Source organism: Hippoglossus stenolepis, chromosome 9, assembly GCF_022539355.2.
Source record: "Hippoglossus stenolepis isolate QCI-W04-F060 chromosome 9, HSTE1.2, whole genome shotgun sequence".
In the NCBI taxonomy this organism is placed as follows: Eukaryota; Metazoa; Chordata; class Actinopteri; order Pleuronectiformes; family Pleuronectidae; genus Hippoglossus; species Hippoglossus stenolepis.
In genome coordinates this window covers 9,295,430-9,367,518 of record NC_061491.1, presented here as the reverse complement: position 1 = coordinate 9,367,518, position 72,089 = coordinate 9,295,430, and the positions used below count along the sequence as shown (strand labels likewise).

The 72,089-nt window shown below is 40.7% G+C and overlaps 1 protein-coding gene across 1 annotated transcript; it reads left to right on the top strand.

Annotated features, from left to right (window-relative positions):
* The first annotated feature begins 33,247 nt into the window (after positions 1-33,247).
* On the top strand, positions 33,248-70,706 carry LOC118115335 (multivesicular body subunit 12B). The gene is made up of 10 exons (XM_035166424.2): positions 33,248-33,332; positions 35,347-35,448; positions 41,577-41,672; positions 45,712-45,802; positions 46,837-46,966; positions 47,126-47,242; positions 53,390-53,448; positions 64,891-64,946; positions 65,946-66,005; positions 70,407-70,706. Exons 2-10 carry the CDS (start codon positions 35,356-35,358, stop codon positions 70,446-70,448), a joined length of 744 nt encoding a protein of 247 aa, XP_035022315.1. The 5' UTR covers positions 33,248-33,332; positions 35,347-35,355; the 3' UTR covers positions 70,449-70,706.
* The last annotated feature ends 1,383 nt before the right edge of the window (positions 70,707-72,089 follow it).

Below are 72,089 nucleotides of genomic sequence, written 5' to 3'. Positions count from 1 at the left end.
CAATAGATGAGCTGTACGGGTGCTCACAGCCCATGAATACAAAGTCGGACCTGCAGCCGGCGGAGTCGAGTGGACTGGAAATCCTTCAGTATTCACTGACCTCTTTGCTATTTCATCCTCTCCCAACTATTTTTCTAGTTTGGGGAAAACACTTTCTATCACTGTCAGGTTGGGCAAGGATAAAAACTCTCTACTAGCGGATTAGCTGTCTGCCCGCTCCCGCCGCTGTGCTGCAGCAATAAAACACAAGCTTACACAGATCTCGCACAGCTCTCTTACCTTTAGTTTGAAAGCCGAATTGGGAATTGGATTTATTTTGTTTCATAATTTCAGCAGACAATGACTCCCTCAGTGATGGAGTATCACATTGTGACCGAGCAGGTTACACAGGCACACAGGAGGATTTACAATGGTAGTTTAAACATTACTGGCCCAAAGTAGGCACTTTCTTTGTGAGGAGAAGCTTTAAAGACAGGAAACTTACAACCTTTCCTCCCCTTTTATTACGCACATTATCCGAGAATGAGCTCCCTCACCTTGTTTGTCTTGAAAAAAAAAAAAAGTTGTTGGGAAACGTGGAAATATGATCGCACACTCCCTGCAACATGACAGTGCAAAAAGATATGAAAGCGTTCAATCTATTTAATTAAGACAGCTTAGTAGTGGCACTGGGTTGCAGGGTGTTTAAGCTAATTACAGTATTAATTACAACATTAATTAAATGACATAATTGCCTTTCAAAACAATGACTCCTGTATCCCTGGTAAGGTAAAGGGTTAATTTACTGTGGAAGCAGGCATGCATTATTTACATGCTTGGATGAATAATACATTTAGGAAGTGGGCTTATAAATTTACTGGCACAAAGAAAAGAAAAGCTTAGTAGCAAAGCAAGGCTGATTTAAATATCTGTCTTAAATGAATATTTCTTTGAGTTACAGTGGCACCACAGAGGGGTAAATCTGTGTGGTTGGTATCTGTGGACACCCAGGGGAATAAACTTCACTGGGCAAAGAAATCCAACGTGTAATTTCATTATTCCCACCTCCTTATATACATTCAGTGTTGTATGATGAATATAGTCTGCAAATGTAATCTGAGATACAACTTTTGTGTTTAAAAAGTCAGTGTCCTGGTGAGGTTTCACCACATATATAGATATTCCGTAGAAAAAATAAATAAAAATACATTCGTATAGTCATTCTTATCATTGGTGTTTCATCAAGTTTTACATCTAGTGTATTTAAATATGTTTTTAAAACAGCAAAATATGTTTAAATGTGAGTTTATGTAAAAGGCAAGTGTCTGCTCTCCACAGACTGAAGAGGTAAACACACGCACAGAAAAAAATAAAAGAAATAGGAGTGAAAGGTAGAGCCGGGAAGGTACCACGCTGAGCCCAAAACACTTCCAATTTCCACGCAGACGTATGAAGGAAAAAAAATTACATCTCAGTCTGACGAGTGACTAATCAAGGCGAGCGAAATGGCGCCGCAATAAATTACCCCACTGTGAAATAAACCACACAAACAGACTGATGATAATAAATGTAAATTATTTCTGGGGAGAAATTTTCCTGGTACATGAGTAATATGAACCATCAGGAAGGAGTCTTCCTTAACATTAATTACAGAAAATGACAAGTGAGCTGACAAGTAGGAAGGCTCATTATCTGAAAACATATTCACAACTTCGCAATTTGCGCAAGATGGACTCCAGCTAAATTAATCTCCTTTCTTTGCATGAGCCCCTTCTAATTTTCATGTTATTAACAGGTTTGCAGTATCACTCAGTGCTTGTCACCCTAATCAGGTTTTTTCGGCGTGTTCGGGAAACCGTGGTGTCATTTGAAAAGGATCAGGCCTCATAATGTGCTCTCCATCACGCGTCTGAATCTACAAGGTTGCTTTTAATAAGGTTCCTTAATCATTTCTTCTTTTTCTGCTCAACTTTTGGCCTGGTTGGCGTCTATTATCACTCTTTTCATGGAGGGGTACCATTAAAAGAAGACCGAGCTTATCTATGAACAGGAAGCATGAAAGACGTATTCACTGGGTCGTTATGTGCCACAAATCTGTGATGGCCTCCCATAACCTGCATGTAAATATGATCACATATTGTTTAAATGTGAATAAGTCATACTAAGCTGAGAGGTTATTGTAGTAAATCCTCAGTGAGAATACAGTGGTTTGGGCTTTTAACTACAAAATGAACATTTGTGAACCATAAAATGTGTTTTAAAGACAACAAAATCAAACTTAAAAGAGCCCTGATGTGATTTAAGTTCATTTAAAAGCACATGGATAAAACTGTATGTCTGAAAATATAGTACTTTGGTATATGTGTGCTTGAGGAGCAAAAACAAAGCAAAGAAGCCACTCATACGATTTTACATTATATGTGTATTAATTAAAAGCTGCAAAAAATATATATATATTTTCAAAGAAACATTAAAAGCAAACTCCTGGAAATTATATTCATAAACTACCAATGTTATAGGAATTTTCATCTTGATATCTGATCTAAAATGAAATGTAATGCCGTTCCATGTGTATTAATGAAATGTTGTTAGTTACCGTATGTGCCAAGTTGCAAAATGTTGCTATTGAACATGTCTGCACAACATATTTCATTCATTTTTACAAACACAATATCAGCTTGCAGCAACTAAAGCACGATTTTATTCAATCATCCCAACACCTCTTTCCCTTCTCTATCCACCTCGTATCTCGCATATCAACATGCACGGTGCACCGGCAGCAACAACTGCAAGTAATGTTGTGAGTTTTGTCTGGTTTGAATGAATAAATCATAGCAAATATAAGATATCTGCATGTCCAAAATGTAATCTGGAAATTTGCTGTATTGCAAACCCAGTTTAATTCGCAGGTAGCCTCATGATAGCTGAAGCAGAAATGCAATATGTCATGCAAAATTAGTTCAGAGAGAATAAGTTTCAGGGGGAAGCAAAATGTTATGAGGGAGTCCATAATGGCAGAGGCAGCTTTATCTGTGCTGCTCTCTCACACACACTCTAATTACATTTCACAGATTGTACTACAATAGCTGCTGGTAACCTTTAGTGGATGGGCTTTTCAATAATGCAAAGTACACATTTTCATATCTATTTTTCCCACTGTGCATCCCATTTATTAATTTGCTGAACACAATAAAACAAAGACTCAATGTAATGTGCTCCTTTGCTCAAAAGGCACTGAACAAGATAAAAACACAAAGCCATCTCGCTGTAATGAAGAATGGGCTCGCATGCAAACCAGCGGCATAATATCTGACGTTTCCAATTTGAAAGGCCATTTGGTTAGTTACTACAAAATGAGCGCAACATTGTTTTGTTGCTCAAACTTCTTTTTTGTATTTATCTCCCTCGTACAAAATGATTCATATCCTTTGCCTCAATTTACTCTGTAAACCCCAAAACTACTGGAGATAATATTGGAGCATACATCATGTATAAATCAAAAAATAAATGCTGTGTGTTTGACTTACAGTACAGCCTTCTTGCTTCGCTGTTTGCTGACACATTCCTGCAGAGTACAGTGAGCAGACAGTGTTGTACAGAGGCAGCTGGACAGACTCTCGCATTAGAGATCAGAAGCAAGTTAAGGAGTTAACGATATCCACACGATGTCTGTTTTCCACTTTTGACTTTTGACATTTCAATGCACACTATACTATGTGCTGAATGGAGCTTTAATCGTGCAAACAAGTAAAAGCCTATTTAGATGTGAATAATACAAATGCTCAGGATGGACGTTACTACAATGTTGATGTCAGGGGGTCGGTTACATCAGATGAGTGGCTTAAGTCATTACTTAGTACTTTAGCCCTAAATATTCATCTGCATAGGTTTCAGTTTGTAGCCGCAACATGACAAAAACATAACAGCTAAAGTTTAACTGCACTGGTTGTTAATGAGGAACCATCAACAACTCAACAGACTGAGCTTTTACAATTGTAAATCATTAACAGGAACTATGCTGAAAAGATATATATAGTGTCTTAAGTATATCAGAGATTTTGCATCAGACAAATGTTGGAGCTTCAGACACTTGGCCACGTCCATCAGCAGCTCATTGATGTTTTAACGTGTTAATATAGCCTGCAGACGCACAAATATTGCACACAGTCGACATTCTGCCTCCAGCAGAGCTCTGCTTCCTGCTTGTTTTAAAGCTGAAACTGTATTTTTGTATTTATGCACAACTTGGCACAAGTCTTGCAAATACAGTGTTGAAACTGTGGAACAACATCGCTCATGTAACTGCTGTAAGAATCAGAAGAAATCATTTTCAAGAGATGCAGTCTGCAGGTATAATCGTGCATCGCTGTGTGCAGAACGACCAGATTGTGGCCCTTGGTGAAACAGTTTGCCTCATACCACAAATAACATGTTCATTTGATGCAAATCAACAGTGGCAGCTGCTACAAGGGATTTTTAATTGAATGATTATTGTATTAAATAGTTGCTTTTAATGGAGCGTGCACCTCTGCAATTATTTCCGCTTTAAGAACCTGGACCCTGGGCAGGTCTTTACAGCCACAGGCGTTTGGTTTGCTTCCAAATGAGTGGTCACTGTTTGGTGTGGAGTCAGCCACCGACACAAACGTATCAGACCTGACGAATAAGAACATTTATGTTAGGATGCGTGCATGTAGTAAACAACAATCTATTAAGAAAGTTATTGCATCAATGTTTGGCTGTGACTTGGGCCTGGCAGCAGCATTGAACAGATTAACAGCACAGACGGCCCTATCAAGTAACTACTAATAGAACAAATCTGTGTGAGTTCCTTAATCCTGTGATATTTTTCTCTGATAGGATCAATATTTACCAGGACGGCTCCCTTATCCACACAGTGTAATAAAATATTGAATGAATGAGAGAGGTGATAATGTTAGCCACAGTCTTTTTATAAAGCCAAGCACGATCTCAGATTATGGGATCATTTATGAAAGATTCTGATGTTGTCTGAGACGATATTTTCCCTGACATCAGTTAGATGAAACCCCCCCCCCGTGATCAAACATGAGGAGGAAAGCTTCTTACACGATTACACAGACACTTAAGGTAGCCTCCATAAAGGATTTCTCTCATTTGGATTACATACACTTTTGATTTAATGTATATCAGCACAGTTCTGAAAGTTAGTTTGTTAGAACTTACTTTGAAAACCATAACCAGACAAAGCTACAAACTGATATTATCTTCTATGACAATTGCGAGATGGTGTATTTTGTCAAGAGACTAGAAAAAAATGAGTCACACCTTATTAAATAGAAACTTCCCAGCACTCCCACTGCAGACAATAAGTTGGAAAGGACTGAAGGGAAAGATTTGTGTCCAGTTCTTGGCTTGGAAACATATTATCATAAGAACAATTTACTTCATATCAAATTGAGCTTGTACTTATTAGTGTGAAGTTAATTTACAGAAGTGTCACTGTGAACAATTCAGCTTAAAGACACAGTGAGGGGAGAATAACTTACTGTAGATTCTGCACCTGGATGGAAACACTTAATAAAAATAACGGCTTAGTGCTGCCACTCACCAAGTGCAGTGTAGTCAAATAGAGCAAGTGGGTTTAAAGAATAGTTTAAAAGAATATTTAGATCTTTTAATGAAACCTCAACTTGTAATTGTTACACTTTGGGATTCAAATGTTGTTTTTGTACGTTTTTCGATCGGTATAGCCAACATCAGCATTAACTGCTACTTACCAGAAGTTTTCAGTGATAATTTCAACCAGTTTTAAATGTGTTTTTTTACTTCTACCTCTCCAACTTTACTTCTCTTGAAGTTAGCATGCTAACCAGCTAACCCTGGCCTGTCCCGTCTTTGAATTAGACCAGAACATGTGCATCAAGTGGAGTGAAATAGATGAGATTCTCTGAAATAAGGGTGATGCCCTTTGAAGCTAAATGCATACGTTTATGGTTGCAAGCCATTAAACGGACACACTGATTAAATCTCCACTGTTTATCACACAAAGGCAAAAATAAATGACGCAGTTACTAATGATAAATAAGTTATAGCAGCAAAAACAAAGCTGGCATTCTTAGTAGTCTATTTCATAATAGTAAACACCATTAATCAACGTTAACAATATTAACATGTAAGAAGAAATAGCTTGTAAAGCGACCTGCTCATAGACAGTTAAGCCATAACATAATGTAAAAATGTAATCATGCAATAGGGAATAACCCATATTATACCTGTGGTGTGACATTTACTTCATACTATGAATGAGTGCAAACCTGCCATGAGACCATCATAGCCCTGCTGTGACTAGAGGTTATGGAAGAAGGACCTTAGTTTTCTGCTTTGTTCAACAATCAGCCTTTATTCTTTGGAAACGTGGGATCATGTCACCACAAAAGCCAGGGCTAGCCCTTGGAGGAAATTATGATATTGAGAAAGAGAGAAAAAGCCAGACTGCGGTTCAGTCTGAACATCCGTATTCACAGAAAAGCCTGATTCCATAATTCATGATAATAGTTGGATTTGCAGGAACACACAGAGAAATCCGTCTTAATATTTAAATCTGGTGGCCAAGTGGCCATGCGAGGTAGAGCAGCAGTTGGTGGAGCATGGGGCAGCATTAAGCTCAGACAATATTATTTCCTTCCTACACATCTTTGGGTCAGACAGGACCCATTTCTCATTTCACTGTCTTTGATTTAATAATGCACCCATACTCTGGAAAATGAGGAGCACGAGTGATCGCTTTCTTACTTTTCTCTGATGTTGGCTTGTCATGGCTCTCTCTCCTCTTTAACAGCACTACCCAAACTTAAGTCTACCTCTTCCCCCTCTACTCTAAAATCCATCACCACACATCTCTGTCAGCGCCAGAGAGACCCTGAGTCGGGTGCACTGAGTTGTCCATGCTCACCCAAGCACCAGTGGACCTCCGATGGGGAAATGCTCGGCTACAGAGAAACCTGCACGAAATTAAATTCTCCACTTGGCTGACTAGGGTGACTCGTCCTGGTCTGCCGGCCTGTTCCTTCATTATTCCTGGGCTGATAACTGACTGAACGGGATGTCTTGTCTGTTTAATGCCAGCTCAGCTGCTTCATGGGAGGAACGGGCTTGTCACTCTCCACTATAACACTCGGTATTACCATCTCCACTTCATTTATTTGGCTGCGATTTTGTACGCCCGTCAAGTCACCCGTCCCCCCAAAGACACATGCAATTCACCACTGCTCAACCTTCTGCATCTTTTAGGAAACTCTTCAAAATAACCTGTCTAAAATTTTCATTAAAATGTCATTTAGATGTCACACCGATGATTTAGATTGGAAACAATAAAGGTGACCCTAATTGTATCTTTCTCATAACTAGTTCTCTGTGGGTGGCACTGGGTTGGTTGGATTTCATTAATATGCCCCGTTTGTCTACAAAAACACAATATCTTCTAGCTCTGAGCAGAAAAAAAAACAAACAATGAAAAATACCCACTGACCACGGTGAATACACGAACAGAGGTTGTTGATGGAGCGCACAGTAAGCTTTGCTTCCCTGCATTTATGAGCATTGAGTTAAAGGTTTCTGCATGAGGGCACCGCATGATTGAACGTTGTGATATGGAAACACAGGCAGGCAGCCACTGTCAAAGACACGGCTCGCACTTGACCCCGCAAGCACTCAGCCCCTGGCCCCCACCCACTTTAGCAGCTCTAGGCTTTTTCTCCCCAGCTTGCTTTGTGGCATTTGCAGAATTAAAATGAATATGTCCTTTCCTAATGCACCGGTATGCAGTATACTAATCATAATTCATAGTCCTAATGCAGGCTTTTAAGTGCACATGGTGGTGTTGAGCCTTTGGTGCTCATAAAGGGGAATCAATGGCAAATGCGATTGTCCTATTGGCACACAGTCGCTCAACAAAGAGCATCAAAGATAATCGAAGGCTTGAGAGTGAATAGTAATAAGTGTTTGGGCCAAAAAAAAGAGAGAAGTCAGTATTTGGAAGTCATTAAACATCCAACGCCCACCCCTTCTGTGTAACCACAAAGCCAATAGCATTGTGGGACAAAATGCTTTCCAATGTGACAATTGATTGCTTTTTGAGGTAGTTGTTGGTTGATTTCATAATTGGTATAATTTTTCACAAGTACATGAGTGTCATGCCATGATGGGCTGTAGAATCTAGGTAATGCAGTGGCCCGTAGTTCAACCTTGGGATCAATAATGTATTAAAACCAAGAGCTTATTGAAATAATAGAAGGGTTTTCACCAGGGGAAGAAAGGCAGAGGAAGAAAAATGCACCAAAGAGAAGTGTTGGAGTCTCCGCCAGGCTTTCACTGTGAGGAGCATTGTTTTCATGCCAGCGCTTTTACTCCCAGAAATAAAAGCGCAGGGAAAGTCGCAGTGATGTGAAAACTCTGGACTCTGTGGTATTGACATACAGTTCAATGTGCGAGGAGCTTAAAGTAGCACTTGATAATTCAGTGTCCAAATGAACTGCGAAACCGAAGCTGTGAACACAAACTGTTCACTTGTTCTTATTTGGAAAGCAGTCAGCGTGTTGATGAAGTAAACAATCCCAGACCGCTTTACCTACACAAGTCATTATTTGCGGTGTCTGATCATCGTATAACATTTTGCAATCTGCGGTTCCCTGCTGCTATCGCCTCTTGTCGGATCTGCCTGTTTTGACAGTGTTTGAGAGAGGAACACTCTGTGAGGTGTCAGGTGAAGACTATATGTGACAGATTTGGAGGGGAAATCAAGAGAAGACAAACAGGCAGCTAAATGCCTGGGAAATGTCTCAGCGCTCAGACAGAAGGCGATAAGTGCTGTTGACGTGGACATGACAAGCTAGCAACAGTAAACCTCAGGACACGCAGTCCCACCGGAGGCCCGAGACTGGACACAATTGTTGATGACTGCTGAATGTGCTGAACAGCTCTTATGAAGAGAATTAACAAGAAGTGGGAAGCTGCCGCCGCCGCCGTTACCACCGCCGCCGTTACCGCACACACACGCACACACACTCGACTTCAACCACCTCTGCCTTTCTTCTGCAAGCTCTTTGATGTTTCCCTGTTTCTCTTCGACAGTCAGCTTTGGTTTTGATCAAGGCTTGATTTCTTGTGACATATCTGAATATCTGACACATATTATGAAAGCAATACAAGCCCTCACAGAGAGGCCAGGGTGCCTCTAAACTTTAACTGTTGCAGAGCGGCACGCAGAACAGGGCAATGACAGAAGTACATCATCCTTCCACACTGCTGAGGACCAAACAACTGTAAATCTGTTCGTAGGAAGTGACACAAGTGAAACAAATGTTAAAAGTTTCCTCATATTGGTGTTGATTTCTTTTGTGGTTACAGATGCACATTGTCATGAGGGTCTACGTTTATTATACTTTACTTCAATACCATCAGAAAACCTGTTTCATATTTATATTGAATTCTATTATTACTATCTTCTATTTACACTGAGCAGCACAATACAGAAACTGTATTATATCTGTATTATACAAGGTATTAAATATAACTTAAGTTTTTGTTAATGTAATATAAATATAAAGAAAATCTAGATACACAAAAAAACTACTTAAAAAGCATAGACTTCAATTATTAACATGCACATTTATTTAGTTTGTTCAAATTAAGATAAGATGCTATATAAACACAATTGTTAACTTTAATTTGATCAAACTAAAGTATTAAGCTTGTGATCATTTTACCATGTATTTCATGTACTTGCGCAATTTAGAAAATAAGTTCACTGAACCTAATATCAATGATAAAAATACAATACTGTAATATATGACTTTTTAATGGTGCCAATATACTGCAACACTCACCTTTTAAGTTAAATTAGCTTGTTAGAAAACAGTGGCTTCCAACAGTAACAGATGAACATTAGATTTTATCTGGAGTCATGTCTGTTTCCATAAACTACGAAAAGATTTGGCTCTAAAAAACCATTATGTTTATACCTACTAAATGTCTGTCTGCCCTTATATTCAAGCTTTTGCTATAGTGCTCTTGCTAAAATTATGATAATGGTAATAAAGAGCACTGAGAGTGAATCAAAACTGTGGTGTTGTTGGCAGTAAAACCAAAACACTGAGCTAAGAAAGAAGCTAAAATGCTCCTTGTGGCTGAAGGTTAATGACTTAATCAATACAAGCTAATTCTGTCACATACCCCTTGTGATCCATAGTTTATATAAAAACAGTTTAGAATCTAAAAGCCACTTCCACCGCTGCTTATTTCTGAGTTAGAGCCGTTACCACGTGGTACAACTGGGCCTTTTTTAAAGCATCCACTAACAGCATCCACCTCAGACTCTTCCTCCACACCCAAAGGTTTGACGCCTAAAAACAGTAGCAGTCCCTGGTTCGAGACGTCTGCACAGAATTGTTCTGTGAATCAAAATTGGGATAAAACATTTGAATTACAGAACCCAACTGTGACGTCTGCCCTCCTGGACTGCCGGATCATGAATATATATTGCATTATGAAGATGTGATGACATTTAGAGCAATCACATTTAACCCTCTCCTCTTGTGCCTCTGTTTTTACTCTTCCCCACTAATGCATTTTGCAGCAAGGGATGCATCTTAAAAGATTCAGGGTAAAATGTCAGCCAAAGCAGACACTGCTCTGGAGCCGGGGTCATTTCAGTCTGTCGAATTCTGGAGAGCTCACATGCACACACAAGGGGGCTCTATCCTTCACCACCACCACCGCTCCACCTCTGTTTCTTCTTTTCCTGTACTCCATTCTACCTCCTTCCTCACTAAATATTTCTGTTGGTTTACCCCCCCCCATCCCGTCCATGTGACTGCGCTGGAGGTAGCACCGACGCACTACCACGAGAGAGAGGCTTGACCAGTTGGGCGCTGTCTCCCACCTCATTACCAGATGCAAATGAAACGGGTACACATGTTTAATATTTAGTGGCAGCAGAAATGTCAGGCTGGCACAAGATGGAATTAAACAGCACTGTCAGCGCAAGTGAACTCAAGGCTTTCTCAGCTATTTCACTTCATATTGAGTTACTGTCACAATTTATTTCACAGCAGTGGGACGACTAGTGTGAAAATGTTCTGTGATGCCTTTAAGGATTGAAGGGGAATCAGGGAAGAAGTGTGAAGGGTATTGTTCTGATGAGGCTTTGTATTTATTTCTGAGCTCTGTGACAAAGCTTTATTGTTTTAACAAAGCTCTACTATTTATCAGGAATCTTTTTTTTCTTTCTTTTAGATGATCCTGACAGCACTCCTGTTTTATTGGATGGTGTAATGATTAAACACAAAAGTGAGAGCCAGCAAATGCACAATGTTGTTAAGGACAGTAATATTATGCATACATTGTGCTGCTGAGCCACAGACCTCCCAGGAGAAGGGTTTGGTTTAACTAATCCTGATGATCCATACCCATATCAAATGTGTCATCCTGGCAACACCAATAGGAAATGAAGGATTTAAAGGAATGTGGCTTTTCCCTCTGCCATCATGAAAGCAATATAGAGTAAAAGCTCAAAAAAATAATTATATATATATATATATATATATCATATGCTCCAAAACAGGGGAGCATATTGAGTATGCAAAAAGACGTCGGATTGGATTTTTCACTCTCGTCACCACTCTATGACACACATTATCAGACTCAGGGCTAAAGCAAGTTAATGTTCGTTCTAATCAGCGTGGCAGATAACAGCGGGACCCACAGGGACCTAATTAAAGATACTGTGAGAGGTTTATCTTTGCGGCACTGGCAAAAGTCCCCTCATCGGTTGGTCCTGGCGAGGGGGCAGGAAGTAAGTGTTCAGTTGTTATTTCATGTATAGAAGTGCAGTTTTTGGCACATGCCTTATTTTAACAGCAATTCTTCTAACGTCTCATTAAAAGGAGCTGATGAGAAGGTGAGGTGAGAGTGGTCAGATCAAAGTGAGAGGGGGAACAAAGTTGCATTTTTAACTCACTGAAAGCGTTATCAGATTATAATATATGAGTGAATGGAAATGAGAAAGTTTTTCTGTGGACAGGCAGTCAATGAACTCCCACTGCCTTCTATAAAAAAAGTAGAAGCGTTTCATTATTCCAAGGTGAGGGCTTTAAAACAGCATTTTAAATGTTACCCCGCTGTTCAAGATCATGAAAACCTTTAATTTCATGCAAATGAACAGCAAGGAGCATGGAGCTTAATGTAAATGCTCCTTTTGTACTGTTGTAGAAGTGAGCTGGAGAGAGAGGCCAAGAAGAAAATTCCCAAGGATTCTTTAATTGCTATCTGAAATTATGTAAATCCCTCTGCTAGGCTGAGTGCAATTATCCAGCGCCTCTCGCTGCCAGCTTTACTAATGTCTAACAAAATATCGGTGGCTGACATTTAGACGTGGTAATGCAAATGAGAATTAATTTTTCTTCCAAGACAAAGGGCAGTGGAAAGATCACACCATTTTATACAATAAGGGCTGAAAAAAGTGGGGTTTGCAAGATGACAAAAAATTGTTGATCAAGAAATGAGCGCAGCATTGAAGCCCATTTGATATCAGTGCAGCCTGGTACAGGATAAGATTATTTTCTCTATTCTGCACCATTAATCTGCTTCTATTGCCACAAAGAGGTGTGCTGCGAGCAGTAGACATTCATTTAGGGCTGGAATTAATTGCAGCGTGGTAATGATATGGGGAACCCTCCCCGCTCCCCATTGTTACAACACGCTCCTGCCATTGCCTTGATGTTGGACTGTTTGGGTCACATTTTTCCATTTATCTCCCCAGGTACAGAGATGGATGTAGGCCAGGCACTGCAGCCCGGTGAGACTCCCCCGTGTGCAGCTCGGAACACCTGTCCCCCGCTGTGCATCGGCACCCCCAATCTTTACCAGGCCAAGGAGGAGCACCATCATAACACTTTCCCCCAACCCCACCGTCTCACGGGACGCCCGAAGGAGCAAGAGGAGGGAGAAACCGAGAGACCGGTGTGTTCACCGGGAGATCTGACGGCCAAAACTGCATTTCTTACCCAGAAATCAAATTACAAGCTGCTGACATGCAGGAAAAAACTGGCTATTAATATTTGAATGTGGATACTATGTGCGAGACACCCCCAGCTGGGACCGTTCTCCGATGAAGGGAGGAAAAAGACTGTGATGCACCAACAAGTTGCCGTCCACCATGCTTCTCCCAATATGTCTTCATCTAACATGGCAAAAAATAAACTGACTAAGGATGCACACTTAGAATCAGCAGCCAGGTTAGATGATTTAAAAAAAAAAAAAAATGTAATCCATAATGTCATGCATAATGTTGTTGTCCTGTGAAAACCTCATATCTGTAATTTATAATTGTTCAGGAAAATCCAACTTGTAGTTTTCCACCATGTCTGGAAAAAAACTAAAACTCAACATATTGTCTAAAATCCATTGCACTGGCTGAGAGATTATTTGACACGAGCTCTTTAACCTATACTCAGTATGGGTGATAAAGCCCGTGTTAATACATACAGAAGCCCGTGCATCTGCTGTTCTGTTACAAGAAAACATGATTGACAAACAGTCATTTAACACATGACTTCCTGCTCTGAGGTGTTGTACTCGGCTGCATTTTATTGAGAGCAGTTTGTAATATTCTGTTATTCAACCATGTATGTTAATGGGAAGTACAAAAAAAAAAAAAGGAAATCCAGTACAGCACAGTACGCCATCTTAAATGAACATGTTAGTACACATTTCTGACACTGTCCCTGAATATTATAAAGGTATAGACTTTACAGTAAATTGACTTGTAGTGTATTGTACATGTGTGTACTCCCACTGAGTCTGTCTGGCATTGCATAATGTGTCAGTCCTTGACGTACAGTTATTTTGATTTTCTAAATTACTTTCAAATGGGCTGTTATCATCAGTCGGTTTCATACGGGGAACAAATCATCACAGGTCACAAGAAATAGGCTTTGAGAATTCAACACACAGGACCTTTATTTTGTTTCGGTGATGGCCTGTCCAATCGGGAGCTTTATCATGCATGCTAATGTTATCTCCAGGTTCTGCACCTACACTGCTAATGTGCCGCATTCTGTATAGGTGTTTACTATTGTATATAACCCCCACTGCACCTCTTCTCCTCATCTCCAGCTTTCTAACCTCCATCTTCCCTGCCCCTCCACCACCCGTACATCCATCAGAGCGCTGTCATGGAAGAGGGGCTTCGATGCTCCTTCCTGATGCGGCCATCAAGGCCCTCCATCTAACACAAGCCGACACATCATAATAACAGTAAGAGGCCTTTCCTGTCCAGTGTCATGCTTGGAGAGATTAGTTCCCCTCCACAAAACCCAGGTAATTTGCTTTTGCTGAAACACATTTGTAGAGCGTATTCTTTCAGGTTAACTAGTTCATGAGAGGAGAGGAGACACTTGCTGCACAGTGTTTGCTTCTTTCTGCCATTATTCCTCTCGGCTGTTTTTACGTTCAGACCAAACTCTGCATGTGTGTGTGTGTTGCCGAATGCATATATCTAGTCCTTGCAGTTAAAAATCGATCAGGCATGTCGACACTACTTTCATGGATATGGTGCTCACGTGCACCAGCGTACACAAAGCTGATCTTCTGCAACGGAGAGCAAAATTAAAATGAATAATAATTTAAACGTGTCGACTTGAAAACACATCAGAACGTTGCCCGGGATTTTCACAGACTTTGGCTTCAGGAATGCATGATATCTGTTTTACTTACACTAGTGTCCATGTTAAATCACACACAGTGGAGAAGATGACCACTGAGGGACAAGTCAGTAAAGCAGAGCGTTTTATAGCTGTCATTATTTCCTGCTGAATTATTGGGTGGGTGAGTTACAGATAGGTAAGGGTTTGAATATGTCACAGACATAATGGGACATTAATCCATCTGTGACCCAGGTGTAAAGACAGTCAAATGTCAATTTTGGTCGCGGCTTTTAAAGACATTTTATATATATAAAAAAAAAAGGAGACTAGATAGAAAGATAAAATGTCCAGAGTTAATTTCTGCAGGTCTAATGTCTATTTCATTCTTTATTAATCACAGAGGGTTGCTCTAAATCCCCTCTGTGTATGAATGGGCTGTGCTCTGTGTCTTCTCACATTTGCTGCATGATCATATTTCATAAACACTGCATTTGAATTTTTATGTACAGAGTATGCAATATTTATGAAAAACTGAATATGTAAATAGGTAACCTTTATTTATGAGTCCCTGCCAGACTCGTGCTCTTAAGTATTACTTTGGATGATAAGATGGATAGACAAACATGTTAGTTAGAGGGAACGCGTGGCTCTGGAATGATTGATAATTAACAGCTTAATCAGGTTGGAGGTCGTAATTTACCTTCTTTCGTGTGGCAGGATTTATTTTTTTCCAAGGCTGGAAAAAAAATGATCATATTCATAATTCTACACAATGACAAAAAACATTCAACCTTTAATCATTCCTCTGAAATAGAGACCAAAGGATGTGCTGTTATTCTGCTTGCTGGCTTCTATTAGGATGTATGGCACTGCCGGACATGAGCGGAGAATATCCGCAAATTTATTTGAATGAATCACCCAGGAAAGAGCCCAAAACTAGTCAAGTCGGTGTCTTTTAGTCACACATTTAATCCTAATGCTGCATCCTGTTACATTTCCAGGCTGTAAGTGCCTCGGAATTACCCATCCCATCCTGGAGGAGTCCTTTTTTTCTGATTGTTTAGAGAGCGGTTAGCATGCCGAGGATGCTCCAAATACAATTTTACATCCACTTATGGAAATCCATTGTTCCTTGAACATTTCCACACACAAACCAATATATGCTTTTCTAAGAGGTCTAAGACCTCAATTACATCAAATGCAGTTTGTCCTGCTGCTGGGCTGCCTGCTAAAGGGCTTAAACAACTGTGTCAATGCTACCCCCTTGTGACCGCACTGCAGCAGGAGCATTTCCTCACAGCCGCCGTTCACTGCAGAGGAAACGGTCCACTTCAAAAACATAAAAGACCTTTTTTACAAATAATATTGTGCCTGTATGATACATCAAAAATTGACACGCATGATGCACATATTTTAAAGATTGTTGGTGTAACAACAATCCCCGTCATTCTGCACAGGTAACACATATTTATTACAATGAGTCGGTGTGGAATTCTTCGCTTTGAAGGGCAATTGTCAGACATCGTCACTGCAGTTTGAACTGAAGCATGATAAAGATTAAAGGAAACTCAGAGATATTCTATTTGCACAAAAGAAAATTGAAGTGTGTCATCAGAGCACCTACTGCATTTGTAGCTCCCACATCTCTTTCATTAAAACCAAAAGACGTCTTAGAAGTTGCCACGCTGACGTGCAGACAGATGTGCATGTCAGAGGCATGAGAGGGAATATTTTGGGGGGCACTCCTCCTGCTGTCCTCTCCGCCGGCAAGAAGAATGCACGCACTCTTTTTATTGTATGGACTTGAAAAGAAATAATTAGACACACAGGTATATAATTGTGCAAAGCTGCATGGCTCACTTGTCACATGTGGCAGAAGGAAAAAAGGGGCTGGATTCTCTGAAGTGCAGTTTGCCATAGGCCGCCACTGTTATTTCCCAAGTTTGCTACATCTTCAAAGACGGCACAGGAACTTAGAGAGCTTTTTCCTTACGTTATTGAAGCAGAGTCTTAAGCAGAGAAGAGGGAACGATTTTTACAAATAGTATTTTATTTGGAAAAAACTGAAGGTAAATTATAGCACAGGGAAATATTATTTAGCAGATTATCAGATTTATATATAATTCAATATGACCTACACTTGTTCCTTATGAATAATATAGGATATTTTAAGCGCACAGAAAATCACCAAACAATGTCAAACTATAAAAATCTCTATTACTATAAGTAACTCAATTTCCTGTAACAAAATCAGATCCTCGGAGAGTATTTCTTAGAAACTGTGTTTAGAGATACTGAGATTACCATTTCCAACAATTCCACCAAAACCTGGGAGGCAGCGGAGCATCAATCAGGATGGTTATGCCAGCACTGATAAACGCTGACGTTAGCCAGCTGAGAGAGGAGAGTTTATCCGAAAGCATGAAAAATGTCAACACACATTCGTCCACTATAACGTCCAATACAGGCACTTTCATATATATATATATTTTTTTTTTAACATGAGTCACAATATGATAAATAAAGCTTTAACAGCATATGATAACAGGCCCACAGAATTAAGATGAAAGCTTATCTATTAAACTACACAGTAAAAGAGATGCAGGCTGGACCACATAGTGCCCCTCTGTAATTCACTGTGATCCTACGAAGCTGAGGTTATATTTGGTTGCTGCACTATATGTTGACATCTCACACAGCAACCCCCCCACCCCCCAGGTTAGGGCACGTCAATCACCGGACACGTGACTGCAGGAGTCCCCGCCTGCCCTCTCATTGACACCTTCCATTGACTTTCCTTCATACAGATCAGTGAGCCTAAACCATTTCATTCAGGGTGACCCACTGCCGCTCCCCCCGACTCCCACCACTGGACAGGTTGATTTGTGCCTCACTGGCAGGCCTCAACACAGCTATGACTTTTATCCACTTAAGTATGTATATTTTTACCCGACTGCAGGGTTCCATCTCTCATTAACAGTCCGTGCACACTGGGAAGCGAAGCGTGGCTCCCAGCGCCACGTATGTAAGTAGCCTATGTACGCAGCTAAAACAATGTTCACTTCAGAAGAAGAGAAACAGTGTTTGAATTATTCTCCTCCCTGACCTCAGGTCCATGTATGTAAACATGTGACCTAATCTCTTGCTACCACGTTGTTATTTATGTCATATAATCATTTCAACTCCCTCCGGATGCAGTCGGCAAACAAACATGACCAAAATACATATTTAGATTTATTTGTCTGCAACTGTCCAATAAAACATATCCTTTGCATTTCCATCTCTGGGCTTTGGTCCCAGTGGGAGTTGCTGGCTGAGAAATGTTGTGCTTTCAAGCTTCAGGGAACAGCGATGTGAGCAATGTTCAGGGTGGAAAAAAGAAAAAAGTGGTACGCTGCCTAAGTGTTGTACTATAAAGAGAGAAGAAGTGGGTTTTCACATTCCAAAAGCCTCCGAGGGTTTAAGCTCTGCAGTGGAATGTGGGTGCAATCATCATACTCATCTCAGGAGAGACTACAGCGGGCTCTCGACCACTCACTCAATCTTTTTGTCTCACTCTCCTCTTATTTCTCCGTCTGTGGCATCATCGTCTGGCTTGCTTTCACTTTGTCCACCTCTTTAATGCTCTCCCGCACTTAAACGAGCCATCTGAGTGGCATGTTTTCTGTTGGGGAAGAAAAACTCCGAAATACCCAAATGAGCCTTGCTCATGTCTTTCCCCCATTCGAGGGAATAAAATGTACAACTTTGTAATGAAACAAGTCGATTTTAAAAGCGGAATGAAATATTTTATGACGTGCTTATGCAGGGAGGGAGAATGCCTTGATGAAAGCTGTGCCCCTTGGTGCATTGTGGATTTTATCCTCATGCCATCCACACATGGTTTAGGGTGTTTGTGGCAGGAGCGGCATCCCCTCTGTGACCAGAGCCATAAATGAATTACTATAAAAAGGGTTACTCCAGGGCTAGATGGCTTTTACGTAATTGTGTGGTGGTGAAAGGGGGTAAGGGTATTTCCATAAAATTTCAATAAATTGTGCATTTTCTCAATGACTTGTTGCCCCACGTGAACGGCACAGCGAGAATTCCTGACTCCAAGAAATGGGGTGCAAATCCTGGCGGCGGCAATCGTTATTTTGCAGTTTAACCCGTTAAAAGGTAGCAATATGCTTTTTTTTATAGTGTTTGCATATTTAAGCTTATTTAAAATGTCATAAAATGTCATTGGAGGTCATCCACATATGTGACATCTGTGTAAAAACTGCCTGTTAAGTGCACCTCATATTCACGGAACATTACAGTGCTAAATGAAATTCATGACCAGACGGCTGTTCTCCCCTGAGTAATACAAAAAGCCTTTTTTTTTCATTTAATATGCTTGTAAGTATAAAAAACAAGTTAACTATGTTACAACATAACAAATCTTTACCTTAAATTTGCTCATTTACCACAGAAAAATAAAGTAAATTCATTCAGATAGACTGTTATGACACGGGTAAGCGAACCAAGCAACAATCACAATCCTTTTAAAGTCCCAAACTGAGTGAATCTCCTCGTGAGTGTGTTTTGTTCACATTAGTTTAGAAGTGTTGCTCAATCACAATCATAACTGTCGTATGGACGAATGTGACAACACTCTCTCATGTCACCTATCCCAACCTTCCAGAATCACCATTCACGCAGTGTTGAGAAGCTGATTTGAACATGATGATTTCGGAGCATTTCAAGTTCTGATTGTATGAAGCATATCATTTTTAAACTAACTGATATCAAACCGTTCACTCCCACCTCTGTGAAATGGCTGGCAGCTGCTATCTGGGTGTCTGGAATATTGGTTTCTCCCACTTTCTGTAATTAGCAATGATCAAGAGGAATTATAAGCGGCGGTTAACAACATTGGACTCCTCAATGACCCTGATAGATGGTCAATTATAGTGATCAGGTCGTGGCGTTTATTGGATTTAAAGTGGCAGTGATGGGCCCTTTTGGCCTAGTGTGGGTAATTATCACATTTATGCATGATTTAAGGCGACAGTGTATAACGAGAAAGACTTGACTTAAATTTAATCATTTTCTTATCTATGTATTTATGCAAGAGTTAACAATGGATGGCCATGAGTGGAATAATGCAATGAGAGCGGGATTAGTGTGAGATCCACGTGCTGTCACAGCCACAGTGTTGCTGTGGGCTCGTCATATCTGAGGCTGCAGGAGAATTTACTGCTTCAGACAACTTGTGTCAGAGATGGGCTCATTCCTAGAAACGTCTTGTTTCATTCATTTTTTTACTCCTCATATATACAGTACGTGTATAATTCACTTCAGGGCATCAATGACGTTTTTCTAAATTACACCTGGCTCGCTTCTCTGGGTTTTTCTGTATTTTATTGTGACCTCCACACGGAGCTACATTTTTTAAAGAACGCTCGCACTAAAACATCTCATGGTCAACAGCCTCTGGTTTTGCTAGCAGGGGAAATATGCCAATAGAAAGCAGATGCTACAAAACGATCACAGTTGTCAATAAATTTCTCTCTTCCTCCCCGTCATCCATTATTCTCTGCCTGTTCCGCAGGAAGAGGCATCTCGCCACTCTTGCTTAGGCAGCCACAGACAGCTTTCTGAATCCAGACACCTGAATATGATCAACTGGAAAGCTGCTGCTCAGCTCCTCTGGTAACAGAGGGAATACATCAGTGCCTTGTTTATTTACTTTTTCCACATGCCAGAAAAGGTCAGAGTCAGAGGATTATACTGCACGGCCCAAGTAGAACTCAATAAAAGCCCAGCAATGAAAACAATATCATCCATATTTTAAACAGCTGGCACCAAACAGAGGGAGTCTTACACTAGGGTGCCAATTATTCTACTTCTCGGGGTTTTGCAGCAAACCACTGTAGCTCAGGTGTACTTCCCAAATAAAACAACACAATCATCCAGTTTGTGCGAAATCGGAGAAAAGCTGACGAATGCGACAGCTATCATTTACACGTGTGTATTTTAATCATGAACCACCCACTAATGCTTAATGCTAAAGGGGGGGGAAATGCAGATTTATTGCTGTTTAAATGCAGATGTTTTTCAGGCAGCAAGAGTGGTTGTTTTCATAGTCTGGGTTTGTTTTCCCTCCATGGACTTATTAAAGTCAGTGCTGCACAGTCTGTGCTCTATAATCCTGATGTATTATTAATCATGTCTTCCCATGCAACGCCAAAAAAAAAAAAGATCCCCCTTTTTAGATTTTTGTAACTTGAAAGTGAACTGAATTTGCAGCAGAGCCAGGTCCACGGTGACAGGATGCTTCATTGTATATGTCCTGTTACAGAGCAAAGCAAGTGAATACAATGGCTGCATTGTGAGCTGTTGTAGCACACTCTGTGCCTTGTCCAGCGGGGCATGTGAGTGTAAGTTCACAAGTGCTGTTATGCTATAGAGAACTGCTGAGAGTCAGACATCACGGTGCATTAACAAGAAAGATGTCCCAGTGTTATATTAATTTGTCATGGCGCGTTCACACCAAAACTGAATGCGAATTTTCCTTTCATCAATTGTGTTTACTTCCGTGAGCAACACGAGTAAACACAATATAATATATTTTATATAATGTGCCTGTTGTCCTCCGGAAAAGAGGAAGGGAGGACTAGTGGCTGAAGTGACGACAGTCGCTGCATTGTTGGCTACCTGCTGTGGAAACGCCGGAGAGGCCAGCGCTGTTGTGTGTGGGTCCACAAGCCCATCCAGATGAGCTGCTTGTTGGGGTTTGTACCAGGACCTCTTGTAACCCGAGTTCCATTCTCAACACTGATTGGCTTGCGCAACATCAGACCACACAAATTTTAATGATATTAAAAATAACTTTACTTGTATAGCACTTATCTAAACAAGGTTACAAAATGCTTCACAATATACATGGCAATAAAAAATAAAAGGTAAGCGGATATTAGGAACATATAGAATTCACTTTAATTTTAAGCGTCAAATCATAACCGAGACCTTAGACATTAGAAACCCAACAGTTCCCACAATGAGAAAGCACTTTGGCGACTGACGCAAAATTCACGTCTTTTGCATCGTGCCATTCGTATTGTTGACTTTGCTCAACACGAGAAATGCAAAATGTGTGTCTATTTGCGTCTTTGCATTGACATTGTATGTAATCTCATCACGCAAAATATTTACTTTGCATTCGGTGTTAACACAGCATAATAAAGCCTTTACTTTTCATTGATTCAAGGAACTAATGACCTGTTCGATTCCTACAGTGGAAACCCTATAGATGCCATTAGCGTTGATGCTAAACGTCAGTATTTGCTCTCACAATACCCTGAAGCAATCATCATGTCTCTTTGAAGCTTCAAGCTTTGTTAAAATAAAGAAAAAGAGAGAATCCTTTTCACTTTAATCACTCAAACCTGTATTCATATAACAATGACATTTGACAAAGGATTTGATTTTTGCCAAGACAACTACGCAAATGATACAGATGGCAAATACGGTTCTTTTATCTGAGTCGCACTCTGAGTCTTCTTTTGATTATATTTCAGGGGAAAGTTACCGAGATCTCCTCTCGCGTCTCTGTGAAGTGAAAGTACGTCAGATATAACAGCATGTAAGGTGATCAATAGTCCAAATGAACAACTCTGCAACAGTTTGGGAGTCATGCTCACATATACCACCCTGTCATCATGGCAGGTGCTCATGGCTTTTTTTCCCCCTCCTCCTCTTTTTTTTTTTGCCTCGCATGGGTAAGATGATAATCCAAGCCTAGTCCACTGACAGACTGCAACATGATTCACTTGGACAGTGACTGACTGCACATCCAATTTGTTTCAACTCCAGAGCAGCAGCTTATTATCTGAAATGCATGAGATGTCTGTGCATGAGAGGCATGATCAGCTGGGGCATGCGCCGGGGCTGCTGGGAAAGTAATCAATAAGGGATTGTCTCTTGTAGTTTAGGCCGACACATTATGACAGAGCTGAAAATTAAACAGGCAGATATTAATAATAATGGAAATCAGAGGCTCGTGGGAGAGATTGGGGGGAGGGGGCGAGACTCAAAATATGCATCATGCTCAGCTGTAGGTGCATGCGTGTGGGAGCGGGTGGAGGGGGGTTGTACTTGGTGTTTTGGGGGTATTATCTCCTCTCTTGAAATCAGAGGCGGATTTAGGATTTTTCTAAATCAGGGGCCATAAAGGGGCCACTATTAACATAGAGGGGCCAATTTTATGTCCAACATCCATACACAATTCCTGATTCAGTAGAGTGCACATTTAAAGGTCCAGTGTGTAAGATTTAGGTGAAAGGGATCTATTGACAAAAAATGTATATAAAATAATCCTAGTGATGTTTTCACTAGTGTGTTTCGTCTAAATCATACAAATTGTTGTTTTATTTACCCTAGAATGGAACCTTTATAATGAAATACTTTATATTTACATCAGGGGGGGGGTCCTCTCTATGGAGGCCGCCATGTTTCTTGTAGTTACCACAGGTTCTCTTTCCTGTTTGGAAGGGGAGGGTGAGGTGAGGGGTGTTCAGCTTCTGCATGCAACTTCACCACCACTAAATTCTACACACTGCAACTTTAAGTCATTCCTTGTTTACTGTTAGCTCTAAAGCTATAAACAAAGCCACACATCATTGAATATATTTAGAAAATTGTGTCCTGTCCAAGCACATTGTGTTCTACAAAGAAGATTAGAAAGGCCAAACCCCTGGATCCACCCCTGCTGGCAATAAATATAATGTGAGAACTGGATGCAACAGTGAGAGCTTAGTGTTTATGTGATTGAGAATATAATGACATGCTTTATTTTTAAATGTGACACTGCTCCTTTCAAAACTTATTAGAAACCCTCACTGACCATAATCATTAAAAAGTTTACTAGTTTTATAATATTTCAGTTCACACAATGAAACGTTTTGGCAATTCTTTCTCGCCCCTTGTGGCTGAGGCATTTAATTGGTCAATAAAAGTTCATTTGTGAGTCACTCTTACAATAAGCAACAGCTGAAATGACACAAGAGAAAACCGATTAATAGTAGAGAGCACAATCAGACTGCAATGCCTGCATAACTTATTATTTAACATGGACTTGATTACTTTTCGTCTTCCATTTATCCACTGCACGTGCACTTACACTGACACAACATGGGTATATGGCACATATGATAAGCATCCGTGCATAGTTCACAGCTTAATATGATGGGAACAAACCCCAAAAGGTTCCCAGTCGCATGATACAAGAGGCCTCATACACAGCCAGAGAAACGGAGACAACTAAAGAGACATTCCCCTGCTTTGTCAATTAGCCGCGGCAATCCGTTTCTATTGTTTGAGCAACAAACGCGCCTGTGTGGGTGGGGGCGGGGTGGAGTGGGGGGAGTTAACAAACTGCATTACAGGCCATTACAGATGCAGTGTCATTGATTATTTATACCCTTATAAAACGCCTGGCTCCCTGGTGGACCAGGCTTGCTTGGCTAGCTCTGATAAAATGCTCCCTCTAAATCACCAGACCGGGCAAACAACACATTCAAATACATAAGAGAGTCGAGTGGAGGGAGGGTGGGGGGAGTGTGTAATGGATGTGACGATCACTGCATCAAAAACAAGAAATAAAAAAGATAGCGTTCTGATAGCTATAGGCCTATCGCAACATCTTATTAAACTAGTAACTCATAGTGTTCCCTGCTTTTTTTTCTGATGCGCATCTGATATGTGTGATTTGAGGGAGCTCCTTCTTGGAAGAGAAATTGGACAGGGGATGGCATCCCTCCTGGAGATTTGTTCGCAGTGGATGTTTCTGCATTAGTTAGCAGGGGAGCAGATGGCTGCTACAAGCTCACAAGGAAGTCAGCACTTTTCTTCTTTTTTTTTTACTTTCACGTTGCAGGTGTCTGCGCTGGAGCAGGACCTTCTTCAACCAGTCACCTCACCATGGGAATACTCCCTCGCTGATATTAATGGTCGCCCTTGCCGAGCACCACCACCTCAGCACAAAGCCCACTGGGAACTCGGGGCAGAAAACGCCACACCTCTTCAAATCCTTGCTTCTTAATGACACTACGCTGACATTGTCGCGCCTTCAAAAACTTCCCGAAGAACATATATCAAACGCTTAGTCGACTAAAACACCCATGTAGTAATTTGACACGCTGCCCTCTAAATATTTGTTATTACCAAGATATATCGCCGCTGATGAAACGCATACTTTATCATTTGGGTTAAAGGTCAAAATGCCAGATGTCCCATAGCACAGCATGTGGAAAAAACATGCAGGAAATGCACGGTGTGTCTCGATGGTGACAAACGCATGCCAACTGAATAGCAAAGAGGCACAGTAAGTTCATATTGGACACACTTCCCAGAGCACGGAAAGTATGAAAGAGAGAACATCTTGTATCATCTATCTTCCTTAAATGCTGAAGCCGTGACAAAGTGGATGGAGAAATTATGATAAATGATAAGACGTATTTCGTCAATATCTGTAATTCTCTTTCTTCCCTCCACTGTGTTTTTATCCTCTCTCTGTTTAGTTGAAAAGACACCCGTTCATTTAAATTCCACTTTGAGGGGCCAGATTGTGATCAAATTGAAATGGGCATTGCACATGTTAATATTAATATCAATATCTCCATCCAGGAGAGAGATTGTCAGACGGGCTTTTATGAATTTATATCTTATTTACACATAGAAGGAAGCAGATCTAGAAGATACAAACTGTACAGATGTTTCTTTACCCCAGCTTTCTCAGAAAGCACAAAAAGACTCAAAGAGTCAAATTAAAATGTACATCACACATCTACTAACCAGTTTCAGCTCAGAAAAACACGAATCTCATAACTGAAATTGGAAATTAAAGCTAAAGACACTTTACCATCCTTTAAAACCCATTATAAAACATTCATTTTAAACTTGTATAATTTGTATACTGAACAGGTTCTGTGGTCGACTTTGGGTAAATGAAATTAAAGTTGTCTATCTTATCATGAGGTGGGGTTGTGGATCAGTTTCTATTTTATCTGTCACATGGATTGGATACTGAAGAGACTTAAGACAGTTATCGGGTCCCAGCATTTTCATATTTTCAGTAGTTTATTGGAAGTAACTTCTTTAGGCAACCAGGGATCCAGAGAAAAGGACATTTATATCCCATTTGGGATATGTGAAATATTCAGTTTACTGTTAGAAATTACAGTAAACTAGTAGCAGCTACAGTCGCCAGTAAGATATACCGTTATTCTACAGTGTACCTATGTCTTTGAACAAATGTCACTTTGACCTTTATACTATTAGGGATTGTCCTCTTGTAAAAAAAAAAACAGCCCCATATTTTGTCTGTGCAGCATCAAAAAAGCATAGTTAGGTTTATTGTTGGGCGACCTCTAAAGGCCTTTGTAAGTATGACAGAAGTAAAGGAGGCAGTAGGGAGTCAAGAATGTTTCCATACTAGATTGTCCTGGTTTTTCTATCATAGTATTCAAGATACTATATCCAGGTTTCTCGAAACAGGGTTAGATGTTTACATGTGCAAAACATAACCAGGATACTCCCAAAACCTGATCATAAGCAGAAGGAGCACTTGTAACAAAGGGTGGGGACAAATTTCCTACATGGTGTTTCAGTTTGGAGGACTTGTTGTGTAAGTTAATACTAAAACTGGTGCCAGTAACAACATTGAACAATGGCTCTGTTCTATTCCAGCCATGGCAGTGTGACAGTGAGCCAACACGCTCAAAACCAGGCCCCTGAAACCAAAGCAGCTTCATTTAATTCCGCCCTTCATTAGTTTTATTAATAACACCTTTTTTAAGTTTATTTCATGGTTTCACAAAAAGAAAAAAAAAAGAATGAAGAAAGGCTCGGGTTCATGGAGCAAATTAAATCCTGCAGCACTAGTTGGTAGTCGATACATCAGTGGGTCAGGGGAAGAATTTTAAACTCTCCAGAAGAAGACCAGTGGGCAGTGAAGTTAGTAACGGATGGGAGTAATATGGTGATATTTCTTCTCTGTCATTAGGGTAATAGCAGCACTGCTCTGAATATACTGGAGTTTCTACAGACTGCTGGCAGGGGTCCCAAACACAAGCGCGTTGCAGTGGTAGAGCCCTGCCCTTTCCTTTTAGAATCCTTTACATTGGTACTCCTAATATTTTTATGTGTTCCATAAATATCAACGTGAATACCACATAATGTTTTACTGTCCCTAAAAAACCGGTGATCAACTTTACATTAGCCTTGAGAAATTATCTTTTTACTTCCACCGGGGAGGTTATGTTTTCACCCCTGTCTCTTTGTTGGTTGGTTTGTTTGTTTGTAAGCAAGATCACACAAACACTACAGGACGGATTCCTACGAAGCTTGGTGGAGGGAAGTGGTGTGGTTTCAGAGAGGAACCCATGACATTCTGGTGTGGATCTGGACCAGGGGGCGGATGCAAGAATTTTTTATTCTCTTTTTTTAACATTGTGAGATAGGGCGTTTTCACTGTTTTCCCAAGGAATAATTCATGGAGCTTGATGAAAGTCAGGGATACTTAGGTAACTGCTATCCATGAGTGAAAGATTGATTACATTTAAGGGTACTGTTGGGCCTTGGTGGAGGTATTCGCTCTACAGAGGGTAATTCTAGTTTAAACATGTTGTCTCCCAGCTTTAAATCTTTTCATTTAATTCTCTAGAATGAGCTATAGTATTCCTTTTCCAGGCATGCCATGCCATGGCAGATGTAAATAATAAACAAGTGCAGCATCCAGTTTAGTTTGCATTGTGTATGTTGATTTACTAGCATCATGAATGTTATTGGTAAAAACTGTAGTTTGACAACATGGCAAACTGTCACTTCAGTGAAAGGGCTCTTTAAAGGATATACATGTACCTAAAAATGAAAATTCACTTATTATCTACTCACCACTTTGCCGATGGAGGGGTGGGTGAAGTGTTGGGGTCCACAAAACACTTTTGGAGTTTCAGGGGTAAACAGTGTTGCAGCCTAATCCAATACAATTGAAGTAAACACAGTAAACCACATCTTCAAATGTAAAAAAAACAACAGAAAGAAAACATAAAATGCCTCCACACTGCTCCTGTGGTGTCATCCAAGTGTCCGCAAGCCCCGACATTCAAATTCAACTCGAAACAGCGTTATGGACACGTGTTGTAAGCCTAAATATCCACTGTGATCCACGCGCGAATGCAGCATCAGACGAGAATATAAGCGGACATTTACAAACATGGTGTAAGTGACCTTGTTTGAAGAAGTGGTCACCAGTTACTTCAATTTTATTGGATTTGGCTGCAATGCTTTTTACCCCTGAAACTCCAAAAGTGTGTTGTGGACTCAAACACTTCCCCCACCCCTCCATCGGCAAAGTGGTGAGCAGATAATGAGTGAATTTTTATTTTTGTGTGAACTATCCCTTTAATGCCTCCTATTTGTTACCGTTAAAGTCTTTGGTGACCCCTGATGTAATGACTCTGGATTGTCACTCCATCGAGCCAGTGGCTGAGAGGAAGTGCAGTATAAGCTGCCAGTGCACTGAGTGAGATGTGTGTCAGTGTGAGCAGCCCTGGGAACTGAGAACATGACAGGAAGATGAGTGAAAAGTGCCACGCAATACAACGCAACATCCCCTCAGAGGAGTACGACGTGCTGGTGACTCATAATGTGTAATGTCTTGTTACCCTGCACACACACAAATACACACACCCACCAACAGACACCCATTCAGAATCCATAAAGGATTTCAATTTCCTGTACAAGATACCTGAGAAATATCTAATTACGCGACTGAAGAATGATTGAGGGGTGTAGTAATGGACTGAATGGTGACGCTGTGAAACACCTTGTTACAAACTGTTTCTCGGGTGCCATCAGTCACACTGCAGTGGGGAGAATGCTACAGCAACAGGTAGCTGACTGGATGCAGTCAACGGAGCCCAACCTCTCCGTGTGCTTTGACACACAGAGCGAGGGAATCCAACGGGAAAGGACGAGGACGAGGACGTGGACGTGAAAGGACAAGGGGATCACACCGCCCCAAAAATGTTTGCAGAGTCGATACTGAACACCGTTGTCGAGGTTACTATTTATCTCATGCCAGCCAAGTTGGCACGCACATCTGGCGCTGGGTACTTAGTGCAATTATTTATGATTTCCTCCAAGATTTAAAAGCTCTTCGCCCGGCCTTGTAATGCAGTAACTGATTGCACTGCTAATGTAATTAAGGGGAGATTATGATGTCCACGTGGCACACCAGATGGTGGCATTCACAGCGATGGGGGAAGGCACAACTGGCACACCACTGCACAAGGGCAGTGAGGCGCAGTCAGTCGGAGCAGTCCAGACTCCCCACCAGACGGAGGAAAGTATATGTGCGTGTGGGCGTGTGCCTGTGTGTGTGTGGTGTGCATGCAGATGTGAGTGTATGGTTGTGCTTGATGATAAGTTGAGCAATGGAGTGTAAGCTGGTAGAGATGAGTGTACGTAAGAATCTACCCAAGAAAGTACCAGACTGACCGTCTCTGAGCGATACGAGCGAGATACATGCACACTCTGAAAAAAAGCATCTTATAAGTCATCTTTGAAGGCTATATACAAGACTACATAAGACATCGCTTCTTTTTACAAAGTGACTCAACTTTCAACTTGCATTTCAATGCTTCGGCCAAGAACACAGATGGCATAAATGGAAAATTAAATCACATTTGGCAAAGCCATCATGTTTCAGAAGATTTTTCAGCCACGGCAACAATGAGACTAGACCAAACTGACCTTTAATTAGAAAATAGGCATTATATTATAGAGCCTTGCAAGGCTGTATCCTATGAGGCACTGAGGGTAGGTTTCTTAAAGCTTGTTATTATAAGCTATTCAGGAGACACAGGGATTTTTTTTATGTGTAGACAGAAAAAGAGAGGAGGAGGAGGAGGAGGAGGGGCGTGAGGGTCATATATGAAATGAGACCTGCAGATTTCTACAAAGCCCGTAATGGGTTCATGCGGGTGACGGGGACATTGGGGCGCAGTAGATTTCCCAAGTTGAGATAGGGATATTATTACTCTCAGGGTGGCAACACAGAAATCTCCGTCTTCAGTCCCCTGACTAGTGTCAGCAAATTACAAAACACAGTGAATGACCTTTACACAGGGAAAAGAAAACCTTTGCTGTTTTTTTTTTTATCATTTGGGTGCAGAGTCATTCACAGAGGTATAATTTTGGTCCATGGCCTCCTCAGTCATCCGCTGATTACCACTCACGACTACAGCGTTGTTAGGACCTACCAGAAAATGCGCGTGATATTCTGTACCTGATGGGATGATCCCGTGTTTATGGGATTGACTTTAACTGAGACGTATCATAAAGTGTACACGAAACAAAGCGTGAACAAAGAAATCACAGTTTTAATGAACCTTTTCCAAATGCCAGCTGTAATGCTATGCATCCTACACTGGCTGCTCCCCCACAGAAACCTGCCACAGCCATCATTCATCTTACCCCACAGTCCTCAGCGTGCGATGTGCCGCACATTAAAACACTGTAATAGCTGATGGCTTTCACAGTTAGCATGTGTTGCTGATATCTCCAGACTCTCGACGAGTGTTTCATCACCTATTCCATAATTAGACCATTACTTTAGCAGGTGTAGCTCTTCTCGAGCATGTGTTGTGTTTCAGTTTTTTTTCTTTCCTACACTGACACCTGAGTTTTTATCTTATCACCAAATTCAAAATAAAATGAGCATGCCTATTTCTGAAGGTTGTCAACACCTTGATGTGAGAGCGTGTGTTGGTGGGATTATGTGTGTGCGAGGTGGGTAGTGGTGTTGATGGAGGTGGGGTGTTACAGTATCTGATGAAGTTAGACTGGAGTAAAAAGAAATCTTCCTCCACCATGGAAATGTCTCTGCTGTAATTATTTGTAGTTAATATTGACATACAGACATAAATGATATGTTGCTGTGGTACAGTATTTGAAAATACTGTCCTGAACACTGTTCAGCAGCAGGCTCAAGTCTTTATAGTTGTTCTGTCAACTACTATCATGTCCAAAGTGTATTATATCCAAAATGTATTATATATAAAATGTGCTATGTCAAGAATGCCCTCTCAACACATGTCTCTGCTGTATTTATTTGTCATTAATATCGACATCTGTGATTTGCTGCTGTGGTACAGTATGAGAACACTAACCTGAACCCAGTTCATAAGCAGGCTGGTATCTTTATAGTTGTCCAATCAATCATTCTTACATCAAAAAAGTGTATGAAATAATATTAACTCACATGCTTACTTAAGTTGCTAAAACAGAAGGATTTCTTCATAATAATCTATTCAGATGGCAGCTTCAACAATAACTTGATCTAAAGAAAATTTATCAGCAATTATTTTAGTAAAGGATTAATCATTTAATTCCATTTTAAAGCCAATGACAATAAGAAAAAAAAACATGGTTCCAGGTTTGCAAATGTGAGACCTGCAACTTTTCTCTGTCCTTTGGCGCCTCAGACTGTTGGTCTATGACTGCCAGTTGCAGTGCTGCTGAGAAACAAGTTAAAGGATAGTTTTGCAATAGATTATCATAATCCAGCATCACAACAACAAGAAGATAAAGACTTAGCTAACTGTTTTACGCAGCCATGGTGGTTAAGATATACTGACGCACGAGACGACTAAACCCAGAATAGATACAAGGGCTGCAAAAAGCAGACAGTGCCATGTTTTGCTGTTGAGAATTTTGAGAATTAAAATTAGTCAAATTAACCCAAACACAGGCAAGATTTTGCATCTTCAGTTAACATCAACAGTGAGCGGAGGCGGTGAAAGCTGGTGGACGTGTGAGGTGGCAGAATATCTCCCCTATAATTATATGAGCATCGTGCATTTAAAAAAAGGGAAAACTGATCACATATTGTGTAGTCCAATAAATACATCTCACTGTGTATGTGTGTGTGTGTGTGTGTGGTCCCAGAGAAGACACCCTACTGGCCTGTGGCACCATGTCACACAACAGAGCAACACGTCTTTGATAAGTTATTGGATTGGTATCATGAGGGTTAGAAATAATAATTTTAATTGGAAAGCATCTGCTGCCGGTTGCTGTTTTGGACAGTCAACAAAGTGGCTCTGTGTATCCTAATGTTGAAGCCAAGCTAATACATTGCTCTTAATCTTACTTTTATCTGATTACAGTAATGACATGTGATGATTATTGAGAGAAGCAACTGTCAGAGGGCGTGACCTTAGATTACATCCATGTAATGACGGTCATTTAGTGAAGCACAACCTTAATTGTGTTACCGTAGTTAAATTGGCTCTCAGAAGTTATTGCAAAGAAATACACCCACAACTCAGTGTGGCGTTGTTGTCCTGGGCCTTTATGCTCCATGCAGACTCACTCAGACAAAGTCAATTGACATGTTGACCCTTTCTGATAATGCTTTTCTAAGATGTTGTGCTGCACTCATTAGCTGTGTCTCAGGGACTGCATCTACCCGGCCCGTGAAGACCGCCCAATGCCAAACTCAAATGAGATGGTATGGTCTGCAGAGGATTTCTGAATCAGCGTTACCAGCTTGTTTCGCCATTATTGCTGTTGCATAGCAACAGAGCTGAAGTTGGACATGACGAGAAAGTTGTAATGCCCTTTGCTTTTTAAAATGTGTACCATTAGCTGTTCAGTTGAGTTGATACGCGATACTCAATCAACAGACGTCTCGCTGCTTGCTGGCACCATCACCTCTTTTGTCATGGAAACGCAATGAATTCTGGGATAGGTTGGGCTGGGAAGGATTCAACCGGTGGAGGCATTTGTCGGCTGCATTTAAAGTGACCCAAAAGCAACCTCCGAAGGATGCAGAATTATGAATTATGAATGAATTTAAACACAGCTATAGCGTCCTATGATAGGCGTATTCATTTAATACTCCTGATAGATATAAGAAATGATAATGAAATTCTAAAAGACAACTAAAGTGAGCAGTGAATGAGCTTCACCTTATTGTAATAGCGCCAAATCACAACTTACATTACTTGAAGGCACTTGACATAGCAAGGTCGAGACCTTAAAAATCATATAGAAACCCAACAGTTCCCATAATGAGCAAGTACTTGGCAAACAGAAGCAGACTCAATGTGTGGCGGCTGTATGCATCGACCGGTTGGGGTAAGTGAGGGAAAATGGGGGAGGGGGAGAAAGAACTGGAACAGTTGTGTAACCGTCATATTTAAGCTCTAGTAATAAATTGAATACTTATGAAACTTATAGATGGTACTATATATGAAGGATATCAGCACCAGTTAATACCACTACTACTATTACTACTACTACTGAAATAACAACAATAATAATAATAATAATAATAATAATAATAATAATAATAATAATAATAGGAACTTATTTATATAGATGTTTTTTAATAGAAGTTTTCTGTTTTCATAATAAGATTAATAAATAATCAAAATTATAATAATAATAATAATAATAATAATAATAAGCATACGAATAAATGTACACAGTCAGGATCATGATCATCTGAATGCTTGGTTAATTATTAATTACCCATAATACCCGGAAGCGTTCACCTCCAGTGGCTGGGCGGGGGTGAAGTCCAGAGAATAGACTGGTCCAGAGTGGGTTCAGCAGGAAGACACGTCTAAACAGGTAAAATAAACCACACACGTTTAAACTGGTCAATGAAACTAAATGTTTAACCAGGTAAAAGGAGACGCCAGGTGAAGGACTGTGGTTTTCAGTGTCTCTCCTGTGTGTCATGGCGCAGAGCGTTTTGTTTCTATAGGATTCATTAACTGCTGTCATGAGTCCTCGTGTTCAGAAACGACGTCATGTGTCAGGTGCACTCAGGGAGTTCGCCTCAAAGTTTGCACAAACGCAGACAAGGGGAAGGAGTTGAAGCTAAAACAACTTAGAGCAGAGTGTGAGGAACGAGTGAGGGACTTAATAGATGAGCTAGCTACACGCAGCTAACTATGGTAACACAGACCATAATGAACCAGGGTAGTTAGTGGGTTTATGTTGGTTGTTGTTTGGCTCTAAATCAGCTGCCTGATGCCTCATTATGTCACTGTAGGGTTATGAGTCTGGTTTTATATGTTTCATAGCCACACTAGGTGTAAGCTAGCTAAAGTGATATGTCATAAAAAGTCATGGATCAGTGATATGTTAACCTGCTGCTCACCCCCTCTCAACAATTTACATGAGTTTTATTGCATAATGGGAAACTAAAGCAGTCAATCATCAGTTTTGTGATAGTTATTTAACTCTTATTTAGGAACAGTTAATCATACAAATACCAAACCATTTTAATCGAAAATACATACAGAAAATGAATGACTTCTTTTATTTTCTAGTTTCCTAGTCATAAATGAAAAAGAACACAAATACACAACAATTTCTTCCATTAAACAGAAAATGTATACAGTATATTCAGCATCAAACAGTGCAACGACAACTTCATACTATATAAATCTCAGAATGAATATATAGTGCTACCCAAACTGAAGACTTGCATACGGTAAAGATCGCAGTTTTACTTTCAGGACTAACCAGTGTGAGCTATTGCGAAACTGCTGACATTTTAGCTAGCTCCGGCTAATGCTTCACTCCTGCAAATCAGGTTTGCGTGCTCATGATGCCAGACAGCGACTTTCTGTAGCATCAGAGGCAATTCCAATGTTTGTATCTCTAAAATCAACATTATTATCACCTCAAATTTTATATTGGAGGCCACGCCTTAAATGCTACATGTTTACGTGTCCTACAGTCAATATTAACCTAGTGTTGGATCTCACAGAATCACTATTCCAGTTGGTTCACCATGGGTGAGAACACACAGCGATGTTTTCCTCAGGAGACAGAAATAAGTTTGGATTTCTTTTTCTTCGCCCCTTGCAGGATAAGTCTCGAAGCCTTGATGTTGTGCTGGAAAACAAGGCTAATTTTGAACAAATTAATGTTACAAAGAGATCCCTCATCCTATTAGCCAATTTGCTATCCTGTTTCATTTGAATAAGTACGGCTATCTAACATTTGTTAAAGAGACAGCTGTTTCTGGAGCAAATCCCCTAATTTCATCAGTGTAATTGCAATAGATTTCGTAAACATCAAGATTGAATGCAGCAACTTTGTCAGTTAGTACAAGAATGCTTTAAAGCTAATCTAATAACATTGCATAAGGGAACCTTTGCAAAGCCACTCACCCTGTAAAAGGCTTGCATGCCCATTAGGCAAAAATTCCCTTAGACAGGAATAGACAGCAATTGATTGGGACTTCCTTGAAAATATGTGATCACTCTGCCTAATTTGTGATTTGGTGAAGTCACTGGGTGGTCTCCAAATGCTGTTTTGTCACTGGTCTCACTTGTCATTTGATCCTTGATTAGGAAGCCACTTTTTCTTCTAGATCCTAATTAGCCTCATCAAGAAGTCAATAATGTGGTCATTTTAGCCAAGAAAAACCTTGTCCGTTCTCCATGTATTGACCCAGAAGGATGCAACTCCCACTGAGTTTCACCATCTGTATTTGGTCCATTTCCTTATGTTTGCATTTTCATGTTTACAATGAGTTTTCATTGAGCTGTTTCACTCAAATAACGGGTATGTTTATTTATTTTTTTACCCCTATTGGTCTGATGAGGCTCTTCTGCTTTTCTAACAGATTTCCAACATGTCTGATGTGAGTAACCAGCTGCCTGCTGATCCCATCTCTGCAGTTGGAGTTGTCACTTCGCTAAATAAGGCCCCTGATGACTTCTGTGTTGTGAGTAATTATTTTAATCTATTGATGGCTTGATGTTTTAAAGGTATTGTGTTTTTTTTCCCCCATCTCATTTAAAAGTCAGAGTTGCAATTAGAGGCTTATCTCTTGCGTCGGTTATGTGTGTAATTGTTGTTACTGATTGTATATAATGACGCACAGCCAGGAGGTTGGCAGCTTTCCATGGTGTTTTTTGTTAGATGACTTATTCATTAAGTTTACTTTGATGATTAGGATGATTCCCTTCCTGACATTGTTACTGGTTGCCGCCAGTATTACAGACACACCAGAGGCAAAAGTTTAATTATGTTGGGTTGATGCCCACCAGAGTTATTTAAGTTTACCCCCCTTATGCTCAAGTACAACTACACCGTGAATAGGATTGTGTCAGGATGTGAAGTAGTGCAGGATGGACAGGTTTATATAAGCTCTTCCCTTGTTGTGAAAGAGTTAGAGAGGTTAAAAAACGAGGAGTGTGAGTAAGTTTAACAAAGCACAGAACAAGCTTAGGGGCAGATCTCTCTTCCTCCTGCTCCCTCTTCCTATTCAGACTTTCTTGCTTTCACCCGTTGCCTCCCAACCCTCTCGCTTCCCCCCAGTTTTTATCTCTTCCTGCTCCACCCTGCACACCCAGCTTGTTCTAATCTCTGGCAGATGATGGTGGGTTGGCATTAGAATGGAGCCACTGGCAGGGAAACTGTGTACACACCACGCAGCAGTGACAAACACAGAAACCCCATCAGACTTCCTCCTCTGCTGCTTCAGTGCGCCCTTACATTTCAGCTGATATGCAAATACTGTGGATGTTCTGGGGGGGCTAAAATCTGAATATGGCACAGATTTCATCTAATAATAGCTACTCAGTTTATTTTTTAAAGTTCTTTGTTAATCTACAGGTTGTAGAGCAGCAGTTGGAAATTTGTAATTAGTTTAGACTTGGTGCATCATTCAGAAAGTGTTGACATATAAATAAATATAGGACACTACTCATGTCACTAATAGAACTGTCACTTTATATTTGAAAAACGAACATTAATTTGAACTTGGGGGGGCAGAGGGGTTCATATTGGAACTGTAATGCCATGTTTGGTTTCTACAGTCAAGAGGCGCATCAGACTGTCTGACGTAGTTTGCCTCGTGATCCAGCAGAGGGCACTCACTTTCACATTGACCTATTGCATGCCCTCTTGACCTGTCAGTAAATTAAGCCAATATTGTTACTGTTTTGCTGCACAAATAGAGGACTCTAGCAAACAAAGCCATCCTGAGCCGACAAAAACAATATCACAGCATCTGAGATGTGGTGTGTGGACGTGTTTTGAATATGTACGAAGTCTGTGCTTGTGGGTCATGATATAGATTATGAATTTATACTGCCACAAAAAAAACACAAGGGCATAGTATAAACTCAGACTCGATTGGTCATTGTACTTTTTTTAACTTCTTTCTTTACACAGCAATGTTGTAGCAACCGTGTGAAAAGATGTAAACTGTACAAACCAACATTTGCCTTATATTGAGCAAACCTCAAATCCAACCATAATGAAGATAGAGCCGGGTGTGTTGAAAACAGTGGACAGCACAGCACCAGTGTGAGGCAGAGCGCACCACTCGTTTCTGTTGGGTGTGCCAATATTTTCACCTCTGACTTTCAGTGGATAGAGTTGTTCACAGCCAAGTAGGAGAGAAACTGCTGCTGAAACTAAGAAATGTCGACTTTCACTGTTTAGAAATCTTGGAAGAGAAACCCAGATGATGAACAAAGACAAATGGGAAACAGGGTTACACTACAAATAGCTTAAAGCTAATATAGTCTTTTAATACAATCATTTTCATTGGTAAAGTTTACTTGTGTTAGTTTTCCTTTGTAAAATAGGAAACATTTTCTTAAGAGGAAAAAATGTTAATGTTAAATCTATGAAAAGTTCAAATTATCCTCTAAGATAAAGTTCAAGGACTTTCAGACTCTGAAGAATCTTTCAAATGCATTTGTCCCATCTTCAGCAACATCTTACCAATGCAGTATAACGCTGTATTGATTTGTTTTTCTCTTCGTACAAGACCTCTTTGCAAATTCCTCCCTAACATTGGCTGCTTACCATACTTACCGTACTTTTTATACTGCAGATCAAAGGGTTGATTAACTCTTTTGCTCTCTGGTACGGTGCGCTCACATCTCTGAACTCTGAGCAAGTCGTTCCAACACAGGAGAGCACAGGCCCAGATCAAACACTGCTCCGCTGGGATCAGGAGCTTTTCTGAAGCACCAGCAACCACCCAACATCAAACACCACGAGTAGACTCCTGCACACTCGGTCTCTGTGCACAGGTTGCAAAGTGGATGTTTGTGTGTATTTCAGATTTACCTCAGCATTTGATATTTTATGCTCACAAACTTGTTAATGAAATGTAAGTTTATTTGAAGACGACTAGTGCAAGCTTTTGATTAGCTGGAATGTCTGGGTTTACAATCCCAAATAGCTGCTTTAAAACACCTGTACTTTAAAGGTGTAGCTTGACATTTTGGCAAGGTTATTTGTTGTCTAGCCAAAAGAGGACGGACTATTTTCATGTCTGTGTGCTAAGTCTTGAGCTAAGGCCAGACGGCACTTAGCATTAAGAATGCAATTAGGGGTAAAAAAAACTAGTCGAGTTCTGTCTAAAACTCAAAAATACACAGACAATATACAATTGTTGTATAATGTTTGTTTCATTTGTTCATAAAAAATATATAAAAGTGAGACTGAGTGGTTTTGAGACAGTGGGAAGAGACAATCCACAGAAGAGTTTGTTTTTTCAAGTAACAGTTGCAGCATGGAAGTCCCTTTTTAAAACGACAAAATCTTGGTCTTACAGAGATTAAGTGAGGTTCAAACTGTGCCCCAATTTGAGTAGATCGCTAGGGCTGAACCAAAATGAGATGGTTTGGTCTGAGGAGGATTTCCTATTTGCTCTCCTGCCCCTACTTAGCTACATTGAGCGGCTGCACTTGCTGCAGCTCAACCACCCACATAGCTAGCTTGTTAGCTTTGTTACCAGCGTGCAATCCTGGATCAGGGTGGCCTGAAAAGCATCCAACCGTTGGATTCTTCATTGCTTGGGAATGAAAGGATACATTTGTCAGTTGCGTTTGAAGAAGCCTTTGTAAAGGGTGAGGGTGCGTTCGAATAGTCCATTTGTTTAGGAACCTTCCTTTCTCAGTGAAATGACCCGGAAGTATTTCAGCGGCTGCCATAATAAGAGCTGAGGAAGCTTCAATGTCTCCTTTAGCATAGGAAACATCCGACCATCCTTTATGAAAGGAAAGGAGAAAATGCCGCCCCACAATTGTTTGAGGCAGCAACATTTAAAGCGACACAACCTCGTAGTTGCACCTGGACAGACCCATGCAAATATAGAAAACAGAACATTATTATTAACATTATTCTCATGACACGATCTAGAACTGATGTAAATCCTCACATTTGTCTGAGCTCCTGATTTCCTCTCTGTCACATCTGTCTAGTCAGGAGTCTCAGTAAACAATAAGCATATTGAACTCCTAGTTCATAAAATCCCCATCAGACCTAAATACAAATGTAAAGGTAATTTCAAACTTCTAATAGTGGAATGCACACAAAATATAATTATCTCCACTTATAGAAGGTTTTTTCCACGTATATTCCTCACCTTATTACATTATTTCAACATTTCAGCACTTTGCATACAGCACAGAGTACCATACTTTTTGTGAGTACACAGCAAGTGGAGTTCTCTGCACCGTGGTTCTCTTTTCTTTACTCCGTACAGCTTCTCCTTCATATCTTTCCTTGACCCAATGACGTATTCCATCGGGGTCGAGGAATAGTGGTTAGGAAAGGACATTATTTGGACTTTCTGCACGCACCCCTAGCCTATAGTCACCCTATTGTGTCGCAGTCGGTCTTCAGATGCAGCCACCAAAGGATCTGTCCATGAATCAGAACACGGGTCATGAGATACTGGCAGGCGTATTCTCTCAACTTTGACCAAAGCCAAGCTGCTCCCTCTGCTTCCACTCTTAAGCTAAACTAATCTAAACTAAGCGCCCCCTGGCTCTAATGTCTGCTCCTTAGGCTACTTGATGCATAGAATAGAGTTATATTATCTAAATCCCGGCAAGTTAGCCAATAACCACATTTGCAAAAATGTCAAACTATTACTGAAAATAAAAGAATGTTTCAAAGTAACTGTGCCTGTAAGTCAGCATCTCTTTTCAATTGAGAGAAAATATATTTTTTTGTTCAGTTTTTCTGTGTATATGTAAAGAGATGATTTTTTTCCTCTACTTTTCATCTCCACCTGGTTTCACTCTGGAGAGATTTTTGATGGTGTGCCTTTTATATCTTTGTATTCACAGCTGTGCTTCATAGTGCTTCATAGCAACTTGCTGGTGATGTCGGTCTCCAGAGATGCTTCATAGGAATATGCAGCACCCCCTTAAGACTTGTTTCATAGGTGGGCTTTCAGATCACTGTTAGCGTAAAATTTTAGGAAGTGGCAGTTGAATCTGTCACTGCATTTTACATCAAATGTTACAGCCTTATTTTAATATCATAGCCATGACGTCTCTTATTAGACATGTGGCGTTGCTCTTGAAGTCTGTAATGATGGAGCCAGACAGTGGCAGGCTTGAAAGTGTGAGAGAAGAGCCAGCGCAACTTTACACATGCCTTTCCTGCCGTGGCTCAGCAGTTGGCGTTTCAAATTCAAGCTGCGTAGCATCCTTGCTGCCGGTGGCTGTGGCAGGATGATGCCTGAGGTGCCTCCTAGGAGGACCGTGCCCTCGTTACTCCTCAGCTTGACTTTGGGTTTCACAAAGCGAGCCCTTTGTTTACGCTGACAGGATGCGCTGGCTACTGACCTGGAAAAAGTGGCCAAGACGGGTTGTCTTGTAAAGAAGAGGGAGGCTGGTGATGTATAGGCTCCTTCTGGGACCTTTCATGGAACTGCTGTTGGAGACGCCCCACAATCCCTCTCTCTGCTCATCTTCTGCTCTCTCTCTCTCTCTCTCTCTCTCTCTCTCTCTCTCTCTCTCTCTCTCTCTCTCTCTCTCATCCCACTATCTATCTCTGTTCCCCACTCTAGTCTCTGCTCTCATCTCATCTAGTCAGTGGTGGTTTTGCATGAATCTCCCCATGCCATGTTTCCCCCACCAGTCACCAGGGTCATTCATCATTATTGTCAAGGGGTAATGTGTGTGGGTGGGTGCAGAGATCTATGACTTCTTCATTTGAATGAACCTCATTAGATTGACTCTTCTTTGTAAAGGATCCCTTTAGAAAATAACTCTGGCAGTTATTTAGGTGATTCTCACATGATAGCCAATGGAACATGACGTTTCAGCCAACCGTATTTGCTCCAGCGATGGAAGAGTGTTGGTGATGCAGTATGTGGGTTATATTTTGCTTTATCGTTCTGCCCTCCACAACTGCATTTACATAGCAATGTAGTTTAGGACCTTGAGCTTGACTTGTGGTGCCCACATGCTGTCAATATGATGCTATCTATTTTTTTTACTGACTCCACTGATCATTTACAACCACGAATGGGCTTATTGTACAAGGACAAGCAGCGTACATCTCTGAATTTAGACTTATTTGGCCATCCACGTGGAATTGGTTTAAATCCTCAGTAATTCATTCTTAGAGAAGTTGTCTCATTAAATGATAGAATGAATACACACTGGGTATAGCAGTAAACATATTCAAGGTGCCAGCGCAGTGTTGTCAGTTTACCTGTGTCTTGGGATACAATGGTAGGTCTTTTACAAATACACATTCCACATTTACCGCAAATATAATCCCTGCTTTTCCATAGAAGCACACTGAAGTTTGGTTTCCTTATTAGGGCAGATCCTTGTCAGGGCATCTTTAATCAGCCTGCTCCCAAGGGATGATATTTTTAGCCACGTTTTTGGAGGCTAAGACTCCTTTACCCACACAGAGCACTAATGAGATGGAGCGCTAGTGTAGGCAAGCGTTAATTAAGGCTAGTATGCAAGGGAAGAGGCAAGAGCAACACGCTTGTGGCATACATACATTAACTTTATCCCACCTCCTGCATGTTTTTTTCACTCCTTGTTTTTTTTCCTCCCTCTTTTTTCCACGTAGGTTGCACAAACAACAGATGGCTCTGACGCCGACCTGTGGAAGGACGCCTTATTCAAATCCAAGGTCAATCGCTACCTCTGTTTCACCAGGAAACCTGTAAGTGCGAATGTAAACTTCTCCCTTTCCCTATGCATCCTGCACATCGTCTACAGCACTTTTTATTTCTGTCTTCCAGCAGTTATTATCTCAGCTTTCAGAATATCTTTATGCACTTTGCACTTTGATCAGTAAAAGTCCCATTTAGAAAGGCCATCGTTGGCAGCGCAGTTTTGAACTCTTACATATAATGGATTTGCATGCATATTCTAGATGAATAATACCCCGGTGCGATATTTTCATGTTGCAGTTGTCCTTCTGAGGATATAATCTATGTTTATTCATGAAATAACAATGAGCTGTGTTCTAAGTATTCCAATTCATTCAATCAACAGTGTCTCTGAAGAGAAAAACAGTGATTCGAGAAAGCTGATGTACATGTACCTATGAATATGAAAATAATGCTATTTATGTCAGAAAGTACTCTGGTAGAACTTTATAAATGACCCAAAAGGATTCTGAGAAACATTCACAGCCACAGCAGAGTTGTTCTTGCTCAGTCTCGTTATGATACCAAAACTTTTATAGAATACATAAATATCTCGACATTGCTACTGAAACAATATCACAACCCCATTCTTATTATTGTCAATTTTTAATCTAATCTTACCCTAATTTGACCAAATAGAAAAGACGCTCAGTAGAGCACAATTCTTTGCTGAAGTAGTTAAATTGATAACATTAATCATTGGATTATTGAAAATAATTAGATCAAGATCAGACTGTTATTAAAGCATTTGCATGCAGTATTCTTATGTCCCTAATACTTGAGTTTATATGATTTCTTTAATAAGTTAGTTTAGATTTGCATTTGAATATCACTTATGAACAGTGTTTAACAAGACTCAACACACCCCTTTTTATTTTGAAAAGTCTGTGGTCTTGGGGCATTTTGTAGTAATAGAAATAATTATTGACAAAAACGATTGACATTGCTGGTACTGATTGAGTACAAATTGTTCATATATATCATATAATGTTGTCGTTTTGTTTACTAGTGAATGCCTGAGCAAATTATGGTTAAGTTAACATTACGAGGGTGAATATAGCATTTTTATATTTATTTTACTTGTCTGCTATATTGCGTAGTTAGCTAAAAATATCAAGCCAGATCAACAGTTATTAGTGCCCTTACTTCATCAAACTCATATACTTATAAGTGCATGGGCATAATTATGTTATCTAACAGGACTAACGATTTCACTAACCCATCGCTGTTTAAATTCCTGCACGTGCTGAATCTGCATTGGTTTCAAGTTTTACAGAAGAGGTTTGTGGTGTCCGTGGGCTTGACATGTTTCATGTCTTGTCTCTAGGGTTGCAAAATTCCGGGAATATTCAAAGTTGGAAACTTTCCATGGGAATATACGGGAATTAACGGGAATTAACGGGAATAAACTGGAAATTGTGTGGGTAATTTATACTGACTTTATTTACCTTGTCATATACAGACATAAATATAAACATTTTGTTTTGTCATAAGCTGATTTGAGCCCTGAGGAAACTTTGGGCACTTGACTATATGCTTCTGCATCTTTGTGGCATTCTTAACATAGGTCTTTGCACAGTATTTGCAAATGTACACAGCCTTTCCTTCTACATTGGCTGGGGTGAAATGTCTCCACACATGAGATAGTGCACGTGGCATTGTTCTGTATAATAAGATGAGAAAAAAGCTTGTAAAAAACACTAATGCAATGCCAGAGATATAAATAGTTAGCTAAACAATTGGAATCGTCTGTAAAAATATTTTACAATTGATGGATAAATGAATAGAAATAGGCTAGATGAACAATCCTCAATCAGCATGCTAATATATTTTCCCCAGTAATATCATCAAAACTTACCTGACCAGTCCTTGGGCTAATGCAGTAGTGTGGCCTCAATAGCCCTGCTGTAGTGTGCAGGATGCTGGGAATTATCTGTGCATGTGATGGAAGAATGCACAGTGCAGGGTTGAAATTCAACGTGCAGCGTGTGCTGCATTCCATACATCTTTAAAATAGAGTTTTGAATTATGTTTTTATTGCTCAGCGTTTAATTTGCGGTAAAAAAATTTTTTCAAAATTCCCGAGCTTAACTTCCCATGGAAAGTTTCCGGAAAGTTTCCGAAAATTTACCGGAAATTTTTCCGCCCCTTTGCAACCCTACGTGTCTCTGATTTGTCCACAATCCATTGATGGTCGACAAGAGCACATGTGTTTCAGCCATTGTTTTGTCACTATGAAATCTAAAAATAGTTGCACATTATGTACTCATCCCTGGTGTCGCAAATTGATGAAACTCATTGGAATTATAGCGCTTATTAAACAGCTTGATTGTCAAAATTCCAGTAAAGTACTAACTAGAGCTCGGTAATAAAATCATATCAATGATTATTGCAATATAATTGTCATGAATTGCAACATAACAAAATTCCAATATATATATCAATATAGTGCTTTTACATTGTGATGAGGTTTAACAGATATTAACAGATAATTGTTTAAGAATTGTATCATGTTTTGCTGTTTATCAAGTGTTTGTCATTCTCTGCTTATAAATAAGAGTTTCAAACCACAGCCTTCACTCAGGAGCAACAATCTGTCTTTAAACTGAAATAATAACGTGACTTTAATCCTGATAATAACTATCAACAGATACGAAAATCTTTTGTTAAATTAAGATATATATCTTGATATAATATTTCGCCATTTTGTCCATCCCTAGTAGTAAATGGGATATTGTAATGTTTTGAACAGCAGGGTATCATAACACCTTTGAATTATCAGTATAACACCAGTCATTGTTGTCTCCTCTGCAGCCTGCAGCTGATGTGTTGTTGTGTGGCTGTCAGCAGCTCTGTGGCCATAAATACACCTGCTGGGTGATCAGCCTGTCTAACCTCAGCTCATACAGCTTACTATTGGCTGTCTATTCATTTGTTTCCCTGGGTTGCAGGCAGATAATGCAGACAGCATCGTAAACAAAAGCTGCATTTTTGTTATTATTTTGCATCAGCTCAATTTCAGGACTTAATCAAGTCTTTCATTTTTTGCTATGTGTCCTCGAGAAGCCGGGCAACTTGGTAGCGGCTGCCTCATGCCCGAGCTCAATCTGCTCCTCTGTTTAGTATCTAGCATACAAATAGCCTTCCCCTAGTTCCTGTATATTATCTTAAAATATGTGTCCACATTGTTTTAAAGGCTTTGACACAAATAAAACATGACAGAGCCATCAACAAAGGATATTTTGTCTGCCAGTCATTGGAGCCCCCACTGTAATTGTCTATGACAAAAACAGATTCTGTAAAATTAGCCCCTGAATTATGTGGGGGGGAAGTAAATAGTTTGTGATTTATCATACTCTAGGTTGGAGGTAGATAGCCCCTTTTGTCAAGCCCTGACGGAAGAAATCTCTCCAGTAAAAAGGGGAAACCACTAAAAAAACAAGGTTCCATGCATAGTAATAACATTCATCCATATTCCTCCTTAAGTCAGTATAAAAACCATGAATAAAAAATGTCTCTAATGGTAATGACTATCGGGCAACAGTAGCAGTGGAATCCAGCCTTTTCGGACGCATCACGTCACGCCTGGTTCGCCCCACTCTATACTGCCGCTGTGTATTATTGCAATTTATTATGGCAAAAAATGAAAATGTAATGGGAGGCAGGGAAGAGTCATGCTTGAAAATGTCAACTACACAGTCCCTGATTGTTTTTAACCAGTCCCATTCTGTTGATCAGACTCCCTGCTCTGTCTCCCATCATCCCACAGCTTCTCGCCAAAAGGTTGAGAGTGATTACAAGTTCACAGATGCATTCTCTCATTGCAAAAAAAGGCTATTAGAGAGTAATTACTTCAGCTATTTTGTCAACCCTTCTCTTTAGAGACTTCCTGAGCTTTTAGTAAATCATCGGCTCTATTATCTCTACATTTTCTTTTCTGAGCCCTCCGAAAAAAATGATGAACCTTTTTCTGTTCGTGCACTCTGTCCTTTTTAAAAGTTGAATTTGCATACAAGACTTTAATTTTCCTGCCCGTGCTCTGTCTTTCAGGGGCCTGACGTCGTTGCGGACGTGAAGCTGACTGACATTAAGGAGGTGTTGCCAGAGGGCTTCACACCTGTGCTAGAAACAATGGATACGAGTAAGTAAACAGTCAATACCAACCACAGGCTCGCTCCCCTCCTCTGCTTGTTTTTTCACTCTCCGACCAGCTCACGAGGAGGTCCTCAGGGGCAGCTTTGCTTGAGATAGTGAATGTTTTATGGGTGCAGGTTAGCTTAATTTATGGCAGACTGTGGGAATAAAATAAACATTTTGCCCTGGAGGTACAAGAGAAGAGAATCATGAGTCATTGTTTATCTCAGCTGGAGCTGTGCTTTTCTTTATGAGAGGCTTATTTATTTATGTATTTATTTGGGGAGAGGACGAGTGGATGGGGGTTATCTAATATTAATGAAATGCATTCCCCAATGCTTTAGTGCTTTTTGAGTGCTATGTATTTCCCCCTCACTATCCATGCCTCGGAAATGTAATAATATTTTGGTGTGGGGAGTGAGGACAGCTTGTTTATTATTTTTATTATCATTGCATTTACACTGCACTTTCTAGTGTTGCTGGGGAAATAAATGAGCGAGGCACAGATGCAATATAGGGAGCCATGGCAATGTTTTTTTTGTTTTTTTTTGCCAGAACGAAGAAAAGAGATTATGTTTTGTTTGGCTATGTTGTAATTTAATGTTTTATTACTTCGTCTGAATCCATGTTTAATGTATACATGTGGCATTATGTATGAGTTTCTATCCAGAATATCCACTTTAAATCCCTGTTGTGCACTAAAGCTGATGGAGGATTCACTTGCTTCTGTCATTTTGCCTCCTAAAATGATAAAAATGATAATAACGCATGTGGATTTTTGTGACTTTCCGCTGTCCAGTCATTTCCCTTTGAGCATAGCAGGTCGCCCGGAAACTGATATTAGCTCATCTCTTATTCTGAGACTGGTAAACACTAAATAGCAAAGAATAAGCAGGATTTATGAATACATATTTCTCCTACAGGTTCAAAATGTCTTTAGATATATTTATATATTTTTTAGCCTGAAACCAAGAGAAGACAGGCCTGAATATGCGACCATGTTTTCCTGTCTGACACCCTTGTCTGTACCTGACTCATCAGAGGAAACTGCCACGAGGAAGAGGAGGCTCTGTGTGAAACTCAGCCCTCGTGCGTCTGCTGAGACGGCTGTATATGACATCCAGATCATTGCGAAGTCCAAGCACCATCTTGTTAACTACACCTGTATAGGGTGAGCTGTTTGGCACCAGAAATGAATTCAATCATGATGTTTTTTTCTTCTATCATTCACTTAGTGTATTGTACATTATAAAGTGTCTTTAGATTACTAACCGAGCCCTTTCAAAACTATGAAACACTCTTTGTGTGTCTCCTATTCATTTTTACATAGTGAGATCAACAATATGGGAATGTGGTATCAAATCAGAGCGGTTCCTCAGCATCAGTTGTGTCAGAAAACGTCCATCCCAGCTGACACGGACATCCCAACAGAAACCAACACAGAAAGGTAATGTCATATTACAGTATTCAGCACCAGCTCTTGAAGTTCAGCTTTCCTCTTGCTTTCCTTTGTATTTCACTCTCGAGCTGTTGTTACGCTTCTGTACCGTATGTACGACAATGAAGACACAAGCAATTGATCACTCCCGGGCAATCTGCCGTAAAGGTTGTGGCTGGACAACGAGGTAGCGAGGGTGAACCGGAGAGACAGGCTAACTAGACAGGATCCCCTGAACAAGAACATGAGTTCAATGAGGGCTAAACTCCTGCTATTTGTGGAGTATCCCAGGAGGCAGACGCAGGTCGCTCCTCTGACTGTGTTGACAGGAGTGTTGTTATGTGCAGACAAAGAGGAGGAGATGTAGCCCGGAGAGGGAGCGACAGCTGCAGAGGAAGGGAGGAGAGCTCCAAGATCTCCGCCATGCTGGAGTGTGTGTGTCCCCCTCCTCTGCTCATGCTGCTCAGCCTTCCTCCGCCTCAGGCCTCAGTGTGAATGGAGCAACCCTTTGTACTGTGTCCAGATCAAACAGCTCAATTATTTATTGCAATGAAGAACTTGGGGATTTCCACAGCAAATTGTAAATAAACAATTGAGACTCCTTCGGTGTAGCGGTGCTGAGGCGAGGGAAGCTTGGCACGGGGTGCCTGTAGCTTTGCCAGCTTGAAGTGCTATGATCTGCCATCCTGTGCTGGGCTGAGTAAAAGCCACTTAAAAGCCACAACAGGCCAGAGCAGTGGATGCCAGCAGGCGTATTCAAAACCGAGCTTCTGTTCACATGGCCACGCAGCAGAATGAGAACAGTAGAAATGGGCCGACATTTATGAATTGTCCATATTTTGGAAGTCAATAATCTTTGATGTGCTGAAGTGATGGCGAGAGTCTGGGCCCACATGTTACCGGTAATCCTCCGTTCCTTTGAAACCCACTTTCAAGTTGGTGAGGCTCAGAGGTTGGAATAAATTGCACCTCGAAGCCACTCACACCCCCTCCTGATGCCTGCTGAGATCACAGGCTGCTGTTTTTGTATTAACATTAAAATTCATCCCACAGTCGGAGAGTCTTCCTTTTAGAGTATTTCCATCCATAATGCACTGACACATAAGGACGGCACTGTGGGCAATTTCCACAGTGGCAGTTCTTTGACTGTTTATCTGCCATCCTTTCTGTGTAGTTACATGCTCCTCAGACAGCCATACATGCAGCCATAATTATTTCTGTAGTTATTTTGAAGTCACAGATTAGATGGTCCGACACAGTGATTTATAAACAGCTCCTCGATCTCACTGATTGCCTATGTAAGTACAGTACCACAGTGTAACTGTCTGTGTAGTATCACCCCACTATACTTTATTCATATTCAGCAGGAGAAAATTCTCTCCTCCATGCCTCCTTCGGGCTATCTATAACAACTTTATGGCCTTTGGAGAATAGCACCTCTTAAATTTAAGTGCTCTTTACAGTCAGTGGAAAAGATGTTTTAAATACAGTCAATAATGTGTAAATTTTTAATGACCCTTATAATTTTGAAAGCTTCAGTGATCCCTCTCAAATGTTTCGTTGCCTCAGGCAGCGAGAGCTTGTTAGAGTTGTGTACAAATGTAAACTGCAAATCAGGTTTTTCGGCAGCACAGAGCTGCAGCACACAGTAACTGCAGGGTGTTGCATCATTATGGGATGCACACAGTTATTGCATCAAGGCTAAGGTGTTGTATTTGAATTGTTTTTGTGCTGTTATTGTCAGCTGAAAGCAGAGTACCTGAAAGTGTAGAAATCTTTAAAAAAAAGTTCTGAATTCAACTCCTGGGTATGTTTTTTAAGTTTGGAATTGAATTTACGAAAGTAATACTTTCTCTTACTAGCTGCAAGCAGTAATGTTGGTCATAACATGTTTGTATCTTTGTCAGGAGATGTTAAACACCTTCAAACTGTAAGTGTCATTATGCACATATTAGGCTCTTCATCAGTCTTTAAGGAAGTCTTTGTGTTTTTTGTGATAGTAGCTCGGCGGACCATTGTCCTACAATCTAATCTCATAGAATAATCAGCACCTCAAATCTACCTTTGTGTATGAAAGGTGCTTTTTAAATAAAATTGACTTGCCCTTCCTAATAATAGGCAGTTGATTTTTGACTTATTATTATTATTATTGACTTATTATTGACTAATCTGTCAATTTTCTTAATTGTTTATTTGTTGAGTATTTTAAATATTAAAAAGTTGTAAAAACTGACCATGAAAACTTCGCACAGCCTAATATGATGTCTTCAAATTGATTTTTTTCTGGTCAATTTCTCAATTTTCCCATATATATACATACATATACAGTGAAACAAAGAAATCAGCAAATCCTCACGTTTCAGAAACGAAAACCAGCAATTCAGTTTTGCTTTTTAAAACACTGAACATATTTATTGAATGTTTAAAATATTATTTTTTCCTCAAATTGGTTGGGAATTCCTACAAGATCAATTAATCATTTTAATTGGTTAATCTGTGCATCCAAAGCCATGCTAGCAAATGTATTTATATGGTAGAGGATTTATAGTTATATTTAGCCGGGAAGTGACATAATAATAAAGAATTCCAGGTCATGTTGTTCCAATCACACTTGTTTTATGTCGTATGTTGATGCTGTTATTGGTGTGATTGTGAATCGGGTATTAAAACCCAGTCTGTGTGGTATTTAGAAGTCTTAAATGTAACTTGGGGAAAACTGCAGAAACCCTGTAAAAAAGGAATCTTACGAGTTCGTAAAGTAAGATCAAGGATAAACACTAAACCTAAAATAGTTATTTCTTATTGGCCCAGGCTGTTGCACCATACGGAGCCACTAAAACCGTGAGGGTGGGGCCCTGTCAAGCAGCCCGCCTTGCAAATTCATTTGAACCTTGTGTGTTTTAATGTGTCTTTATCAAGTTCGTCTCGAGCGTTTCAACCAGCAACGGTGTTGTGTTTTGATTCATAGCTGCAGCTTGATGTCAACCACTTTGGCTTGTTATCTGTCAGGACAGACCGTATCAGCCACTCCCTGACTTTATAATGTGAAAAACCTGCACCATCCGGTCAGCCTTTTAATGTGTCCAGTAAAGTATCCCCCTCCTTTCCTCCGCCGGCCAACGTTGCCATTTGTTCTCCTGATAAAACTGTCATTGCTGAGGCTGATATCTGACCTCTACAGTGACTGCTAGCATAAATTATTCTTGTCCTAATATTGCAATTTCTTTGGCTTCACTCAGAATCAAGGTTTTTGACATTTCTCTTAGAATAATAGGCTATTGTACACACGGACACTTTTTAAATCAAACTGCACAGCGATAAAAATGTCAAGGCCAAGCATCTTTTTTTTCCTCCATTGCATAGCTGGCTTTTTCTTCAACACGTGAAGCCTAGAGAGTCATCAGTGTCACAACTGGCGCGCATATCAATACGCTTTGGATTGCTCTGTCGTCTACCTGTGACACGCCACGCATTGCTGCGGCTCTGCAGGAGTACTGTATCAGCTTTCATTGCACGCTGGTTAACCAAGACTTCCCACTGCATACCAGTAGCGAGAGACAGAGACTGTGACTGTCAAGTGTGTCGCCCTGAAAATCTCCCATCTGGGGTGTTGAAGAACAATCATCATTCCCAGCTCAATCTCACTCATTACTCTGTTGTGTTCAGGAAAGTTACAAAAAAGTAGAGAAGAACAAGCGCGGGGACGTGGCGCAGGTGCCAGGGATGATCGAATGATCAGCTGAGATCTGATGGGCTCAGGCTGTTCGCTGATTTGCCACCAAATTCAGAGAGATCCTCTTTTCAGCACCTGACACCAGACTTAAAGGAGGATAATGATGGGTGAGAAAGCAGCTTCCACAAAGCAGCACTGCCGGCACACAGAGGAAGGTGTGGAGATGTTGTCACGGGAAAGGCTGGATGTGTGTCAAAACAAGCGCTCCCAGCTCTCTGTATCGCAGCTCTGGCTCTTCAGTGATATTACTCTCATCCTCATCTTACCTCTCCACTGACTACCACACGTCTGTCCCCACTGTCTCTCACACTTTTCTCTTCTTCCTTCTCTTTTCTTTATTCCCCATGGAACAACATAAAGAACACCATGCATTGGAGAGAAAAAGTCAGTAGAAGTGTAATTCATGTTGTCATGTAATCCTTAGTGTTGTGCTTTGCTTTACGGCACTAATATGATTTTAACTCCAGCAGATTTCAAGGGAACATAAGACTCTTGGTCTGCGTCGTAATTACGTAAATCGCTCAGGCCGTGTTCCCAGTTTTACTATAATTTGATGAGGAACTACACTATAATTGAATATTCAAATTAGGATTATGTGTCAATATGGCTCTCCCTGCCTGAAATGAGGATTAATTGTTGTCAAAACTCCAGTGGCCAACATAATGTGAGCCCCAACACTGCTGTTGATTAGCAAATGCATTTGCCATGTTTTTGTTTTGAGAATTAGTTTTCTAATTGATTTGCCATATGTTACCCTCTCCCATGCACCTAAAATTGTATTTAGAAATCACCAGTTTGGATTAAGACAGTTTTGTGTTTGAGACAGATGGGAAAAACAACCCCGGAGGTGGCCAGTGGAAAAAGCGTTTCTTGAGCACATTTCCCTGGATCCACGCCGAGTCTTTGGGATCTTAAGTACCACTTTCACTCTTTCTGATAAATAAATAGATAAAGAGCCTGACTTAATACCTTTTCCTCTCTTGTTCTTTTTGTTGTTTCTCGGGAGCACTAATTTAACAACACAAGCACACTGTGACGATCGGCCCTCTCGTCATCTCTATGGGCCCTCTCGTCATTCCCTAAAAGACATTTAAACCGTTTCCCTCCGTGTTATCTGCCTTGTTGCTTTGAAAGATGTGTACCTTTTCTTCCTCTGCGGTGGAAATCAACCTTTCGCGAGGTAAAAGAAGTCTGCGTCGAATATGGCAATCGGTCCCCGCAAGATTGATGCCAACCTTTTAAAAATTCACCATTGGCCTGGATTTAACATGGCCAAATGCTGATGTAAATGAGGAGGAGAAAAGTCGACCCTTTCATTGCAAATAAATCTGAGTTGCAGGCTTCAGCTCATAAATACCACGGCCCGTCAGAAGTCTTGTTTTATTGCTCTTGATGGAAATTATTGCATTTATTTATCTCACAGCGAGAGATAAGGCTTTGAAAGCCACAACTCACGTGCAGGCACCCCTCAGGATATATGATCTGTCTTAAATTAAAAAAATTAGATTTTACACAACCTCCCCAAAGATTGATTATGTTATCCATGCACAGACCAAATACATAACATGATACACACTTTATTATTTGCAGCTTCACACCTGCTCATTTCCAAAATTTGCCTCGTCTTATAATTCAGTAGCTTTCCCTGCATTCTCCATCCTATCCTTGTCTGCCGTGTTCTCTTTCTTTTACAACAGGCTCTTACTGCCTGCCTGTGTATCCTCTAACCAAAGCAGTACACTTTTTTTTTTTATATCGCCAACTGCTTTGCATTATCGTTATGAGATCATTTGTTTTATAATGCCGTCTCAGAGCTCATTTTCCCTTCAGAGCATGTCATGTTATGCAGCCCTCTCGAAGCTGTGAATTTTTTTTTTTCCTGCTTGCTGTGGATTTATCGATCCGTAGGGGTGAGTCACAGGGTGTAATTCATGATAGCTTGATTGATGAGGATTTCAATCTTATATGGTTTGTTAACTTCAACTCCCCACAAAGTGCATTCTCTGCTGTTTTCTGTAATACAAGGCCATGAATGGTAGAAAAAAAAAAAAAAAGACTTCCCTTGAATAATGGAATCTCTCAGTTCCTCCAGAATTAACAAGATCCTGCTCCAAACCTCCTGTTAAAGGTCTGTTCGAGCCCCTGGGCACAGGCTGAGGCACGGTTTAACTTTTACCATATTTCTCCTCTTCACATTCAGCCGGGTATTTCAGTGCTCTGCTTTGCCTGTAGACAGATCTGAATTCCTTTGTGTAGGGGAGGGTGCCATGCTTAAATTTTAATGTCGGAAGCACTTCTCTTGGAATAAACTGAAAGTGTTCTTCTTAAATACAACATTTTCATGCATATTGGGTGTTTTTATAACGATTGTCAACACAATTGTATGAATCAGTTGACTGAACATGTTTGTTTTTTTTCTGCAGTAGAACCACGAGAAGGCCAGACTGTGAGCAGCAGAGCAGTGGGAGCAACACCAAGACAGGTAAAGAGGTCTCACACTTTAAATGCATTCATGAAAGTCACAGGAGACGATCAGCGGAATCCAACATACATTACATTGTTAAACTAAGATCTTACTGAAGCTGTGATTTTGGAGAAAGAGTTAAATACTCGTGCTTCCAATGTTGCATCTACAAACAGTCTCGTCTCCACCTGTACATAAAAGAAGCTTCTCTGCTACTTGATCTACAAACGCTCTACGTCTACATCTCCTCACTGATGGATACTGCGCAGAGCTTTGCTTATCTGAGCCAACGTGCCTTCCCAGAGGAGCTCCGCTTTACACTCAAGAGAACATTTAACAGCTGTCAAAGACCATCCATCACATGCCATACTTACATGTGTACCGTGCATGCACTGGACGAATGCTCTTCTCTTTGTCAAGGACAAAGTCAACTACTGCACAATGCCCCATGACTAAAACCGAAAAGGGGCTAATTCGTTAGGAAGCGGAGCTCAGCTATGACAGCCTCAGAGCCACAGAGTCGGAGCCGGCTGAGACGCTCCAGCCTTAAAAGAGCGTGTGATTCACACGAGGTGAACAAGGCAGGCAGGTTTTTATCCAGCTGGAGAGAGACACCATGTGGTGAGGATTCCTCCTGCTGCTCCAGTAGAGAGAGGCACGCCCAGGCTATGGCCACTTTACACCCAACCCTTTTTAATACAAGTCTACTTTTAAACAGCTGCTGAAATGTACAGAAATTTAAGAGTTTTATTTTTTAATGCTTTAAATTAATTTGAAAGAAATAGAACATAATTGACAAAACAAAGATGCATACATCGCGGTGTTGGTATGACGGTCATTAGAAGTTAGTCCAGACAAGTGTGCAGAGTGTAGCCCTGAAGGAGCAGACATTACCACACAGCTGACTGGTTTGTGGCATTTGGTGTGCGATTCCTCCACTGGGACGGGATTTGAGTGACAGTGAAGAACATGCACATACTGTACAGAACGCTGCCAACAGTCATCATTTATCCGCAGAAAAACTGTCCTTTGCAGGTGCACGCGCTTCCTCTTCCTCCTTCCTTTATGTGTCTCCTCATGAGTTGTTGAGATTTTAAAGGAAAGAGGATTAATGGCGTTAGCCTGAGATGCTTCTTGCTTTATTGCTTGCGACCGTGTACTCGTCAGCCTCACAGCATCACACTGTGAATGTGAGATAACGCAACTTCCCTTCATTAGCAATGTGATAGCCTGCAGACCAAGTGTGAGGTCGTAGCCGACAGCCTATTTGTGTTAATTGTTACCGTGGTGGTAGCTCGGGTGTGTGTGTATGTGGGTGCGTGGGCGCCTGGGTGTGCACGTGTGTGTTGTGTGTGTGAGTGTGTGTGTGGGCTGACAGCTGGCCAGGTTCGAGTTGGTCTAAAACCATGTGCGCTCTGTCAGGGTTGTACAGGCGCCTTCTTTAGGATTGATGAATTGCCTGCTTTCTTGATTAAACCCTCCGTCACTTCCCAACAAAACAAAAACCCCAACACAAAAAAAAGAGCAAGCTGAGGGGAGGAGAGGTAACATGTCTGGGAAATCTGTCATCTGCAGTCACATCATGTACAGATGTGATGTGCAGGCGCTTTGACATTTATTACCAGAATATTAAAAACTAATTCACATTTATTTTGCTGCCCTCTTTGACTTGACAGTTCAAGCTCATTTGAAAAGTTATCAAGTTTTCATAGCAGCTCCAACCTTTTGCTTTTCTTCATTGGTGTTGCTTTGATCCACGCCAAGTCCCTTTGCCAATTAGGTCCATTATTCATACATTGACAGAAAAAGCAGGATGTTTTAAAGGTAATTAAATTTGCATTTTGTGAAATGTGTCTCATGTTGCATATCTTTGATAAAAATATATGTAACAGTGCTGGGGGAAAAAAAGTCTAAATCTGTAAAAGAAACCTATGTGACGGTTCAGTCAGTTGCGCTGCAGTCTCGCTTCATTACCTACAGAACAACATATAGAATTCAGCAGCCATCCACCTGATAAAAAGGTAAACGTAATAAAAAGCAATACATTTACATATCTATCGCATTAATCAAAAATACATCCTGACATTGGCCCTGATCTAACGTAATATGGAGAGCAATTATTTCCCTATCCATTAGGGGAACTTCAATTAACAGACACCAGACAGTTCATCCTTCAGAGGAGGAGGAGGAAGAAGGAAAAAAATAGGAGGCTCAAAATTAACTTGGGTTTGCAAAATATCTTGGCAGGATGACAGTGATTTTTGATTTTCAGGAAACAATATTAGAATTCTTATTAAACTATGTGCATCTGCTTTTAATTTGCTGCAAATAATTGGAAAATGCAATGGAGCTTTCCAATTAAAGCTGTACTTTATGCTGTTTAATAATACCCTCATAATATTATAGCTTATGAAATGACAGGTGAGTTGGTGTATGAATAAAACATAAAGCCCTGTAATAAGAGACAGAAAAAAAAGGAGACAGTTGTTGGGGGGCTTTTAAATGCTCGACATAATTTGCATATATTAATCTCCTCTTTTCAGCCTTATCAAGTATTCCACTGTATTTGAAGTTAAAATAGTCGTGACAGGCAGGGGTACGCTTCGTTTTTCCAAGGATTTATTACTTGTATAATTCTGGATCTTTAATAAGCCAATATGACTGATCCTCTGAGTTCTGTGGAATTTGGTTAATTGTTCCAGATGGTGCTCACTGATTATGCAAAATTACTTTCTTTCTCCTCTTTTTCCCCCCAACTACACCATTTCTTGATTGACTAACATGGAGAAAAAAGATTATTTTTGGCGCAGCACTTTCATTAAGAGGGTTCTCATCAGGTTTCAAACAAAAGTTCCATCTTATCGCCCCGTGTAGTTCTGGGCAAGGCTATACAGAGGGAGGAGATCAACCGGCTCTTATCTCAAACCATGATGGATCTCAACCGCTTCTGCACCGCCGGGGTTATATTTTAGAATAACACAATTCTTTAGGCTGAGGGATTAAAAAACACAACCTCTGGATAGTGACACAAAAGTTATTATTAGTGTACGCCGTTCTCCTCTTTCTCTCTCGTGCTCGCGCTCTCTCCCAGAGATTGATGAAATTACTAAGCAGCCGGGTTGGTCCTACACTTGCAGCTCGGGCTCCATCCACAACTCACTAACATTCTGTTTTGCATCAGCTAAACTGAGCTGAATGAATCATTTATGGAAGTGTTATGGGGGAGGTATGGGCAGATTTACTGCCGAGCTTTTACTTTAGATGGAATGGGATTTCTATGAAACCGATCTTGATGTCTGAAGTAATGCCAAAGCTTACATCAAGACATGAAAGGAACGCTCTTAAAACCCACATTTTGCTCCTTAATTCCCCTGGTCAGCAAAAGGCGAAGCAGAGCACGAGAGAGAGCTTCAGCAGAAGAAAAGTATTTACACCTAATGTACACACACACACACACACATGAGTAAGAGCTAAATGTGTTTACTAATCCCAGAAACTAATTATATAAAGCAGTGCTGAATTTCATTTTATAATTTGACGTCTTGTATATGATATAATATATTATTCAAATTAGCTTTAATTCAGGTTTAGGTTTTAGCTATTTGTGCATTTTCCATATTGACATAGCAGGGTAGTTTCAGTGTTTTATGGCAAACTTACTACAGAACTGAGCATGGGATTGAAACCACACCAGCATGCTGTCAAGACAATTCTATGTTAAAGGATAATTAATATTAGTGTCATAAAGGTAGTATAAAGTATATGGTATAATGTCTGGATAGATCATATATGTAATGTTATATAAAAATATACTCAACATCATTTTCTGATGTTGAGTCAAAGTTTGTTTATTGAAACAGTTTGTAAGTGGAGATTGTGTAATAAGTATTTATCCGATTTGCTACAAGTTCTTTTTTTTTTTTGTGATTCTGGAAAATATTGGTGTGTATTTTCAAAAATCAGATTTTTTTAAAACACGGTCATCTGTGAAATTGATGATCCAAATGGAAAACATTGAAATATGTCTTAAACAAATCCATTCTGTTGTGACCAAAGTGAACTGTGAAGATTAAGAAGTATTTTTTTCCTCATTGAGTATAGTCTGTGTATCGCCTCAGTTAAAAAGTGCTTTTTTGCTTCAAACAGGTGAGAAACCTCTCAAAACAATCCTGTTGGAATTTATTCTGTTGATATGTCAAAAATTCTTTATGACTACGCGCCTTTTGTAGCAAAACATGATCGATCCCGTTGCGATGATGCCAAGTATTTGAGGATCAATCCTGTATAAATCCTAATGGATTTTTGGGGACTGGAGTCTTGAGGCCCTCGGGCAGTTTCGGACCTTTATTATAGTCAAATAAGAGATTTTAGCAGGCTTTTGCATTTGCAGGCCAGACTGGACTCTGGAGTCTCATCCCTCATTGCTTTCTATCCATCCCTGAGATAGAAGCAGTGCTCCATTAGTTTCAGTGTCCAGACGTGGACAGCCTCAATGGATGGGCCTGTCACGGCTCCCTCATTTGCCCCGTGTACAGCAGGGTTTGTTATCACACATCTAATTAGAACTTGATAAAAAATATTTCACAAAAATCCAGTCATTAAATATAGTTTAAGGAGATTTATGGTCAAATATGCCTTAAAGATCTTTTAATGGCTCTGCTGACTTGTTAAGTTTGTAATTAATGATCTTCTAATACATACTGTGGTGTGATTTAGAAAGCACAATGAGATTCTGGGAATGAAGTCGTTGTAGAAAAGGGCATCTGGGGCTCCCAGAAGCTACTGTATATTAAATAGTTCTGCTCAGACTGCTTTGCTTAGAGCCATAAAGTCTCCTGTGAAAAAGTTCAAACCCATCAGTGTTTTTACATAGATGGGGCCATTTTTATGGTAGGGGTGCAAGGAATAGTGCATGATTATTAAAGTGTTGCCTTGTCATCTCATAAGAGTCAATTAGCTTGGACAGAAATGTCGTGGGCTCCTCTGTAGCAGGAAAAAATACTTTGCTTAACAGTTTTATTTAAGCTATCTCTTTTTAAAGTGCACTTCTCCACACACAATAAAACTAATAATCAAATGCATATGTATGGAACTGTAAGTGCATTGTACTAATAACAGTTGCCCATTTCATCAGGAGAGTAATGGTGTCCTTATTAGCATAATTAATGACAAATGGCAGCGCAGCATTGGTGGATTGGTTCTAGGGGATGATAAATTGGTGGATGCCCAGGTTAGTGGCTGCCAAGGAGGCCTCTTTGGCTGTCATCCCTCCTGCTTCTACTCTGGCACAGTTCATTACTCACTGTGTGAGATGCCACTTTACATTGCCTGGTACTGTGAGCATGGAGAACTTAATAACGCCACCCACAACCGCTCAGGGCCTGCTGCTTTACCCACAGTCCAGAGGGCAAGTAGCTCAGCGAGGGCGAGGGGTTGTGGGGAGCAGGGCAACACGGGGATCATCTCCTGCTGCCGCGCTGATCAAAACAGATCACGCGTCAGTCCCGACTTCAGGGGAACCATGTGACCCAGTCTCCTGTGCCGGTGAGTGTTTCTTGTTAGGATTTCCGGGGCTCGCCACATCCCTCGCATCATTACGGTTTAGTTTGCCCACAGAACTGCTAATTAAGAGGGGATTTGTGTAATTGTGCCTTCTGCTGTGTCCCATCCGGCACATGCAATTTACTGTCAGCCCTCTGCCAGCGTTTACACTTGTCCAGAGAGGCGTACCCCATTTATACACACATTCTGCTGCACGTTTAGCAGCAGCCACAGCTGGGGATCAATGTCAGTGCCATGGCAATGTCTTAAAGACACTGTGTTGCTGATTAAAGTCTGAATGTCCATTTAATTCCATGAGAGCCATCCAGCAAAAGAGTGCTGTCCCTGTATTTCTCCAGTACGGAGCATCATAAAACAACTAAAACAGGCTTTACAATTATACCAAATGACCATGCAATTCTGGTACTTTATTGAATTATCCTGTTCTACATTTAAACTCAATACAATCTAACTTTCACTTATGCATTATTGGAGGAGTTATAACACACGTACGTGCCTCCACACAGTATACAGTGCTATGCAGCGGTGTTTGTGGCCAAGTCACTGTAGGTGTTTCTGGCTCTGCCCACTTTCTGGAAGAGTGATGGACCAGCGCCTGACTGGGACTGCCGCCTGGCTCCCTACCCACAACCAGATTTCAAGGACCGCTTGTCACAGATGGAAAAGTAAGTGGGTCATTCTACATAAGCTTGCCATTTTGCATCCCTCTGGTCGCACTGTTTGTTTTGTGTGGCTTTTTTTTGTTTTAATTATTTCAAACAGTATGTTCATTTTTTTATTTGCCAGTGAAGACATAAATATTTAGCACCATGTAACGATAATCTTAATCATTCAAATCTGACTGTAAAGGCCAGTTATAAAGGTCAGTAAAGGTGTTACATGTAAAAGTAAAGTGTTTGGTGAATTTCATACATTTCCCTTGTATTCTTACAAAAAGTAGCACATCCTAATATAATACTAAACATTTCTTTTTTTCTCTTTTTTACATTATTTTTTCATAATTTATTTACCTATACACATATATCCATACACTCATACTTACATATGCACGTACATGTATACATATACACAAAAGAACGGAGTAAACATTTCTTGCTGAAAATGGTAAAAAAATCTAATAATTTCAGTTGAGGTCAAACAGCAAGCTTATGTACAATGATTTATCTTCTTTTCACTCACCATGTTCTTCTTTCTTCCCCTCTATAAACCATTATTTGTATTTTTCGAGCCTGCAGTTTGAAGCTATAAGGACGTGTATCCACTGGATGTCTTGCATTTTCCAAGCTTAAAGCATCATTTAAGTTTGTTTACATTTTAAACATTTGGCTGAGGTATAATTAATATTTCAGTATAACTGACTCGCTGTCAGCAGAGTTGCAGCAGAAGCTTGTGTACGCTACAGTGAGACGGGGAAACGAGTTGCATGCAGCTGGCAGAAACAAATAAAAATAGATTATCAGAAGCGCTCAACATCATTTCAGTGCGTGATCTATTTTGGCATCAATTTTATTCACTTTTTAGAATGTTAATTGACTCCCCAGTAAACATTTAAATAATTCAAAAGTTACACTTCCACTTTTGCAAGTGAAATTTTTAATATATTAAAAAGTTTTTATTTTTTTCCGCTCATCTGTCTAGAGAGTTTGAAAAAGCGGGGAGAAGATAAAAGTAAAAGAATGGGTTTCATAGAGCCGTAGTCATTAAAAGAATCTGAAAATAGCAACTCGCTATCATCTGTTCTCATAGCACGGGTCAGGAGCTCTGACACCTCCAAAATTCCTCCTGTCAGGGTAGGGGGCCATTTGTATTCTCTCTCATTAGGCAATTTGACTAATGACCTGCCGCGGCTGCAGAGTTACTGAGGGACCCAGAGCCTCGCGCCCTCTCTTGCAGCAGCAGCCTGAACACACACCCTCCATTGGAATGGCACAGATGGCATGCCCGGGCGACAAAATAAACTACAATATGTCTCCGAGATGCTGTCAGGCCTGGGCACTATTTCTCATGTCAGAGCGGGGCTAAGGGCTGTGAGTGGGCATAGGGGGTCCTCCTCCAGCTCTCTGTTCATCTACTCACCATTATCTGCAGAGGTGACAGAGAGCGGGGTCTGCAACTAGAATAGCACCTTCATGGTCTGCATAAAGAATCCAGCTCCAATTGAGATCCACGCCGACAGGAAAGGCATTGCAATGTCTAGCCTGGATACACAGGGAGAGGAGGCAATATAATTTTTTTTATAGCAGATTCCAGATGTAGTTCCATCCACTTTTTGACCAGCTTTACTTATTATTTATTTTTACGATACTAAACAAGAGAAATCAGCTCAGTCGTGAGTCCAAATTTGTGATGGATGTTCACTTGCTGATTGTTGCCCAAGCCGAGACTTTCTCACTTAATTCAGGTGCGAGACAGATTCACCCAAGTAATCGCACCCGACAGAGATCAATGCAATTCTGCTGAATTAGTGAAGTGTAAAATAAAAGTTCATCAACATTCCCAAACTGTTACTCTTGACTTGTGGTGGTGATATGGGTTATGCTCGATCACCCGCACATATTTTTCCATCAGTCAGTGTCGGGGCACAACTCGTGTGCTTTATGTGTGTGTGTATGTACGCTTGTCCACATGGCCACGTCTGTAAGAGTCCTGGAGATGCAATGTATGGCGCAGCTGAAGTCCTGGGTGACAGTGCATCCAACAATGGAAAAGTGAGGGATTAGTGCTCAGCCCAGCGTACGAGGGAGCCCTTCCCGCCCTGAAACAGCCATTCATCTGTGCCCAGGGGCTGGAGATGACAATGCAGCCATTGCTCATCGCACCTGACGGAGCCATTAATAAGGCAATGATCCACACGGGGCCTGTGCTGACTCCGTTCTTTACACTACAATCACTCAAGCCACAGGGTCCTCCTTACTTAACGCCACCTCTGTGCTCACCGCCGCCATCATCATCACCATCATCATCAATGTAGTCATTGTGCCAAAATTCCTGCCAGATGTTTTCATATTGACTGTGCTCATACACTCCAAACGCCAAATCACTACCCGGTTCCCCCACACTGTAATACACTCATGAGTTAATGGACTGTAGCCTGGTCATTTGAGAGCCTCAAACATGCTTCAAAGTGGGATTCCCGGTCAGAAGATTGGATTTACATTATTTTTGCCCTTTGCACCTTTTGGATTTCTCCGCGGTGCAGCATTCATTCCTTACCACAAAGTCATCTCCTGCGCCTCTCCATTTGTCTGGCTGTAAGATAGCCTCTCCAGTATAGATGGTGGAGGAATACAAAGTGAGATCTGGTTTTAAATGTAATCCGTGAGCAATAAAGAAACTCTCTGGCCTTCAGCTCTTGTGCATTCATCTGTCCGTGCCACGCAGATCCATCAGCAGCTACAATCTCAGTTCCTCGTGGCTGGCTGTAGATTAAACCGTATTCTCCCTGCCGACCGCTTCTTGGAGTCGGTACTCCCAGCGACACAGCAGTGCATGTTTATTCACTTGTTTTTATGACTACAACAAGCCATTGTGCTTAGCTGGTCAGCCTGGCTTCCTTGCTGCTCTAAATACCCACTCATCCAAAGCTGCTACAGGGATGTTGGTGTCACAGAACAGCTTTTGGGTGAATTAAATATTTCAGCTATTGGATTGATTCCTATAAAATCCCAGATGATGAGCCCTGATGACTTTGGTGATCACCTGACTTTTTTTCCCACCATGAGGTTGACATTTGGGGTTTTGAGTGAGTAGGTCAGTATCCATTCTAAACCTGCCTGCAAGTACAGACCGGCTGCTGGACTCAGTAAACAGAACCCTGAAGCTGCTGCACAAAGAGCTGTTCACCTGCTCATTCAAAGTTTAATGAAGCTCAACATAGTACGCAGAACCCCGAACTGGAGAATCAGTTGTCTTGGATATTGTTGTTAGCGCACTCTTGTTCTGATTGACGTCACTTACATTTCTGAGTCCCAACCACCGCTGCTACGGAGCACTGGTCGCCTGTTTATTCAAAGTGTATTAATATTGAATGTATCGTGTGTCCACATCACCCATCACAATGCATATACCAGGTGTGAAGCCGATAATATGAGATATACTTTCCACATAGAGATTTCTGGATTTATTAGATAGATACTGTACATCTCAACTATTGGGTGGATTCCAAACACTCATGTCATGAACTGAACATCAATTACTTTGGTGATCCCTAGATTTTCATATAGCACCATCATTAGTCAAATTAGTCATGAGGTAAATGGTGAACGGTAAATGGTCTGTGTTTATATAGATCTTTTCTGGTCGTGATGACCACTTAAAGCACTTTTAAATTCACACACCCTTTAATAAAATGCATCTATAAGCAGCAATATCTTTATTATGCATCTATCATACACTGCCGGCACAGCCGCCGGGGGAAATTTGGGGTTCAGTGTCTTGCCCAAGGACACTTGGGCACTCATAATGGGAGAGCCAAGGTAAGGTTTGTTCACAAGATTAAATTACGACCACAACTACTTACGACTACTTCCGCCTTCAGCTAGTTTTAGCGCCTATTATCAGCAAACATGGTGAACATGGTAAACATTTAATCTGTTAACATCATCCTGGTAGCATGGTTACTGCATTGTTATTGTGAGGATGTTTGCATGCTGATTTCATTTAGTTCAAAGCACCATGGACCAATGTGGACTCCTGTTATTACTGCACTTTTACTCAGAGACGACTGGAAGCCAAGAAACTAAATAAGCTTTCTTGTGGCCGTGAGGGTGAAGGTCATGCTTTGATTACAAAGCTCTCATTGTACTACAGTGGTGTGGAAAGTGCCAAACCGGGGATCTGGGCAATAACCGAGAGAGGAAAGCAAAGTCACATAAGTGTCAAAGTGAAGGATATTTTAGAATTTCATACTTAAAAATATTGCTGTGAACGGGAAAAGACCAAAAGGAGTGTCAGCTCCAAAGCAATGACTCCTGAGCAGCCTAGGCTTACATTTATGAGTTCCTTTTCCTGTGCCAGCTCTGATGGACTGTGGGTTAAAGAACACCAGTTGGAAGCTCTTGGGCTCTCTGGGCTCCCGACGAAGCCGGCGGCTGCAGAAGTTTTGTGCTTCCCGATTTGGGAGTTTTATAATGAAGCCGAACAGCTGCAGCTTTCCCTTCAGCCTGGAAACGAGGGGCTTTGTGTCCCCTGTCACCCTGTGTTAATTTGGACCCTAATGTATTTTATAAACAAAGGGCTGCTCTCTAGCCTGACAGTCATGACACCTTGATTCCAGTGCAGGATGCATGCAGTACAGGGTTACACCATTAATAATCAACTGGCAGCCATCACACCATTTTAACCACGATCATTATGATAAAGGGCATACACTTAATTACAGGCCTGCTTAATTATAGCTCTGTTGAAGCTCGTTTGTTTGGTCAAATGCTAATTATACCACCACGCTCTTGGCAAGTCCTCATTTCAATCCGCTTTTTGCCGGTTGAACAGTGTGGCTTATTTTCATGCAAATTTGATATCTGGTGAATGTTTTGTCTCTCTTCTTTCCACTTTTCTGTGCCTGGTGCGAGTGTGTCTTTGTTTCGGAGGTGAACATCTCCCAGACAAGACGGAATCGGGAATAATCAAGAGTAATTAAACTGGAAGAGGGTTGGGAAAGGGCTGGGTTTGGAGGAGAGAGTGGAGGTGCTCAAATAAAGCGGAGAATAGAAAAAAAAAACCTTTCATCTTCTCTCCATACACGGAAGGAGGGGAGACGTCTGAGCGGAGGGGGTGACAGGGGATGCTGATAGCTTTGCTGTTTTATAATCCCACATTTACTCTTGTGGAAATACTCCGGGTGCTTCTTTTATTGTTTAAAAGTCCAAATTAAACTTGTGTTTCCTCTCGTCTTTGCAGCTCTGGATGATGTGCCCTTTGTGATCTCTGAGAAGTTTTATGACAACCCCGAAAAGGTAAAAAAATATATCTTTGAGGAACAAGTGACAGATGCATAATTAAGTTTTTAATATGAGAAGGATAATGGTTACTTGTCCTGCTGCCACGCCTTTCATTCCTCTCTTTTCCTTTCCTTTTCTCTACTTTCCTCTTTTCTTTTGTCTTTTCCTTTCCTTCACTTTATCTCCTTCCCTCTCCTTTCTCTTCTCTTCTTTCCTTACCATTTCTGTCCTCCCTCTTTCTCTCCTCTCCTATCCATTCCATTTATTCCTTTTCATTTTCTCTACTTGCCTCTCTTTTCCTTTCCTTTCTCTCATTTCCTTTCTGCTTCTCTTCTCTCCTCTCCTCTCCATTTCTTTCTTTTCCTTTCTTTCCCTTTCCTGTCCTTTCCTTTCCTTCCCCTTCTCTTCTTACCTCTGCATTCTTTCCCATTTCTCCCCTCTCTCTTTCTCTCCTCTTCTCTCCTTTCATTACTGTCACTCCCTTTCCTTTTCTCTACTTTCCTCTCTTTTCCTTTCCTTTCCTCTCCTCTCCATTACTTTCTTTCCCCTTCCTTTCCTTTCTCTTATTTCCCCTTTCCATTCCTCTGCTCTCCTTTCCTTTCTTTACCTTTTCTCTATTTTCCTCTTTTCCTTTCTTGCCTTTTCCTTTCTCTCCTTTCCTTTCCATCCCTCTCCATTCCTCTCTTTCCTTTCCTTTCATTATCTTTCCGTACCTTTCCTTTCCATTCCTCTCTTCCTCTCTGCTCTGCTCTCCTCTCCTCTGCTCTCCTCTGCTCTCCTCTCCTTTCCTTCAGACTGAGTGATGAATGCATGCAGTCAGGCAGAGCTGGCTCAATGCAGTCCATTTGGCTGGCTGGCGGCGGTTGTCACTATAGCCCCGTTTGTACTGACATAGAGAGGGAGAGGATTAAAGATTTTAAGCATGCTTACTTAGCCATGAGCCTAACCGCCATGTTTCTTGTGTGTGTTTTTTTTCCTCCTCCTTCTTCCTCCTCTCCCTGCTTTTGATTTCAGATACAGCAAGTCAATTTAATGGGCATTACGATCAAATCCCTGGCAGAGATCGAGGAGGAAGTGAGTAGAGGCTGCAACGCTCGGCTGCCGCTGACGCCGCTGGCCCAGAATGCAAAGCAAACGGTCTTGGGGTTGTAATTAAGTGTCTGAGACAGCGAGGCCCTGTTGGCTCCACTAAGCCCCAATTGAATAAAAGCATGGCCAGACTAGGCAGCCATTCTCTCTTAAAAGCTTCATCTCCTGTTCCAAAACACTTGACTTTTATCCCCCAATTCTTCTGTGCAACAGCTCAATCGAGCAACTCGCGAAGCGCCGCGGATCTCGAGGCGATTTCTTTTTTTCTGCTCAGATTCTCCATGTTTTAACTTTTTAAGTTTCCAATCAGCTTCATCTTCAGTGGTGAATATTTTGGAGATCATGTAGAGGCAAATAAAAGCACGACTTTATTTCAGATGAAACACTGTAGCCTGCAGGCATTAGGGGGAAGAAAATCATCTACAGTATGTGCTGCTCCTTCTTTAGAGCCCATGTGTTTGAAAGAGCAAGAGGGAAGAAAGGGTGTGTGTGCGTGTGTTTGTGTGTGTGTGTGTGTGCGTGCACGTGCACATGCTTTAAAGAGAGTGACAACCCCCCTTCTCTCTCATTAGCACGGTATCTTGGTATCAGAACTGCCAGGAAGTGACAGACCACTGTAAAAGAACAGGTGCTGTTGGGTTTGAGATGTGTTACAGAGCAAACACTCCCTCATCAAACTGGGTGTCTGTTCTGCACTCTGCCTCTGTCTTCTGTCACATACTATCCAAATCACACAGTCGCCATCTTGTCATATGGTCATCTGAATGAAGCTCATTGTCAGCGCAGGTATTAATGGTGTGTATGCGTCTCTGTATGTGTGTGTGTGTCCAGGGTGGAGACAGGCTGGCTGCTCATCCTATATGCTCTTGTCTTTTTTTTTTTTTCTCCTCCTCCTTCCTCTCCCGCTCCCTCTCCTCCTGCCTTTCTTCTCAGAGAGTGTGATTAGCAGGAGGACACATGGTGAGCTGAGCTGGGGAAGGGAAGGGAAGGGCATGAGAAATCATTAATTACAGTCGCGCTGGAGCTGATGAAGTAAATGTGAGATAGTGTAACACATAGGATTTAGTGAAGTGGACGACAGCACAAGATTAATGGCGGGGCCAGGCTGATGAGGATGAAGTCACAGCTTAGCTTGATAATTAGTTTCCAAGTGGAAACATCCCTCACCATTGTGTTATTTTTACTTCTCTCCTCTTATTATTATCCCACGATGATATCTGCAGAACAAGGGCTGGAAATATAGTTTTCTCACAAACGCGCTGGACATCAGAGGTTCTTCTTTTATAAAGTGATGCATGTCTGTAGAGCTGCATCTTTTCTTTGTCTAGTTTTCCTTTGCCAGCCTTGAACCTTAAATTTAAAGTCCATTGTGTTTTCTGTGTCTGTGCTTCTGTTGAAGGGACTTGTGAAAAAAAGTAAAAACCAAAAAACTCACAATATTGTGGTTCATAAAAGGATGTTTCTAGAATGAAACTGGATCTCAGGTTTATAAATGAAGTGAATTCCTCCCTCTGTTGTCCAGAAGAGGTCACTGTCCATGCTTGACTGTGGGCCTTTTTTCCCCTCTTCAGAAACTAGTGGTGCTTCCTGCACAGAGTGTAATTGCCTGGTTTCTGAGCCCATTAATACATATAGATTCATGAGAGAGACCCACTCTCCAGAATTATACATATGCACATGTAATTGAGGAAAACAGTTGTAATCACAGCCACAGTTGTAGATAAGACCATTTCCTAACAGGCATCACTTAAGCCATGTCTCGGATGATGTTGGTTCCAGCAATTAGGCATTCTTTTCATTTCCCAAATGACTCGCAAAACTTGCGGATATTATAATTGCTTTTAGCCACGCATATCTAATTTGTGTCTTTTTAAGTGTTAATTAGTAAGCGATTTAAAGTGACATCTTTATGTAGTTTGCTCGGCTGAAAACTGTTGTTGGCGGCTGGCTAATGATTTTCAGAGGGAGTATGCAAGAGTGGAAAGAAGCGTGTGTGTGCAGACATGACAAGATTTTCATTAGCACCTATGTATGATTGGTTTTCAGTTTTTGTAGGGAGTTATCTCTCTGTGTGTGTGTGTGTGTGTGTGTGTGTGTGTGTGTGTGTGTGTGTGTGTGTGTGTGTGTGTGTGTGTGTGTGTGTGTGTGTGTGTGTGTGTGTGTGTGTGTGTGTGTGTGTGTGTGTGTGTGTGGTCGTGAATGGATGGAGGGACAGTGGTGTACAGGGGTATGTGAGAGGGAGAGCTCCAAATGGAGGTGGAATTAATGAAGACAACATGTCACATATTTTTGGCAGTGGAGCAGGGACAGGAAATGAAGCTCGGCTCGTCTGGGTGACTGCCGCCCATGTTCTAGTGTGTCACTGTCCTGTCAGCCTGTGTGTAAAACTGGCAGACATTGATACATGCTCTCCCTGATAACACCCCATTCCCCCATCCATCATCCACACACACACACACACACACACACACACACACACGTACACACACGTACACACACGTACACGTACACACTAGCTTATTTATTTACTGTGCCAGATGTTGAGTCTGAATTTTAGTGTGGTGGGGGACTGGATTTCTTCACAACTAACAGGCTTGTGATATGTGACAGGTTTTGGGTAACTTGAAGCTTCGCCTCAACTAGATGAAAATCGGGGAAGGTGGTATTTTGATCGGGAGAACCCAGTGTCAGCCATTGTGGCTCTGTGGCCTCTGATGGAGATTCGGAAACTTATTTCAGTGATCATACAGCAACACCTAGTGTTTTGTTGTGGTAATACAACTGTCTAACCTGCTGAAATGAGCAGTACTTAATGTCACAAAACATCATTGTACAGTCAGTGGAGCTATAATCCATGATATTAATGTGTTTTTAATTTAAAAACAGCAACTAATCAAAGGTGAGGCTTGTTATTTTTGAATATTTAATTGTAATCATTTAATCACAAGTAGCTCTAGAACTTTTTCTTTCTTTTTATCATTTTTTAATCATTGGATTTTTATTAAATAATCAAAAGTTTTTGTACTGCTAATGTTTTCTGGGATGCATGATCCAACAGTTTCTCCTTCCACTATCTCAAGTCAGGGTTGTCCTTATCCCAAATTTACCATCTCTATATCTTCATGCGTGGAACTCAGGGATTTATATAGATATTTTATTTTCGATAACTTGAGGCTAGATATTTGCAGGTGGACTAAAAAACGGACTGAGTGAACATAACTGATGGTGGAAGCACAGAATCATGAACAAAGAAACAATTGTTCAAGTGGATTTGTCATTTTGTTGCCTACAGGCCTGGATTCGCACCAAAAGCAACTCCTTTGAACTTAATATAACTTTTAAAAATATATCAAACAGATTTCGGGCACCAGAAATTCTAAATGTCCGGGGGTTGAGAACAGAGGCAGAGAGAGCTCAAAATACTGCAACATCAGAAAACGCGTGCAAAAACACAAGCAAATTAAGTTAATGAATGCAAATACAGAAACATAGCGGAAAACAAAAGTTATTTAAGCAGAGACAAAAAAGTGATGAACTTGGCTGGGACATGCTTTTTGTAATATTTGTTATTGTTATTGAAGTCCTCTTTTCCCGTCTGAGTACTTTTTCCATCCTATAGGTGGAAGAACGCCTGCCTCTACCCTACCTCTGATTGGATTAGGTTTTGACATGAAGAGTATTGATTGGTCAGGGTTAGAGGCCAGTTAGAGGCAGGATCTTCCTCCACCTGGGGTAAGAAAAACAAATAACACAGGTAAAGCAGCCGCTGTCTTCAAGTGTCGTTTGTGCTACTTGCAGCACATTTCTGTATTTGGGTGTGTGTATTTGAAGTGTGTTTGTGTTGCCTGTATTAGCTGCACATGTGTTATCAAATGAATGAAGATATTTTCTGAATTTGCACATGTTTCCTTAAGTTGCTGTGTGTTGAGCTCTCCAGGCTACTGTGCCTGAGGCTTCCAAGACTTGATCTCATCAACATGAAGGAGCTTAAATGATTTATTCATTCTTCTAAATACGATTTCCCGTCTTCAAATGCAACATAAGCTGAGAGTTAGAAGCCCTGTTGTCATGTCTTTGACACTCCAGAGGGGGGCAGTGTTTCTTTATATTTCCTCAATCTCCAGTCTGGTTGACCCACTAATCACTCTGCTGTAAGGCCAATTTTATGCTTGTGGCTTTCAATAGCGTGGATAACATTAAACCAATAAGTTTGAATCCACGGTTCAGCTGCTATAAATGTGTTAAATTGGTTATATAATGCTACTAATTTTGTGAGCCTGAATTTAATGGCAGCGATTTCTTGTCAATGTAGGCCCTCTGTTCTGTTTTGGACAATGTGCTTTCAGTCATCTGTGTGTTCAGCCTCTTTTTCTTCGTCTTCCTCAGTTTTACTACAACTTCAGCGCAGAGCAAAGCATCGCCCTCTAACTTTCCTCCCAGGCCTCCGAGGGTGACAGAGCCACAGGGACTGGACAAGTACTCAAGAAAAAAATGGATAATTTGTAAAATAACAAACTAATGAAATCAAGAAAGGTTTGAAATCAAGATTTGCTTCAAATGTATATAATGTAATTTTAAGCAGAAAATTTTAAATTTTAAGTTTTTGTTATTTTAAGGAATTCTATGTCTGCTCTTGAAATATTTTTGATAATATACAAATTTGAACATTAAACTTTTAGAAATGTTGTATCTGTCTTTAAAATGCTTCTGGTAAATGTGTGTGTGTGTTGTCTTATCTTACTCAGGAAGTCACAGCAGAATTGTTTAAAATAGAATAATTAATATCCCCGTACAGTTAAAGTGATAAAGGGATGTTAACTGTGACTCACTCTTTGCTCATCAGAATAACAGGGTCGTGCTGACAGTGAGTGGCAGTCAGAGACGACAACAGGGAGCAGAGACGCAGCCTCATCACACACACACAAACACACACACACACACACACACGCCCCTCTGACGTTCATTTTCCAGCAGAAGCATCTTTCTGTCACAAAGTTCATCATGAGCAGCGTGCAGCAAGAGTGAGCTTTGAGACACAGGAGCCTTTTACCCCAGGTGCCCACCCACGTCAGATCTTTAAGACTAGAACAACAGTAAGTCTCAGCTCCTTTGCAGAACTGGTTTCAGGGGGAAAAAATGCTGGAAAACTTTATTAATTTTAAGTTTTTTAGCAACACAGCTTTATTTACTTTATATCCTATACACAGGATTATAAATTATCTGCAACATCCTGCTGCTAGATTCAAAGGTAGAGTTTACACTTGGACACCAAAACATCACTTCCCTCTCACTTCTCATCTCATTTGCAACAAAATTAATTTGTCAGAATCCATTTGCACATGTCTGCAGGTGTAATTAGTATAACAAACTCATTCATGTATTAATGTCTTGTTAATTGCGCTCTTCCTGCTGTGTTTTGAGAATTTATAGATTCTGCTGACAGTGCAGGTATTCTTTTCTTTTACTTTTTTTTTCTTGACCAAAATTCCTAATGGCTTTCGATATTCACAGGTGTTTAGTGAAGCGTCCGGCAGATGACAACCCTCCACGAGCGTTTGCGTTAACTCCTCTGTTCTGCTGCGGAAATCAGAGCGACGGTCTGAAGGAATCCTCTGCACGGGGAACAGCTTTCATGCTCCTTCGTGAAGGTGACACTCATGTCAGTGATGCCCTGGAGCACAGTGTGACAGGCTCCGACAGCCCTGCTCCCCGCTGTGCTTAAAGTGCATCCACACAGTATTCCATAAGTACCCACATTCATATGTAGACTGTTTTCTACCATTACTTTATTGAATCATGTATGGAAAAAGAATGTTCAAAAACTTCAATCAATTACTTTGACCATTTAAAGGTTATTAGGGTTAGAGATGATACGTTTCAATAATATTTGGTTTCGGGTAAGTTTACACATTCTTTACTTTAGTTATTATTAATAAATGAAAAGCCTAAAATGGAAGAATCGAACAAGAATAGTCCTCATATTTAAATATTGTTTCATATTCCTGTTTGTCACAGACGTGCAAAACGCACATCGATGACACACTGTTTGAATGAGTGACATCCTTCATT

Coding starts and splice junctions, on each gene's coding strand:
- LOC118115335 (XM_035166424.2), top strand. CDS start 35,356: ATGTCTGATGTGAGTAACCAGCTGCCTGCTGATCCCATCTCTGCAGTT. Junction 35,449..41,576: donor CCCCTGATGACTTCTGTGTT/GTGAGTAATTAT, acceptor TTTTCCACGTAG/GTTGCACAAACAACAGATGG. Junction 45,803..46,836: donor GCTAGAAACAATGGATACGA/GTAAGTAAACAG, acceptor CTGACTCATCAG/AGGAAACTGCCACGAGGAAG.